Genomic DNA, 61,622 nt, shown 5'->3' on the forward strand with positions numbered 1-61,622 from the left:
AAGGTAAATATCTCAATATATCATTCTGTAATCAAGCTCCTAGATATTTGCCAAAATTGCTTTTAAAACATGCTTATAAACAAAAGCAAAGCCACACACGTGTCATAGTGTCTCTGGTCATAATCGGCCATAACTGGAAGCAACAAGACGGCCTTCAGCAGGGCGGTGGACTAACACTCGCTTTACATCCCTACAAGGGACAGCAGTTTGAAATGCAGAGAGATGATGTATTAAGCCATGCAAAGGCACAAGGGGGTTGTAAGTAAATCAGTCGAGGATAGAAGACTGCGTACACATGCTTCAAATTAGCTAGCATGCTCTAGGGAGAGGTCAAGAGAGAAAATAAACAGTGTCTCTGGGGCAAAGAGAGAGAGAAATCAGGCACAGAGATGAATCTGGAGGGAGGAAAAACTGCTCAATTCCTACTGGAAGGATGACTACATAAAATTCTGCATTTGTCAAAACAAAGTGTTACAGCAAAAAGTGAATCTTTAAAAATTCAACGGAGAAAATTCTTTGAAAGGTTGAAAAGACACCAGAAGGTAAGCTCTATGGCAAAATGATGTCAGTGTGTAACACAGTCATTGCCTAGGGGAGTGACTGAAAGTTCCTGAGGACAGTCATTTTGAAAAGTTGTGTTTGTATTATTAAAGGCAAAAAGAACTGCATAGAAGAAAAAGTGACTAGGGGTCGGCAAAGTAGCTCACTTGAGGGGGCCCGGCGGCGGCGCACCTGGTGAAGCACATACACTGCAGAGCGCAAGGACTCAGGTTCAAGCCCCTAGCCCCCACCTGCAGGGGAAAAGCTTCACGAGTGATGGTGCCGGGCTGAAGGTGTCTTTCTGCCTCCCCCTCTCCTCTCAATTTCTCCATCTCTACCCAATAATAGGAATAAAAACAATAGTTCACGTGTGCGGTGCGCTGCGTCTCCATGTGAGCCGTGCAGGCTCCAGCCCGGCCCCCGCCGCAGTGCAGGAAGCTGCCAGGCTGTGGTCTCACTCTGCCTGGCTGCCTCTCTTTATCTTTAAAAATATCTCTTTGGGGAAAAAAAGGATTCTATCCTTGTTAAAATATATGTTTTTTAATATATTTATTCACTGTTGGATAGAGACAGAGAAATTGGGGGAAGAGGAAGATGGAGAGGGGAGAGACAGAGAGACACCTGCAGCCCTGCTTCGCCACATGTGAAGCTTCACCCCACACCCCTACAGGCCTCCCCTGGCAGACGACCTCAACATGTGTCGCAAAACCTCCCCTCTGCAGAGCCCTATCCAACTAGGGAAAGACAGCAACAGGCTGGGGGTGTGGATCCACCTGCCAACACCCACGTCCAGCAGAGAAGCAGTTACAGAAGTCAGACCTTCCACCTTCTGCACCCCATAAATAACTTGGTCCATACTCCCAGAGGGATAAAGAATAGGGAAGTGGTCCGGGAGATGGCGCAGTGGATAAAGCATTGGACTCTCAAGCATGAGGTCCTGAATTCAGTCCCAGGAGGATATGGACCAGAGTGATGTCTGGTTCTTTCTCTCTTTCCTCCTATCTTTCTCATTAATAAATAAATAAAATCTTAAAAAAAGACTAGGGAAGCTTCCAATGGAGGGGATGGGACACAGAACTCTGGTGGTGGGAACTGTGAATTGTACCACTATATCTCACAATCTTGCTAATCATTATAGCATCACTAATAAAAATGAATACAAATCAATTTTTTAACAAAGGTCAGCTTCGGATCACTGCTTCTAGAGCTGTCTGGCTGAGGGCACATAAAACAGCCCCGGTGACAGGAGCAGATTCTGAGCAGCTCAGGCACTGGCCCTCCCTCACCTGAGGCCCCAGTCTGAAGTGTGTCTCAAACCTGCCCTCTGATAACAATCTTCTATCTCTCTCTCTCCCCTCCTTCTCTCTCAGAGTCTCAAGCTCTTTACATCAGGAATTTCATGCCCATGAAATCAAAAGTCAATGCTTTCATCTCCAGTATTAAAAGGCAAACAAACCTGGCAAGTATGTTTATACACTGCTAGAAACAGTGGAGCTAAGTGCTGATATTTGACCTGAAAACTTACCTACTTAGTAAGAAAGATCCAGGAGATGTTTTTGAAAAGCCCACTTCACTGGGGAAGGGTCGTGACTGCCAGTACAGCTGCTGACACCGAGATACAATCCTCGCCCTTCTCTCTCAGTCCTATCACATTTGATAAAGAAAGAAAGAGGGGAAATATGGCCACCAGGACTAGTGAGTCATCCTATAGGCACAGAGCCCAACTGATAACCCAGGTGGCAATGGGAAGTAAGAAAGACAGACAGACAGACAGACTGCAAAAGTTCTTTAAACACCAGTCACCATATGAGAACATCTATACAGGGGAAGCTTCACAAGAGGCAGAGCCATGCTGTCGTCTCTCTCTCTCTCTGTCTGTCTATCTGTCTCTCTCTCTCCCCAACATGCATTCATGTCTCCCTGTCCACATTTTTCCCTCGCTGCCTCTCACTTCTAAATTAAAAACAAAACAGCAGTCAGTCATGATCCCTGGAATCTACCAGATGCCTAACTAAAAAAAATGTTCATAGAATACAAATTAATATATTCTAAACACCAGATACTCAGTATGCCATAGGGGAAAAAAAAACAGAACAATGGTCTGAGAGTAATTTGTACAATTCACCTGTTAAAATCCACTGTGCAAAAAGTCACATTACACAGAATGCTTAGACACAGCCAGATGGGGGGCCGGGCAGTAGCGCAGTGCATTAAGCACACTTGGCACAAAGCGCAGCGACCAGCATAAGGATCCCGGCTCCCCACCTGCAGGGGAGAAACTTCCCAGGCGGTGAAGCAGGTCTGCAGGTGTCTGTCTTTCTCTCCCCCTCTGTCTTCACCTCCTCTCTCCATTTCTCTCTGTCGTAGCCAATAACAACGACAGCAATAAGAACAATAATAATACTAATAACAACAATGACGATGATTAACAACGAGGGCACCAAAAAGGAAATAAAATAGCTTCCAGGAGCAGTGGATTCGTAGTAAGCGCACAGAGGTGCAGTGACAACCCTGGAGGGAGAAAAGTGGTGTTTTGCTGCCACCGTGTGGGCATGCTGAAGAATGCATCTAACTAAGAAAAAGACTCTCCATATCTTCTTTAAATTATAATATATATGTTTACATGGAATGTCGCTTTAAAAAGTCTTTAAGAAACACACTGTGAAGAGTCAGGGAACAGCACACCTGGCTAAATGCACACACTACAGTGCACAACGACCCAGGTTCAAGCCCCTGGTCCCAACTTGCAGGGGGGAAGCTTCACAAGTGGTGAAGCAGGGCTGTGTCTCTCTATCTCCCCATGCCTCTCAATGTCTCTGATTCAATCTGATAATAAATAACTTTTTAAATGAAATGCACTGTGAACAAAACCTGAGCTCTCCTTCCCACAAAACGCTTAGAAACTCTGGATTGTGGTGTTTGCTGCCACCTTGTGGACACAGCATAGAATGCATCTGGATAGAGGACTTCATCAACGCCCAGCATAAGCTTTATCTATTCAGAGAGATCTGTGTCGTTGCGCTTAAAAATAATGGGGGCTGGGTGGCGGTGCACCTGGTTGAGCGCAGACATTACAGTGCGCACGGCCCTGGTTTGAGCCCCCCGGTCCCCACCTGCAGGGGGAGAAGCTTGTGAGTGGTAAAGGGGGGCTGCTGGTGTCTCTCTGTCTCTCTGTCACCCCCTTCCCGTTCATTTTCTGGCTGCCTCTATACAATAAATAAATAAATAAAACTAAAAAATTTAAAAAAGTTTAAAATAAGATAATGGAGAGCGAGGGAGACAGCATAATGGTGATGCAAAGAGACTCTCCTGCCTGAGGTTCTGAGGTCTCAGGTTCAATCCTTCAAACCAGAGCTGAGCATCAGCCAGAGCTGAGTATTGCTCTGGTAAAATAATAATGATCATGGTAATGATAGTAATAATATAGAGGCTGGGGAGATGGCTCAGTGGTGGGCAGCTGGTCTTGAATATGGGATCCCAGGTCCAATCCCTGCCCCTCCTGGGCCTGGTTGCTTCTCTAGAGCCCTTTCCCTCTTTACATGGATAGAAAGTGCTTTTCAATGAACGAATACAGACCACACGCTTCTCAGAAGAGGAGAAAGACACAGCCCCATGGTGTTCTTTCAACTTGAGCCCACAGATTGTTGATTCAGACCAAGAATGGAGCCTGCCAGAGGGCTGAATGCAGGACAGAGGTTCTCACATCTCAGAGCTCAGTTTGATTCCCTGTCCTTATCAGGAATAAGTTTACTGGCTTGGCGAAATACACAAACCGTCTTTCCCCCAGAGAAAAGTGTGTTTTCCTGGGCAGCATACACTGCAAAATCTCCAGCAGCTCATGAAACTTTCCCTGCAGGTGGGGACCCGGTACTTGAACTGGCCTTCTTGTGTACACATTTGTCTGTCTGTCTGTCTGTCTGTTTTAACAAACCAAAGGTCACCTACTCCCATCACAATAAACCAGAGCTAGCAATGCTCTGGTGAATAAATAAATAAATAATTAAAAACTAGATGTGTAGATAACCTGTTTATATGCTACTAGCTACAAAGTACTTATGAAAAAGATGTGTAAAGAAGCTCTTATGAGGAGGAGTAGATAGCATGATGGTTATGTAAAGAGACTGTCATGCCTGAGGCTCTCAAGTCCCAGGTTCGACCACCACCCAACACCAGGAGCCAGAATTTATCAGTGCTAGTGGAAAAAAATGACCACATTAAATGTATATTTAGAGGTTGTTTTCACCACGATTATACAAAAGAATCGATCCCCGGCAGCACATGTGCCAGAGTGACGTCTGGTTCTTTCTCTCTCCTCATATCTTTCTCATAAATAAATAAAATCTAAAAAAAAAAAGAGTCAATCACTGTGCACGAGATACTGTGGAGTCATAGTGTATGTACTGAGCCACATCAATAACTCTGGTGGCAAAAATAAGTAAATAATTAATCAAAGAACTCCACTGAGAAATTGAGAGAGGAGGATGAGAGAGTGAAGGAGAAAGGGAGACCCAGCACACACTGGCTTCCCCTCTCCTCTCCCTGCAGGTGTGAACAGCGCTGACAACCTGGTCATCTTGCAAGGGACGTCTGGGATCTCCACCTGGTTTGGCATCACCCAACACCCAGCACCAAGTGTAGGTCCTCAAATCTCCATTTTCCCGCACAGGGGTTTACAGTGCAGAAGATTCAAAGGGACTGACCAACGGCACAGCAAGACAGGGAGCAAAGCCTGAACTCCTGGACCCGTCTGTCTCTGCGGCCACCCACATGCCAGGCCACCTGGCACCTAGCCATGCAGCCTGGCACGCTGCCCAGTCTCCTGCTCCTCTTTCTTTAGCTCCTGGGAAGGTAGCCTCTAAGAACAGATCCTGGGAACAGACTGGAAACAACATGCCCCAAATGAACAACTAGGCAAGACCAAGGGCAGCCCCTCCAGTCCAGTGGCAGCCAGGCTCCCCAGCTGGGGCCCTGCTTGTTATGTCGCCGCCTTGTGGACACACAGTAGACTGCGCCTTCCTGGAGACCACAGCCACCCAATGGGCTCCCGTATTTCTCCAAAGAGTCTTCATTTGGTTTTCCTAATGTTCATCTAGTGAGGGAAAACACAGAGAAACACCACACCACTGCTCCACTCAAACTAACGCTGACTCTGGGAGGGAACTTGGGTTCTGGAACCCACAGGCACGAAAGTATTTGGCAGAACTCCTAAGGCAGCTCCTCTGCTCACGGTCTTCTAATTTCAAATACTTATATTTTATTGTGTTATTATATTTCGCTATTGAGAGAGAAAGAGAGAGAGAGTGATGCTAGCTATAAGTTATCTTCCAGAGCAAGGATTTCATTTATTATTTTTATTTCACTCTACTTTGTTAATATTTTTAGTCTTGAGAGATAGTTTTACAGAGAGAAAGATGATCACCGCCCAGCCCCCCAGCTCTACTTTTTATTTACTGTTTTATATTATTTTCTTCTACTGTTTACATGGAGTAGAATGCACCTGAAGTGGAGACTTTAGAGAACTCATAAAAATGACCTCCAAGGTCCGAGGTTCAATCCCCTGCACCACCATAAGTCAGAACTGATCGCTCTCTATTTAATAGAAATATGTCTGCATGTAAGACTAAAGTTAAAAAGAATACATGGGAGGCCCCGTGACGCACACGTCATGCACATATGTGACAGGACCCATGCTATGATCTTGTCCAAGCCCCTGTTCTCAGCTGAAACAGGGATATTTCACATTTGGTAAAAGCGGTTCTGCAATTGTCTTTCTTTCTTCTTCCCTCTCTGTCTTCCCCATCTGTGATCAATTTTTCTCTGTCTGAAGTGATAAATCAAGAGAAAAATGCCACCAGGAGCATGTATTTCTAGTGCAGGAATGAAGGCACAGTGATAACCCCGGGGGGGCAAAACAAACACCAGCACAGTGTTCAAAATGTAGTCCCTGACCTCTCTCCTTTTAGTCAAGAAGTTGGTGGAGACAGAGTTACAGGAGAGACAGAGGGACAGAAGCCAGAGCTACACTGAGCACCTGTGTGTGTACTGGAAGGGGGGTGAACCCTGATCTTCAAGGACACAGGTCCAGAGTCTGCAGGGGCTGCAGCTCTGCCACCTCCCTAGTTCTTGATACAAAGGAAGGTTTGAAAGTGAGTGAATGCTGATGACTGAGACACTCACGCCTAAGCCTCCAGGTCCCATGTTCAATACACTGCAGCACATTGATCCAAGCTGAGCAGTGCATGAAAAAACAAACAACAAAATAACAAAACAACAGCAACAGAAATGAGTCAATTGGCCTCATACATCCAGAAACTGAACAACAGAACTAAAATATGAGACATTGTTCCTCAGGAACAGACTGTGGTGTTGTGTCGCCGCCTTGTGGACATGCAGGAGAATGCACCTTGCGGAGGAAAATTGAGGAAACTAAAAGGCAGACTTCAGAGTAGACATAGTAATTCAAAGAAAATTAATGCATAGGTCAGACTAGGAATTGGCTCAGTGGTGGAGACCCAGACGTGCTGGAGTGAGGCAGCAGGCTCGATCTCCAACTCTCCTTGTCCTGACTGCTTTCCTGCTGCTCCTGTGAGGCTGAGAGGAATCTGGAGCCTTGTGCACACAAGCCCCGTGCTGTGCAGGTGCAGCAGTCCTGCCTGTGACTCTTTAGTTCTTGAGATGAAAGGTGATTTTAAAAAATGTCAAGCTCAGTTGGCCCCATACATCTAGAAAGTGAATACCTGAGGCAGCAAGCAGGGCGGGGCTTTGGGCAAGGCAAACATCAGGGATCTCAGTGTTGTGTCGCCGCCCTGTGGACGCAGAATAGAATGCACCTCACCACACAAGACTTCAGAACCCAACATTCATCATTAGAGTTAAATAGACATCATTTCTGGAAAGACAGAGCAGCCAGATCATTGTGGATAGCGGTCTGGGTTGTCTCAGCTCACAGCTTTAATCCCCAGCCCTCCTTCTGGGGTTGTCCTCATCCTCCTCTCTCTCTCCTTTGATAAATGTCGGTGTTTTGCTGCCACCTTGTGGACACACGGCAGAATACATCTGAATAGAGACAGCCAGGTCACTCTCAATCCACAGAATCCTCAGAAACAACATGGACTGGGAGTGGGGCGGCAGCACAGTGGGTTAAGCACACAGGACGTGGAGCATAAAGACCAGGGTAAGGATCCCGGTTCGAGCCCCCGGCTCCCCACCCATAGAGGAGTCGCTTCACAAGTGGTGAAGCAGATCTGCAGGTGTCTCTCTTTCTCCCCATCTCTGTCTTTCCCACCTCTCCATTTCATCTGTCCTATCCAACAACAACAATAATAATAACTACAACCACAATAAAAAAACAACAAGGGCAATAAAAGGGAAAATAATAAAAATTAAAAAAAATAAAACTACCGGGACTGCTGCATTCACACCAGCCCTCTAATAATGACATTCTCTCTCTCTCTCTCAAACAAAATAGTTAAAATGACCTCCAGGAGCAGTGGATTAGTAATACAGGCACCGGGCCCCAGCAGTAACCCTGGAGGAAAAAAAACAAACAACAAAAAATAATAATAAATTAAAAGCCACATTATACTGAATGCTTAGAAACAACCTGGACTGTGGTGTTGTGCTGCCACCTTGTGGACACGCTGAAGAATGCATCTGAATAGAAAAGTTCATAAGTCTCCACATCTTCAGATAATAAATGTTTTTACATGAAATGTCATTTTAAAAAGTCCTTAAAAATGCACCGTGTACAAAACCTGAGCACTCTTTTGCACAAAATAGTGAGCAACCCACAAAATGCTTAGAAACAACCTGGGTTGTGGTGTGTTGCTGCCGCCTTGTGGACACAGCACAGAATGCACCTGAACAGAGGAATTCAGAAACTCCCAGTGTAGCTGGATATACTCAGAGACATGGGTCCCTGCACTTAAATATTACAGAGGTCGAGGGAGACAGCATAATGGAGATGCCAAGAGACCCTCCTGCCTGAGGTTCTGAGGTCCCTGGCTCGAGCCCCTGCACCACCGTCAGCCAGAGCTGAGCACGGACTGGTAAACTAGTAGCAGTAGAGGCAGTGGCAGCAGCAGGACTGCAGTGGCAGCAGTAACACAGAAGCTGGGGAGGAGGCTCAGTGGTGGAGAGACGGTCTGGAATGTGTGATCCCAGGGTCAATCCCTGCCCCTCCTGGGAAGTGTTTTTAAAATGAAGGCATACAGACCCCAGGCTTCTCAGAAGTGGAGAAAGACTCTGAGCCCACAGGGAGGTCGACAGACACACCAGAGAGCAGCTGCCTCAGGAGAAAGGCGGCTTCCTGCTCCATGGGGACATGACTCCACAACCCGGATCTAAACAGGCACCTTGTGTGATCCAGTGCTCTGATAAAATGTAGCACGTAAATAAAGGCAAAATTTACTTGCTCTGATAAAATGTAGCAAGTAAATAACGGCAAAATTTACTATGTCAGTGATCTCAACCCACTGCAGGGCCGAGTGCTAGGTAGTAGGGCTAGCTTTTATTCCTTCCTGAGCTGCAGTGCTCAGAAGTGACTCTTCATCTAGAAAGAGAGACAAAGACCTGAGGCAGAGAGGGGAGAACACAGCCCAGAGCTCCAGGCAGGCAGAGTGGTGGGACAGGGTGGGACCTGGGTCATACACAGGACAGAACTGAGGCTCGAGCGGGTAAGCTCTCTTGCCAGCCCAGACCTTTAGTTTTCTATTAGACTTGTTGTGTTAAATGAGAAGGAGCCCTGGAATTCCCAATGAGCCAAAGAGAACCTAGCAGAGGGGCTGGGGAAAAAGCATTATGGTTCAGCCAAAGACTTTCAGGCCTGAGCCTCTTAGATTCCAGGTTTAATCGCCAGCACCAGTATCAGCTAGAGCTGTTCAGGACTCTGGTCTTTGGCCTCTCTTATTAAAATAAAATAAATTTTAAAAAATGCTAACAGAGGAAGACACCCCAAGGTGATTCAAGCAAGGAATAAAAACCTGTCTTTACAAAACACCAAGGGACAGAGAATTAGTGGGGTGTGCAAGCTACCCACACCACCAGCGATCAGCCCTCCCTTCATCTGCTTTTCTGGAGAAAGAGCAGAGTGGCTGGGAGGCGGCACAGTAGTTCTGCAAAAGACTCTCCTACCTGCGCCTTCGAGGCTCCAGGATCAATTCCCAGCACCACCATCAGCCACAGCTGAGCAAGGCTAGGTCTCTCTCATCCTTCCCATAGCTAGCTCATTAAAGTCAATAAACAAACAAAATATTCTTTAAAAAATGACAACTAAGACGAGCACATAGATTTCTGTATAAGCAACTTCTCACACCCAGGAGGTAGCGTATAAAATATAGCAATGGTCTCTCAAATGCCAGTTTTAAAAGTGAAAGAGAGTAGTAGTTCATGGTCTCCCGGAGAGGGACAGGACACCCCCAGGCTTGAAGCTAAGTGGAATTATTACTAAACTAATTACTAAGCTAAGCTATTATTACAAAGCTAATTACTAAGCTAAGCTATTATTACAAGGAAGCTAAGTGGAAACTCACCCAGCCAGACACGTGTCCATAAGAGACGCCCGGGCCCTTTTCACAGTGACCATCTTCCCAGTCACACACAGCCACCAGCTGCACAGGGGCTGTTTCCTTGTGTGTGCAGAGTAAACCTTGTCCGGGTGTCCAGCAGACCCTGTGGCAGAGCAGATTCTCAGGCCACCGGCCAAAGCCACTCCAGTGACAGCAGGAGGGAGCCCGGTGTGTGCTGGGGGGTGACCGGCCCCAACTCCATTGTTCTTTAAGAAGGGAAGCCCTTGGGGGCTGGGCGGTAGCACATGGCCTAAGGATCCCGGTTCGAGCCCCCGGCTCCCCACCTGCAGGGGAGTCGCTTCACAGGCGGTGAAGCAGGTCTGCAGGTGTCTATCTTTCTCTCCCCCTCTCTGTCTTCCCCTCCTCTCTCGACTGCTCTCTGTTTGTGCAAAAATAAGGGCAACAAAATGGAAAAAATGGCCTCCAGAAGCAGTGGATTCATAGTTGAGGCATCAAGCTCCAGCGATTACCCTGGAGGCAAAAAAAAAAAGTAGAAGAAGTGAACCCATGCTTGTCCCTGCAACAGCACTGCCACGGGCTTTGGGGTCCCCGGCCCTGCGCCCCCTGTACCGCACCCCTCCCCGCGGGAACTCAGTGCCAGCACCTGCTGATCCCGCCGAGTAGAGGGGCCTGGGGACCCCCCAGTCACTCCCTGGGAGTCTGGGGTGCCGGCCCCCTCTGGTCCACACGGGTCGTCCCCGTGGCAGCGGCAGCAGCGCAGCACCGGGCGGAGCGGGACGCGGAACTCACGGACTCACGGACCCACGGGACACGCCAGTGGCAGTGCAGGTGTCCGGGCCGCGGCGGATGGCAAAGACCGCATCGTGGAAAGCGTGTGCAGCCCAGGACAAGCACTTCCGGCCTGAGCTTGGCCGAACAAAGTGGCCAGCAATACTACAGGAAGTGGATGGGGGCCGGCCGCCTTTGTGGGGGCGTGGCCTGTGGGAGGCGGGGCCTGCAGGCGGGTGGGCGGGGCCTGCACCCGGGATAGGGCAAGAAGCCCCCTGGCCCCGCCCTCAGAAGTCACTTCCTCCTGAACTTGGTCTTACATACGTTCTTCTTCTAGCGTTTGCCCTTCTTCCGTAGCCAGTCAACAGCGTCAGGTTGAGCCTGATGTCAAGTTTCGAGACCTCCTTTGAATCTGGAGAGGTGGCAGTCGTTGACTATGTGGGTCATAGTCTGTCTGGAGCCGCAGGGGCAGTTCGGGTCGTCTCTGGCTCCCCAGCGATGGAACATAGCGGCGCACCGGCCATGGCCTGTTCAATAGCGATTGAGGAGGGCCCGATCATAACGTGCTAGGTCAAAGCCGGGTTGACGCTCGCAGGGGTCTGTGATGAGGGTTTGTTCTTGACCTCAGCTGACTGCCAACTCTGTTTCCAAGAGACTGGAACAGAGAAGTTCAGTGTAGGCGTAGGGGACCAGATTGGGTGACGAGACGTCAAGCGTTGGACAGGGTGGGCGAAGATATCCGCGTATATTGGCAGGTCCGGTCGAGCGTAGAGGTGGGAAATGAGCTTAGATGATGCCGCATCCCGACAAATATCTGGCGGGGCGATGTTGCTGAGAACTGGCAGCCATGGAACCGGGGTGGAACGGATGGTTCCAGAAATGATCCTCATGGAGGAATATAATTTGGAATCGACCAAGTGGACATGGGGGCTACGGAACCATCCTGGGGCACAGTATTCTGCAGTGGAATAGCATAATGCCAGAGATGATGATCGCAGTGTGGAAGCGCTCGCGTCCCATGAGGAGCTGGCCAGTCTTGCAATGATGTGATTCCTCGCGCCCACCTTTGCTTACATACGTTTCTTCCTATCAAAGGTGCCTCCCGGAGCAGGGTTGCTCCTTGTCGTCAATGTTGCCAGCAACCCAGGCGTCCAATGCCAGAAGAATGGCTAAGAGAGTTGTTGGATCAATACACAGTGAAATGCTACTCGATTGTTAAGAAGAATGAAGGTATCTCCATTGCTTCATCTTTGATGGAGCTTGAAAGAATCACATTACATGAGATCAGCCAACGATGATCTTGAAAATCCTGTATGATCTCACTGGCAAGTGGAACTTAAACAAGAACAGAAAGGGGAAACAAAGTAAAACGTGGACTGGATTTGGTGTATTGCACCAAAACAATGGGCCCTGGGGAAGGAGGGCAGGAGGGAGCTTGGGGTGGGTGGCCTTTGGGGATCCTGGTGGAGGATGGTGAAAAGGACCTAAGGTAGGGGTGGCAGTGTTTTGCAAACACTTATGTTAAGATGAGAAATTTGACCCATGTGTCAACAACTGTATAGTAAACCAGTAGCCCCCCCCCCCAATAAAATTATTTTGAAAAATAAAGGCGAAGTCGGGAGGTGGTGCACCTGGTTCAGCACACACACCATGTGCAAGGGCCCAAGTTCAAGCCCCCCTCCCCACCTACAGGGGGGAAGCTTCACTTGTGGGGAAGCAGGTACACAGGTGTCTCTCCATCTCTTTCTCTCTTTATCCCCCTCCTCTCTTAATTTCTCTCTGTCCTATCAAATAAAGAAAAAGGAAGCAATGACTACTAGAAGCACTGGATTCATAATGCAGGCACCAAGCCCAAGTGATAATCCTGGTGGAAAATAAAGAAATATTTCAAGGAGTTTGAGTTTAAAGTGAGTGGACCACTTCCACTGAAAGCAAAGATGCTGGACCTTTTTTAAATATTTATTTATTCATTCCCTTTTGTTGCCCTTGTTGTTTTATTGTTGTGGTTATTATTGCTGTTGTTACTGATGTTGTTGTTGCATAGGACAGAGAGAAATGGAGAGAGGAGGGGGAAACAAAGAAGGGGAAAGACACCTGTAGACCAGCTTCACTGTTTGTGAAGTGACCCCCATGCAGGTGGGGAGCCGGGGGCTCGAACTGGGCTGGACCTTTTTCAAATAAATATCTCCGGGGGCCGGGCTGTAGCTCAGTGGGTTAAGCACACATGGCGCCAAGAGCAAGGACCTGTGTAAGAATCCTGGCTTGAGCCTCTGCTCCCCATTTACAGGGGAGTCACTTTACAAGTGGTGAAGCAGGTCTGCAGATATCTGTCTCTCCCCCTCTCTATCTTCCCCTCCTCTCTCCATTTCTCTCTGTCCTATCCAACAACAACTGCAATGACAACAATATTAATAACAACAACAACAAGGGTAACAAGGGCAACAAAAATAAAATAAAAATTTCATACTGATTTCCATGATTGTAAGACAACAGGGTTCTAGCCCCATACCGTTCACACCAGTGAAGTCCTGTGCTCCGAACCCCCAAGGATAAACACTTCTCCCAGCACTGTAGAGGCCCAGTGGTGGTTTTTTTTTTTTTTTTTTTTTGCAAGCTCATGCATTTCAGTTGCCTCCCTTCCATATCGGAGTGGTGCCACCCAGTAGTGGTCTTTCTTTCCCTCACTCCATGAAGAGCCATCACCTCCAGTCCCACCCATTTGGTCCCAAAGGACATGTGTCATCTTTGTAAATAACTGAGACGCTCGCTCGTCCTTGAGTGGATGTCCTGTAAGTTTTTTGCCCAGTCATCTTTCCAAGGACATTTAGTTTGCTTCCACTCTTTGACTACTGTGAATAATGCAGTTCTTAATATGGGTGCATATGTCCCTTTCAACTGGTGTCTTTCTCTCTCTCATTTTTTTTTTTTTACCAGAGCACTACTCAGCTCTGGCTTGTGGTGGAGCGGGGGATTGAACCTGAGACTCTGGAGCCTCAGGCAAGAGAGTCTCTTTACATAACGATTATGCTATCTACCCCCACCCCTTTTGTTTTTATTGCTACCAGTGTTACTGGTGGGGCTTGGTGCCTGCAGGACAAATCCACTAGTCCAGGAAGTCTCCCCCCCCCTTTTTTTCATCTTTTATTTGACAGGACAGAGGAAAATTGAGAGGGAATGAGAAGAAAGTATAAACCACTGGGGCCAAGCTAAAAGCTTCTGCATAGCAAAAAGAACCATCACCGCACAGAATGGGAGAAGATCTTTACACACCACCAGACAAAAGGCTACTAACCGAAATAAGTAGAGTTCACTAAACTCAGTAACAAAATCTCTCCCATTAAATATAAATAAAAATATTTTTGTTGCCCTTGTTTTGATCATTTTGTGGTTATTCTTATTGTTGTTATTGATGTTGTTCTTGCCCGATAGGACAGAGAGAAATGGATTAAGGAGGGGAAGACAGAGAGGAGGAGAGAAAGACAGACACCTGCAGACCTGCTTCACTGCTTGTGAAGCGACTCCCCTGCAGTTGAGAGCTGGAGGCTCAAACCGTGATCCTTACACCGGTTCTCGAGTTTCATGCCCACAATGTGCACTTACACTGCTGTGCCACAGCCCGACCCCCAAATAAAATATTTTAAAACACAGAAAGTGAAGCAGATACATTGCTTTGAGAAAAAAAATTAAATTAAATTTGGATGTAATCTGATTATCTGGTGCTACAAAGTATTCATGGCCTAGAGACATGCAAAGAAGCTCCTCCTTACTTGAAATTTACATTTAAAGATTTTATTTATTTATTCCTGAGAAAGATAGGAGGAGAAAAGAAAAGAACCAGGCATCATTCTGGCCCATGTGCTGCCAGGGACTGAACTCGGGACCTTGTGCTTGAGAGTCCAGTGGTTTATCCATCATACCAACTCCTGGATCACTTAAGGTGTTTTTTCTTTTTCTTTTCTTTTTTTTATTTTTCATCTGGGTACCAGGAGAATATAAAACAACAGGTGTGCGAACCTGCTTGTGGTACAGTGACAGGAGTATTGGGCTGGAAGCCACGAAGTCCTGATGTCACCACGCACAGCGATCTAACGCGCAATCCCTGCTGTCTGCAGGTCCCTCTCCCCTCCAGCCTGCTCAGCTGCTCACGGTTCTAAGCTGATGGCACTCATGACCTGGGGCGTTATTTTATTGGTTTTGTTTTTTAAGCCTTCTTTTATTCTAGCTCATTGAAGAAAGTGTCAGGCTGCTCCTTGTTCAGGTGGAGACAGACACCATGAAAGACGGACAGAAGCCAGAGCAGCCCTGCGGCACCTGACATGAGTCAAGGTGGACCTGGTGGTGGCACATCTGGTTGGGAGCACGTTACAGTGCACTTCTTCTAGTGAACTAGGACCCAGGTTCAAGCCCTGGCCTGTACCTGGCGGGGGGGGGGGGTGTTTCACAAGCAGTATGGCAGTTCTATATGATACAAATATATATATATCTTTGTATCTTCCCCTCCGTCCTCTATTTTTATCAATGATAGTAATAATAAAAATTTTTAAAGATGCTGGCAGTCTAGAGTCTGAGGACCCACTGGCTCCCACACAGGACTGGCTTCCCTGGAGTTCACTGAAGAGAAGGTCAGCTTTTACTTCTGTGGAGGCTGCCCCTGGACTTGGCAGACTGGGTGTACCTTCTGTCTTCTCTGTGATGAAGCTACAGGTAAATGTACAAATCTCCAATATTAAGGGCAGGGAGAGAGTATAATGGTTATGTAAAGACTCTCCTGCCTGAGGTCCCAGAGTCCCTGGTTCAATCTCCTGCTCCAACATAAGCCAGAGCTGAGCTGTGCTCTGGGAAAAAAAAAATCAATGAATCAATAAAATAAATAAATAAATAAAAACACAAGCCAGTATCTTGATGCTGCTCAGATAGCATGCTTATTCCAAGCTCTTTTCTGAGTCTGTCCCAGTCAATTTCACACTGAAGTGTTTTTATCACAAAGGAGAGAGGTGTGGCAGATGCCAGCTGAAGCCCATGGCTTGACTAGGACAAAATCCTGGGCCTTCCAGATGTAGGTCTTGTGTTCTGAAATTCTTTCTCTTATTTGTTCTTTGTGTCCATATCTTGGCAATGTGATATCAAATTCCAGTCATTTTAGGAGAGAGGACAACATCTAGAAAATGGGTCACCTTGCCTTGCAGACAGAGTCCCTCTAAGATCTTCACACGTGCAGGCTGAGGGCCTTGCCTCTGCCCCCAGGGGACCACCGTCACCTCTGAAGGTCAGGCGCAGAGGCTGAGTGGGGACCAGGGAAGACCCTCAACTAGGACACGTTTCCAGCTCACACTCAGCGCCTCCCCTCTGCTTCCTGTACTGAGCCTCTGGTCTCTCACCTGACTGAAGAGGCTGCTCCTTACTGGGAGGGCACAGAGACATGAGAGACAGAGAGACAGAGAAACCAGAGCAGCCCTGCAGCACCTGGCTGGGGGGCAGGGCTGAACCTGGAGCCTCAGGACTGTGGGCCCTGGGCTCTGCAGGTGCCACAGTTCTCCTGACACTCACGCCACTGTTCTAGGATGAAGGCAGGCTAGAAAAATGGCCCAGGCCATTGGGGCCATCTGCCTAGAAAAGTGAGCTGAGCAGGAAGGGGGGGGGGGGGGAGGGACGCAGACAGCAGGGATTATGGGGTCATGTCGCCCCCTTGTGGACATGGAGCAGAATGCGCCTCAGCAGGAATGCATCCTGAAAACAATGTCAATGTCATCTTGAGAGAATATTATTATACACAGACACAGAATCTAGTGCAAAGAAATAGAGCAGTGAGGGAAGCAGATCACTGGTGGAGTCCAGATTTGCCTGTGTGAAGTGCCAGGTTTGACTCTCACCCCTCCTGGCCTGCCGCGTCTGTGTTCTGTCCTGTGCTGAGTACAGGAGACATACCCACAGTCACAATTTTGAGTCACAATTGTAACACTAAGTGTGCAGGTAAGCTGTTTGGATCTTGCTATAAGTTGTCTGCAGGACAAATATGCTAAGAGCTCTGGCTGCATGGAAAATATGTGTGAAAGGTGATCGTGGTGGCTGCCTTTCCAGAGCCCCATACAGCACCGGCGGATGGAGGTGCTAGGACTCGAACCTGGGGCCTCTGAGCCTCAAGCATGAGGCTCTTTTGCACAACTATTACATAGCCTCCCCCACTCTAAAGTATTTTCTTTCTTTTTTTCATCCTGGAAACTAAGAATATCAAGAGCAGCTGCGTGCTCCTGATGTGACTCCAGTGGCTAAGAGCACTGGGCTGAAAGGCAACAGGCTCAGGGCCAGGGGGTGGCGCACCTGGCTAAGCGCGCACATCACAGTGCACAAGGACCTAGGTTCAGGCCCCTGGTCCCCACATACAGAAGGAAAGCTTCAAAAAAAAAAAAAAAAGGAAAGCTTCAGGAGTGAAGAAGGGCTGCAGGGGTCTCTGTCTTTTTCCCTCTTTATCTCTCAATTTCTGTCTCTATCGAGTAAAACTTAATAAAAAGCAACAGGTTAGGGGTCAGGCAGTAGCATAGCAGGTTAAGCACATGTGGTGCAAAGTGCAAGGACCAGTGTAAGGATCTTGGTTCAAAGCCCCCGGCTCCCCACATGCAGGGGAGTCACTTCACAGGCGGTGAAGCAGGTCTGCAGATGTCTATCTCTCCCCCTCTCTGTCTTCCCCTCCTCTCTCCATTTCTTTATTTTTTTTATATTTATTGATTTTCCCTTTTGTTGCCCTTGTTTTTTTATTGTTGTTGTAATTGTTATTGTTATTGATGTAGTCATTGTTAGAATAGAGAGAAATGGAGATGTGGATTCTGTCTAGTTCTCTCGTGTCACAGAAATCTCTTGGAATTCTCTAGAAACTGGGGGAAGAGAGTAACCTCAGCAGTGCTAGAAGCTGCCTGCAGGTTGTTTGGCCTCCCAAAGGTGCCCGTCGGGAAGAGGCAGAACCAGCTGCCTGCTCGATGCTTCCGCGTGGCGACAGAGCCCCAGCTGGCCAGGCCTCGCCCCTAGGCGCACCACAGAAGCTCCAAGTCTCCAGTCACCTCAGTCCAAATGTCCGTATCAGACAAGGAGTCCAGAGCCCTGGGCCAACGGGCTTATCCTGCCTCAAGTTGAGTTTCTTGGGTGTTAGGAGAACCTTGTCCGGTGGGGAGGGGATGAGCCCTCACCCTCTGTAATCCCCCCCAACTCTGACATATCACTCACCAAACTTTGGTCTTTCCAGAGCCCAGAACGCATGTCATCCAGGGACAGAAGGGGTGTCTGGGGGGTGAGGGGGACAGAACCAGAGGTGCCTGGGACTGAGGCTGATGGAGAACAGTGCCCCCACCCCCCATCAGACCAGATTCAGAACGGAACTTCCTGTGGAGACCTTGGCCAGATGAGGGTGGTGAAATGTCAGCCACGAGATGTAGAAGTTACCTTGTTTTACTCCCGGTAGGGACCCCAGTCACCCCACGATCTCTCTGCCAGGGTGTTCCTGGTCCTGGTCACACAGTTCCCGACACAGCCCCCAAAGAAGACGGTCAACTGGTTGACCCTGGGCTGCTCACGTGAGCACACAATGCCCAGCTCCCGGGCCCACTGCCACTGGGCCGACCTCAGTGGCTGCTCCTGGCCTGGTACAGGGCTACCACCCCTGAAGACAAGGGGCCGGTCCCAAGCCAGCTCCCTCCTCAGTGCCACAGCACAACAGAGTCCCCAGCCCCTGGGAGCAGGCAGGCCACAGGACACTCTCCCTTCTGTTCCCCCCTGTCCCTCTTCCTGGTCTGGTCCTCAGGACCCAGAGGCCAAGTGGTAACCACGGGGCAGCTCACTCATCCTCTGAACCAGCTGGGCTGCAGTGAACGCCTGGAGGCTGGGTTACATTTAATGGTGGGGTGTCAGTGGGAGTGGGAGGCCAGGGGTACAGCACTTGGGCCCCTTCAGGGCTCACTTGGGACAGTGGCCAGGTACCGGTCTGCTTTCTCAGGTCACCCCAGGACTCGCAGGTCACAGCCCCCGTGCCCTGCCTGGACAGCTGGACAGCTGGACAGAGGCCCAGAGGGGAGGCAGTTGGGCTCAGGGTGAGCTTCTCATTTCCTGCCCTGGCTCAGGCTCTCATCTCAGGGGGGGTGTCGGGCTGCCGGCCGGGGTGCGATACTTGGAAGGCATCCAAGGCCAGCAGGGACCTGTTGATGCGACTGATGATGGGGTAAGGGGAGACGTCCACCTTGAACCTGCGGCAGAGAAAGGCCTGCCTAAGCCCGCAGCTGTGGGGGATGAGGGGGTTGGGAGGGAAGTGGACACAGGGCACAGGAAGCCAGCCTTGGGGGTAAGGGGGGTTCTGGGGCAGAGTCCTCTGCCTCTCGGCCACCTGCTACCCCTGCACTGAGCAGTGCTATGGAGACCCTCCTGTGGGACAGGCGGTCGGCCCACCTGTGCCCGTCTTGGGGCAGGGCATGTGGCTTCATGACAGGGCTGGTGGAAATGGGCAGAGGGTGCAGATGTTCATGCACATCTGGACTGCAGGCTCCTGGGGTGGCTTCTTCCAGGAGCGTCAGCCAGAAGAGGGACCTCCTTTCAGGAGCAGGGGCTTTGGGGGTGTTTTCCCAGGGGGTGATGGGAGGTGGAGTGGCCTGTTACAGGGACTCTGCTGTCCCGGGAGCCCCATGTGAGCTCCTGAAGGGGAGAGTGGGGGGGGGCAGGAGGAGGGGCTCGTTACCTGTCAGCATTTGCCACCTGAGGCACTAAGCACAAGTCAGCCATGGTCACCTGAAAGAGGGGAGGGCGGGCCTTTGTGAGGGGAGCACCGCAGCCTCTGGGCCTGGGTGCTGGTCTGGGAGGCCCCAACTATGCGTGTGCGTGTTCCCTGAGAGACAGAGAGTAAAAGAGGGGTCCAGGTGGTGGCGCACCTGGCAGAACACACATTACAGTGCATAAGGACCCAGGTTTGAGCCCTGGGTCCCCACCTGCAGAGGGAAAGCTTCACGGGTGGTGAAGCAAGGCTACAAGTGTCTGTCTATCCTTCCCTCTTGATTTCTGGCTGTGTATATCCAATAAATAAAGGTAATAATTTAAAAAAAAAAAAAAGAGTGAGAGACCATAGCACCAAGGCTTTCCCCCAGTGGGGTGGGGGCCAAGCTCAAACCTGGGTCCTGCACAGAGCAAAGCCCCACACTACCAGGTGAGCTGTCTTGTCACTCCTGCTTAGTTTATTTACTTTTTATTGTTATTATTATTAGAGAGAGAGAGGAAGAAAAAGGCCCTCAGAGCCTCAGGCAGGAGTTGTATTTTTTTTAACCAGAGCACTGTGGTGTAGGGGACTGAACCTGGGACTTTGGGGCCTCAGGCATGAGAGTCTCTTTGCATATCCATTACGCTATCTACAACCCCACCCAAACATCTTTTTTAAATCATTTTATTTATTATTGGATAGAGACAGAAACTGAGAGGAGAGGGAAAGTAGAGAGGGAGAGAGACAGAGAGACACTTGTAGTCCTCCTTCACCACTTGTAAAGCTTTCCCCCTGCAGGTGGGGGCCAGGGGCTTGAACCTAGGACCTTGCACACTGCAGCATGTGCACTAGCCAGGTGCACCATCGCCTGTTCCCCCCCCCTTTTTTTTTTTACCAGAGCAGTGCTCGGCTCTGGTTGGGGGTGGGGGTTTGAACCTGGACTTTGGAGCCTTAGGCATGAGAGTCTTTTTGCATAACCACTGCGCTATCTGCCCCCAAGCACGACAGTCTTTTGCATCACTGTCCCAGTCGGTCTGATTTGCCTCATTTGTTTGCTTGAAAGACGGACCGGGAGCACTGCTTGCTCAGCTTGGGCAAATTGCCAGGCACTGAGAGCGAAATGCCTTGGGCACGCATGTGTGCTGCGTGTTGACAGTGCAGCCCCCCACCCCCAGCGCCCCCACAGCTAGCCTAGTGTCCCTCCCCACCCTCCTCTGCCCACAGCGGCCCTCCCCCAGGCCACTCTCAGCTGCCTGACAACCAGCTCCCAGGATTGCCTCACCAAGCTGCTGGGCCTGTTTACTGACTCACGGCAGGGGCCTGAGAACCCCAGACCCCAAAGGGCTAGAGCCTTGGGGACAGGTGGCCCACCCCCAAGATCCACCTGCCCTGGGGGATGGAGCTGGACCTGCCCAAGTGGAGCAGCTGGCTGAGGGCAGCATGGAGGTGGAGGCCCGGGCAGGCCTGCAGGGGGGTTGGAGGGGCTCACCTCGTCTCCCACGCAGTACTTGCCAGCTGTGCCCCTCAGGATGGCCTCCAGAGCTGGGGGGGGGAGGGAGCGGTCACATGAGGTGCCCCAAGTCCAGCTGCCATTCCCACTCCCAGAGCCCCCAGAGTGGACATGACTTCCCGGGGGGCGGGAGATTCAGACTCACCGTTGAAGCCGGAGCTGATGGCCTTCTGGGCCCAGGCCAGCCGCTGCTGCTCCTCCACTTGCCTGAGGACTGAGAGGTTCTGTGCGAGGAGCCTGACATCAGCTGGGGGCCCTGTGTCCCCCTAGTGCCCGCCCCCCTCACTCCCCCAGTCATTTCACGACTGGGTGTCACTGTCTCACCTATGATATGATATGGGGAGGACTGTCTGCCTGGACCTTCAAAGACACAGAGCTATGGTGGCCCAGAAGGGGGGGCGCAGTGGAAAAAGCTCTGAACTCTGGAGCATGAAGCCCCGAGTTCAAACCCCAGCATGGCATGGGACAGAATGGTGCTCTGGTTCTCTCCCTCAATAAGTAAATATATAAATTAAACTTTAAAAAATGACAAGGTGACAGGCTGGAAACAGAGCTCACTGGGTGGGGCGTGTGTCCTCAGCTGCAGGTGCCCTGCAGTGTCTGTCTGTATCTCTGACTAGAGACACGGCTGGAAGCAGTGAAAGGACGTGTGTAAGGCTGCAACTCTGCAAAAAGGAAGTGAATAAATAAAAAGAAAAGTGATGGGGTAGGGGGGTGGGTGCGGGGGGCAGACATCTGGGGGCCTGACTACTTAGCAGAGAGACCTACCTTCCTGGGGCTGTTCCCTCACTCACAGGGCAGAAGTCAGCACGGGGGACTGTCTTGTGACTGTTTTACCATGAAGACTTAAATAGAAATCTCACGGGGACCTGGACCTTGGCCCCTCAGGTGGTGTGTGTGGGTCTGAAAGGCAGGGGTGAAGGTGGGTGCGTGTGAGTGAAGTGTGCCTGTGGCCATGGGTGTGAGTGCATAGGCCACACCTGCAGGGGCTGGATGCCTCCGGCGATGAGGTCTGAGATCATGCGCACGAGGGCCCTCTTCTTGGGGTCCTGGGGCAGCAGGCGGGGGGTGGGCCGGGTCTCCTCCAGGTACTCGATGATGGCTAGCTGTCGGGGGGACAGAGGAGTACCTGCTGGGCCTGCCCCGTCCTCTGCCCTGCACCCCTGCCCCGTCCCGCAGGCCTGGCTGGGTCTCACTTCGTCTCGGGCAGGTTCCAGCCACACTCACCGACTGGCCAATGGTCATGCCATCGATCTTTAGGGCTGGCACCTGCTTCATGGGGTTCAGCGCCTGGAACTCGTCGGAGAACTGTGGACACAAGGACTGGCTGGCTGTACCCCACGCCCCAGAGGCAGCTGCACCACGGTGGCCGGCTCTGGGCCCTTCCTTCCCTGTGCCCCACACCAAGGCCAACCCCCAAGCACCCAGCCTGGGGCTGTGTCTCACCCCCACCCCCCCGGCATGTCTCACCCCCACCCCCCGGCAGGGCTCAGAGCCCCCACCAGGACATGTCTCACCCCCACCCCCCAGCAGGGCTCAGAGCCCATGCAGGCTCCCCCTACCTGCTGCCCCCCATCCTTGATGAGGTTGACGGGTGCTGTGTCATAGTCGATGCCCTTCAAGGCCAGTGCTGGGAGAGACAGAACAGTGCTCAGGGGGCGTGAGGCCATGGAGGAGCCCTCTGTCACCACCTGCTCAGGTCTGGGGGGCTCTGTCTCTCGTCCAGGCACGGGTGTGTGCCTGGCACATGGGCTCTGGGAAGTATCTGATCCCTTTCTGTCCCCTCAGGGCCTTAGCAGGGGCAAGCTGGGCTTGATTACAAAAGACACAGAGTTATACCCTGAGGAGGTGACACCAGCTTAGAGAAGAGTCCCTTCTAGCCCTCTTCTCTGTCCTGGGGGCTAATGCAGGTTCCAGGTTGGGCATAGGGCTCCCTAACTCTCAGAGCATTTCCTGAGTCCCCTCTCCACCCCCCCCTTGGTAGTTTCCTCTGGCCCAGCCGGGTGGTAGGGGTGTGTGTGTGTGTGTGTGTGTGTGTGTGTGTATATACTCTGTGCTAAGTCACAGAGGTATCAGGTTCCACCAGGGCAAAGGACAAGGGGCGGGTGAGGCGTGCAGCCAGGCCAGGGGCTCAGCTCCAACTTCTGGGTACCAGGGCTTGGCCCAGGGAAGGACAACTGTGCCCTCGTCCTCCTGGTTTCCAGCAAATTCTAAGTGACTCTGGGTGGGGGTGGGTGCAGGATAGTGTTCAGGGTTCATGCTCCTCACACTGGCCTTGGATATACAAGCCTCTATGCCTCAGTTTCCTCCTCTGACAGGCAGCACAGTGCAGGAATAAAGAACATGGACAGGGAGTTGGGCGGTAGCGCAGCGGGTGAAGTGCATGTGGCGCCAAGTGCAAGGACCAGCATTAGGACCTTGGTTCAAGCCCCCGGCTCCCCACCTGCAGGGGAGTCGCTTCACAGGCAGTGAAACAGGTCTGCAGGTGTCTGTCCTTCTCTCCCCCTCTCTGTCTTATCCTCCTCTCTCCATTTCTCTCTGTCCTAACAACAATGACGACATCAACAACAATAATAACTACAACAACAATAAAAATAACAAGGGCAACAAAAGGGAAAATTAAAACAAAAACATGGACTGTGCAGCCCAGGAGGTGGTAGAGTGGGTTGAGTGCTGGAATCTCAAGCATGAGGTCCTGAGTTCGACCCCCAGCATTGCATGTGCCAGAGTAATGCTCTGGTTCTCTCTCTCTCTCCCCCTGGTCTCTCTCATTAATAATAAAAGCAAACTCTTGGGGCTAGTTAGTGGTGCAGCTGGTAAAGTGAACATAGTACAAGGACTCGTGGAAGGACCAACCTTCAGTGGGTCTGCTTTGGGAGAGCTGAAGCAGGTCTGCAGGTGGAGCCTTTCTTGCTCTCTATCTCCCCCTCCTCTCTCAATTTCTCTGTGTGTCCTAGCCAATAAAATGGAAAAACTTGCCACCAGGAGCAGAGGATTCGTAGTGCTGGCACTGAGCCCCAGCGATAACTCTGGGGTCAAAAATAAATAAATAAATAAAATCTCCATGAATTTGTACATTACCCTTGCACAGGGGCTATGCTAATCTTTTCTATATCATTCCAATAATATATATACTCTTTTTTAAATTTTTTGTTTTGACCATAGCACTGCTCAGCCCTGACCACAGCCCCGCTCATTTCTGGCTTATGGTGGGTGCAAGGGATTGAACCTGAGACCTTGGAGCCTTTAGGCAAGATAGTCTCTTTGCATAACCATTATGCTATTTCCCCTACCCTAAATATACTTTTTATAAATATAATTTTTTCAATTTATTTTTATTGTCTTTATTGGCTAGAGACCACCAGAAATCGAGAGGGAAGGGGGAGATAGAGACAGAGAGACACCTGCAGACCTGCTTTACCACTCATGAAGCTTTCCCCCTACAGGTGGGGACTGGGGGTTTGAACCTCGATCCTTGTGCATTGTAACCTGTACACTCAACTTAGGTGTGCCACCTACTCTTCAAGAAGAAGTGAGTATTCATTTATTTCTTTTTAAAGAGAAAGACAGAAGGGGACAGTGAAAGAGACCAGACTGAACCCGGGTCCCTCACACGGCAAAGCAGTGCACAATCCGAATGAGCTATCTTGCTGCCCGATAAACATATTTTTACAAAACAAAAAAGACCACAGGCCCTGGAGCCAAAGCAGCCTGCTCTGACTCCAGCTGCCTGAGTGCAGAGTCTTGGGCAAGTGAACGACCCAACAGGGACGGCACCAGGCACTCCCTCCTTTCCAAGCACTCAGCTCCAGACCCTCGGCGCCCCCACAGCCCAGCCCATGTGAGCTGCCATAGGCCGTGCTTCTCTGTCGCCAGATTAGATGAGGTGACCAGGCGAGGGAGGCCAAGGTGGCCAAGGGCTACGGGGCTGCAGGCTCCAGGAGGCGGAGGTGGGTACCCTCCAGCCCACCCACTCAGGCTCCTGTGATGTGTGGCTCTTACCAATTCGGACCCTCCAGGAGCAGGAGCTTCGGAAATAGGAGTAGAGAACAGGCTGTGGAGAGAAGGCTGAGTGTTACTTTGTTCCTGGCTTCCTGCCGGGGAGCCTACCTGGAGGAGGTGCACCGGCCTGCAGCCCAATCGCTTCCTGCCCTGTCTGCCAGGCCTCCTGCCTCAGGCCACACTTGGAGGTCTCAGTGTCCCTTGGGTCCCTGAGCTGCAGACTTGGCCCTGCACCACCCCTGGACCTGCCTGAACGCCCCCCGCTCTCCCCCCACACACACACACCTTGCCAGGCTTGGCCATGGTGGTGTGGTGGCCCTTGGCCTTGGCACTAGTCCCTTATAGAATCCAGTTGGGGGAGGGACCTGGGGGTGGCTACCAGCAGCCAATGGGGCTCAGGGGACTTTGACTGACCTGATGGGAAGCCAGCTTTGCAGAGGAGGCGAGCAGCATGGTCTGGGTGACTCAGGGCTGGGAGCTCTGCACAAACCCTGCTCCGTGCTCACGGCCCTCATCTGCCCCGGGAAGACAGCTCAGAAAGACCAGGAGCTCCACATCTCCCGGGATTCAATGCTTGTCTCTTCCCACCTACCAGCCCGCCAGGCTCAGTGGTCTTAGAAAAATAGATGGGACGGGGGCCAGGCGGTGCTGCTCCTGGTAAGCTGTACTCATTACCATGCTCCAGGACCCAGGTTCAAGTCCCCGGTCCCCATCTGCAGGGGGGAAGCTTTAGGAGTGGTGAAGCAAGGTTGCAGATGTCACTCTCCACCTCTCTGTCTCTTCCTTTATACAAAATCTCTCTCTTTATACAAAATAAATAAAACGCTAAAAACCATATTGAAGGGGCCAAGTGGTGGGAGTACTTGGTTGAAGCACACAGCTTACAGTGCACAAGGACCCGAGTTCAAGTTCCTGGTCCTCATCTGCAGAGGAAACTTCACAAGTGGTAAAACAGGACTGCAGATGTCTCTGTCTCTCTCCCTCTTAATTTCCCCATTCACCTCTCAATTTCTCTCTGATTCTATCCAAAATAAATAAGTAAATGAACAAAGAAAAACACACACACAAAAACAGACAGGACAGGGGTCTGGCAGTGATGCACCCTGTGGAGTGCACACGTTACCATGAATGAGGACCTGGGTTCAAACCCTGCTCCCCACGTGCATTGGGGGAAGCCTCACAAGTAGTGGAGCAGGGCCGCGAGTGTCTCTCCTCCCTCGTCTTATGACAAAAAGGAAAAGGAAGAGTCACACAGTGGCCACCGAGAATGGTGGAGTCATGTGGGAGCTGAGTCCCGGAGTCACTCCTGGGACCAAGAAGGAAAGCAAGTCTAGCAGCACTGCCCATTCTCTGCACAGCCAGGGCGGCAAGTTGTCTGTCAGGGTTGTGTTTAGTTTACACAATATTGAAAAAAGTTTTCATTGCAGTCAGGGAGGTGGCATAGTGGGTAAGAGATTGGACCCTTAAGCATGGTAGGCCCAAGTTCAGTTCCTGTGCAGCATGTGATGCTTTGGCTCTCTTAAAAATAAAGCTTTCTTTTTTAGAAAAAAGTTTCAATTAATTGTCAATATAAAAAAATAAAACCAGGGGGCTGGGCAGTAGCGCAGCGGGTTAAGCACACGTGGCGCAAAGCGCATGGGCCCAGGTAAGGATCCCAGTTCCAGCCCCTGGCTCCCCATCTGCAGGGGAGTCACGTCACAGGAAGTGAAGCAGGTCTGCAGGCGTCTGTCTTTCTCTCCTCCTCTCTGTCTTCCCCTCCTCTCTCCATTTCTCTGTCCTAACAACAACAGCTATAACAACAATGGCAACAAAAATAGGAAAAACGGCCTCCAGGAGCAGTGAATTTGTCGTGCAGGCACCAGGCCCCAGCAATAACCATGGAGGCAAAAAAAAATAAAATAAATAAAACCAAAGGCTGAGCGGTGACACACCTGGTTAAGCACACGTTACAGTGCACAAGGACCCAGGTTCAAGCCCCCAGTCCCCATCTGCAGAGCGAAAACTTTGCAAGTGGTGAAGCAGGGCTGCAGGTCTCTCTCGTTCTCTCCCTTTCTACCCCGCTTCCCTCTCGGCTTCTTACCATCTCTATCAATAAATAAATAAGGATAATTGTGGCCCAGGAGGTGGCACAGTGGATAAATCATTGGATTCTCAACCATGAGGTCCTGAATTAATCCCCGACAGCACATGCACCAGAGTGATTTCTGGTTCTTTCTCTCCTATTTTTCTCATGCGTGAGGAGGACCTGGGTTCAAGCCCCCTGCCCCCACTTGCAGGGAAGAAGCTTCGCAAATGGTGAAGCAGGTCTGCAGGTGTCTCTTTTTCTCTTATCGTCCACTCTTCTCTCAATTTCTCTCTATCCTATCCAAGTAAAATGATAGAAAACGGAAAACATGGCCACTGGGAGCGGTGGGTTTGTTGTGCTGGCACCAAGCCCAGGCAATAACCCTGGTGGCAAAGAAAAAAAAAAAAAGATTTATCTGTGTAAGAGCTCGGTGGCGACATACCCTTCAGAGACATATACCAGTGAACAAGGACCCTTGGTGACAGTTTCTTGACTTGTTTGTCCCGATGCATTTGCAGCTCTGCTGTAACTGTGCTGCCTGTGGACTTTGATCTGGACAAATCCCACAGGACTCTGGTCACAGGTGCAGCCTCTGCCCCAGCCGCCACCAGGAGACACCGCAGCGCGGCTTCTGCCCCCAGGACGGTCGCGAACTCGTGCGGCCCGGGTAGCAGCGCTGCGGGCAGGGCTGAGAGGTGTGGGTGGGCCTGGAAATGCAGGCTCCCGGGCCTCTTCCTCTACAGTTGGGGTGCACCCTGTGCTCGCCATGCAACCGGACTTGCAAGCGCAAGTGAGGACCACCCCCGACTCCAGTCCCCCCCACCCAGGCCGCCCCCATCCACCTCTGCCATCACGAGGGGTGCATGCGCAGAGCGCCGCCGCGGCGCAAGGCCCGCTGGGAGGCATGGTCACCACGGTGGGCGGGGCCAGCGGGTCACCTTTGACCCCCGCCCCCGAGGCGTAGCTAGGCAGCGCCCCCTCCCCGGGTGCGGAACACAGACCTTCCCTGCCTGCATCTCGCACTTCGGGGGCGGCCCCTCCAGCAGACCTGGAAGTCTCCGACTCGTGGGTGATTAAGGCCCCGTGAGACCCCCCAGCACGTCAGCACCTCGTCTCCGCTCCCGGGAAAGCGAGGGGCTGGGCTAGGACACCCTTGACGATCTCCCGCGCCCCGCGCTATGCCCCGCCCCTGCTGAGATTTGTAGTCCCTGAGCCCCGGGCGCTGCTGGGAGTTGTAGTCCCGGAGCCCCGGGCGCTGCCGGGAGTCGTAGTTTCCTGAGCCCGGCGCCGCTGGGAGCTGTAGTTCCCCGGGTCCCGTCTAGGCGCCGGCCGGGCTCTCCGCCCGTCATGCTGTGCGCTTCCGGCGGCCTCCTAGCGGCCACCGCGCTCCCGGGCCAGCCCCCAGGCCGGGCCGCCGCGCCCCGCTGTCGCCGCCGGGACCCGCCCTTCCCCGGGGATCCCGAGCTCTCCCCGGACGTCCTCTTGGCCGACAGGATCGCTAGACGCAGCCTGCCCGCGGGCCGCAGGGCCTTCCTGAGGCGGGGCCGCATGCCTCCGGCCGTGGGCGGAGGCCTGGCGGCGTCCGAGCTGCGGGCTCGGAAGGGCAAGGCCGGGCCGCAGGCAGGAATCGCGGACCGGGACGAGACCCCCACGAGGAACCCCAAACGGCTTGCGCAGGGCCCGGGATGCGGAGGCGCGGCCGGCCGCGGGGCGCTGCTGGCCCTGGTGACACTGCTGGCCTTCGCCACCCGCTTTCACCGCCTGGACCAGCCGCCGCACATCTGGTGAGGGCGGGGCGGGGTGGGGCGGCGGGCGGCGCCGGGATTGGCTGGATCGGGGGCGGGGCGGTCTGGAGCGGCGCCCGGATTGGCCGCGCCCGACGAAGGGCGGGGCTTCTTGCAGGTGCACCCGCCCAGGTCCTGCTCATGTGACACTAGGAAGGCGGGGCCTCGGGACTCCCCTGCCTCCAGCCTCCCAAGGTGCTGGGAGCTCCCCTAGCGTGCAATGGGGACTCAGTCTCCATCCAGGTTCCAGATGTGCAGAAGTTGCAGGCAATCTGGAGTGGCTCTGGGGGAGAAAGCCGTGTGTGTGTGTGTGTGTGTGTGTGTGTGTGTGTGTGTGTGTGTGTGTGTGTGTGTGTGTCTTTTCACCAGTGTACTGCTGTTGCTGAGGATGGAACCCAGGACCTCTGGTGTCTCAAGCATGAAAGGCCATTGTGTAGACTGCTCTGCTGTTTTCCTGTCCCTTTAAACCCATTTCCCTTTTTCTTTTTCTTATTCTTTTTAACCAGAGCACTGTTCAGCTCTAGCTTAAGTGGTGCAGGAGTTTGAACCTAGGATATTGGAGCCTGAGGCATGAGGATTTCTTTGCATAACTGTTATGCTATCTATCCCCACCCAGCTTGCTTGCTTGCTTTTTCTCCCTCTTTCTTCTTCTCCCTCTTTCTTTTTCTCCCTCTTTCTTCTTCTCCCTCTTTCTTTCTTTTTCTCCCTCTTTCTTCCTTTTAGTTATTTCACAGATGCAGAAATATATATGGAGGGAGACACACACTCTCACTCTCCAGAACCCTGCTCAGCTCTGGCTCTTGGTGGTGCTGGGGATTGAACCAGAGATCTCAGAGCCTCAAGTAGGAGAGTTTTTTGAAGAACTATGACACTGGCTTTCCAACATAGAACCGTTTTTGTAAAGGTTTTCTTTTGTAGGACTCAGTGACAGAATTGAGGCTTGTGTAGATTTCATTAGTAAAGCTCAAATAGCTCCCAGCTGGAAGAGGAACAGTCTCCCACAGTCTGAGAATTGCTGGTTTGTAGGATAACGAGTGAGGCCACATTTTCTGTGTTGTTAAGGAGAAATCAGAGTAGGGTATGTTGGCAACAGAAATCTTTGACCAACCAACCGAGGAAGTGTCTATCCATTCTTCTCACACATTGGTAAGTCAGCTCGTTGTTGTAGACCATTTTCCTGGTTCTGACACACAGAATTTGTTACTGTCTGTGTAGGAAGCAGGCTGGACATCCATGTGCTGGAGCCCAGGCCTCCCAGGATGACATCTGGGCTCATGTCACTGACTTGTTGTAACCCCAGTCACCACACCCAGGCACTGTGAGACCTTTCATAGGCAAGACTTTTGTCAGAGAGGCAGGTGAATTGTGTTACTGAGAGTGACAGAAAGCTGTTCCCTTCTAGGGCTGGTGAAATAGCTCACCTGGACAGTGTGCTGCTTTGCTATGTGCGGGGCCCAGGTTTCAACTCAGCCCTCATCTCACTGTCTGCCTGTCTCTCTGCCTCCTCTATCAAAAAAATAAAATGAGAATGGTGGAGTTGTCATGCAGGCACCTAGCCCCACTGATAATCCTAGTGGTAACTGATAGGAAGAAAGTAGGGGCCAGTGCAGCGGGTTAAGTGCACATGGTGCAAAGTGCACAGACCAGCATAAGGATCCCGGTTTGAGCCCCCGGCTCCCCACCTGCAGGTGGGTCTCTTCACAAGTGGTGAAGCAGGTCTGCTGGTGTCTGTCTTTCTCTCCCCTCTCTCTGTCTTCCCATCCTCTCTTGATTTCTCTCTGTCCTATCCAACAACAATGACACCAATAACAATAAAAATAGTAACAAAGATAAACAACAAGGACAACAAAAGAAAAAAAATAGCCTCCAGGAGCAGTGGATTTGTAGTGTAGACACCAAGCCCCAGCGATAACCCTGGAGGCAAAAAACTTACAAACTAACGACAACAACAACAAAAAAATAGGAAAGAGAGATAAACCTGTGGACTTTAAGTCCCACATGTGCAAGGCACTATGACCCCACTACTCCTGGTGGCCATTCATTTTTTTTATTTTTTCTTTTCTTTCTATTTTGTTTGATAGGACAGAGAGAAATTTAAAAGGGAAGTGTGAGTAGAGAGGGAGAGAGAGAAAGAGACACCTGCAGACCTGCTTCACCACTTGTGAGGACTGCAGTTTTTAACCATGACAGAGGCCATGTTCTGTCCAGGCTGCTGAATTTCCTGACGTAAGAATCCCCGATTCTCTCCTTGTTTCCTCAGCTGGGATGAGACACACTTTGGAAAGATGGGGAGCTACTACATCAACCGCACCTTCTTCTTCGACGTGCACCCGCCCCTGGGGAAGGTGAGCCCAGCGCCACGCCATCCTACCACAGTGTCTGATTCTCAGGCTTGACTACGTCTCAGTGTCAGGAACGGGGAGAGTCCACCCCTGATGGGCGAATAGACCCCACAGGGTGTAGCAGTGCAGTGCAGCATGACTCAGTCAGGAGACTGGAGTGCTGGCCCACGTGGCGGTTTGGGTGAACCTTGTGAGCATGGTACAGAGTGAAAGGAGGCAGCCACAGAAGGCCACATGTGCTGATTCCGTGTATACGAAACACCCGCAAAGCCACGGAGACAGAGTATAGAGGTTTCCAGGGTCTAGGGTCAGGGAGGATTGAGAACTGATCACAAATGGGTAAGGTGTCTCTCTTTGCTTTCTCCCTTCTTTCCTTCCTTCCTTCCTCTCTCTCTTTCTTTCTTTCTTTCTTCCTCCTTCCCTTCTTTCTTTTAGAAAGATTTTATTTATTAAGAGAGAGAAGAAGGAAGTGAGAGAGAACCAGTGTATCACTCTGGTATTTGTGATGCTGGGGATCAAACTTGGGGCCTCAAGATTGAGACTTTACTGCTTCATCCACTGTACCACCTCCCAGAGTTGCAAACTCCTCCTCCTTTTTTATTTCTTAAGATTGATTTACTTATTCATTTCTGAGAGTGATGGAGAGAGAGAGAAAGAAAGACACAGAGCATCACAGAGCATGTGGCAGCAGGCAGGGATTGCACTAAGGACTCCAGGGGGCCGGGTGGTGACGCACCTGGCTGAGTGCACACGTTACAGTGTGCAAGGACCCTGGTTCGAGCTCCCGGTCCCCACCTGCAGGGGGAAAGCTTTGTGAGTGGTGAAGCAGGGCTGTAGGTGTCTCTCTGCTTTTTCCCTATCTTCCCCCCCTCCATCCCTCTTGATCTCTAGCTGTCTCTATCCAATAAATAAAGATGATTTTAAAAATTAAAAAAAAAACACCTCAGGACCTCATGCTTTCAAGTCCAACACTGTACCCACTGTGCCATGTTCCTAGCCACAGACTTCCTTCTTTTTGATGTCAGTGTTCATCCAGTAACAGACGGACTTACACGAGGCACAAGTGCCGCTAGAGTACCTTAGTACTTTATTTGCTCACAGCTTTTGCCTCTCAGCTGCTCCCAGCTGCTTGAGTGGGAGAGTGAATCTGGTACTTTTTCAGAATATTGGAAATAAGAGGAATCACTCTCTGGCTTCCTTCCAGTGGCACTTGTCTCGTTCCTTTTGTGACTGGTTTGTCTTCTCCATTTCTTCTCTCTGTTTCTGCCATGTGGCTCCTTGGCCTCTTTGCTTTCTCCTCACTCTGACTTGAGCCCCCTCCTGGGAAGCAGCCCCTGCCCTGGCCTCCCCGCCAGTACATTTGCTTCATAACAAGAGGAAGCCAGTTGACTGAGCCGTACTGCTCCCGGCCTTGCATCCTGGGGGAGTTTTCACTCCTCCTCGTCCATGTGGCTCTGTCCCCAGAAACTTGGCCTTAACACAAGAGGGGGATTGTTTCAGGCAGGGAGTTCTGTGGATAAAAGACCCTCGGCTCCTGAGCAGCTGCTGAAGGAAATGTCCCTTTGGCAGCCTGATGCGGAGGGGCCATTGGGGGGCATCTGGCGGGAGGCTCAGGGCACAGGGAGTCTTCTCTCAGCTCTGTGTCTGCTTCCTTCTCTCCTCAGATGCTCATAGGCCTTGCTGGCTACCTGAGTGGATATGACGGCACCTTTTTGTTCCAGAAGCCGGGGGACAAGTATGAGCATCACAGCTACCTGGGAATGAGAGGAGTAAGGCTTCCCCACCAGCCCAGGATCCTCCCCAGCCAGAGTGTTACACCAGGAAGCCCGGAGTGGAGGCAGGAGTAGAAGGGACTTTGGGGTTGCTGGGGTTAGGGCAAGATAATTGGCCTCAGGCCCCATAGGGGAGAGTCAGACCTGGGTGGGGAAGAGGGGAAGGAGGCCACAGATGAGACAGGAGACCACAGATCAGACAGAGATCCCTTAGTAGGGACAGGCTCACAGTGTCACCTGTCAGCTGCCAGTGTGCATGGCATTAGCCTTGGTGGGGGGGAGGGACAAGCAGCCTGGGAACAGGGCCTCTTGCAGCCTGGCTAATCCTTGGCACAACAGCAAGCTGCCCTCACCCTCAGGGCACACCACTGTCACCAGGTCCCCGTCTCTTTCCCCTTGAAGGCTTCAGGCTCCCCATAGGGCTTTCTGCTCTTATGCAGAAGGCCGTGTGTCTGTCTCTTGCTGAGAAGGCCCTGCACACCCTGTGTGGAGGGGACCTGAGAAGCTGGCCTCAGGCGGGGGTTTCAGCTTGAGGAACTTGGAGCACTGAGTTTCCTTGGTTCATGTACATACCATCCCTCCAATAAGCATGCTGTCCCCTGACCCCTCAAGTTTGCATGTTCATTTTTTAAATATTTTCAAAGATTTTTTTTTACTTATGTATTTTATGAGAGAGAAGGAAGAGAGAGAAAGAACTAGAACATCAGTCTGGCGCGTGTGATGCTGGGGATTAAACATGGAACCTCACACTAGAGATCCAGTATTTTCTTTCTTTCTTTTTTTTTTTTTTTAATTTTTATTTATTTATTTATTAATGAGAAACATAGGAGAGAGAAAGAGCCAGACATCACTCTGGTACATGTGCTGCCGGGGATTGAACTCAGGACCTCATGCTTGAGAGTCCGATGCTTTATCCACTGCGCCACCTCCCGGACCACTTATTTCTTTTTCTTCTTATCTTTGTTATTGGATAGACAGAAATTGAGACAGAGAGGGAGAGAGACAGAGAGACATCTGTAGTCCTGCTTCACCACTCATGAAGCTTTCCCCCTGCAGGTAGGGACCAGGGGCTTGAACCTGGGTCCTTTCAAATTTTAATGTAAGCGCTTAACCAGGTGCACCAACTCCTGCCCCCCCCCCCTTTTTTTTTTTACTGGAGCACTACTCAGCTCTGGCTTACGGTTCCGTGGGGGATTGAACCTGGGACTTCGGAACCTCAGGCATGGGAGTCTCTAGCAGGGATTCTCTTCCCCTGCTAGAATCCAGTGTTTTATCCTCTACACCACCTCTCCTGGCCGCTGTAGTTTATATTAAGTGAGTCAGTGTCTCCCGAATAGCTTGCTGTGGAAACTGAGGAGGCCATATATTAGCTAACACCAGCCAACCTTGCCTGCGACACTCAGGCACGTTTCTCTCAGTGGACCCAGATGTGACAGCTCAACGAGAGACTTGTGGGCCCCCAGCCCCTACCCCTGGGCATGTTTGGTCTCCATTTGACAGTCAGCATAGGGTGATGGAGAGAAGGCTGGGGGTTCAAAAGCAAAAGGAGAATGGAGCTGCGTCCGGGGTCTGTGCTGACAGGCCCCTTCTCCCCGCCTAGTTCTGTGCGTGCCTCGGCTCCCTGCTGATCCCTCTGGCCTACCTCACCGTGGAGGAGCTGTCCCACTCGCTGCCCGCGGCCCTGCTCACTGCCGCCCTGCTCACCTTTGGTAGGTGTTTGCTGCCCTGCTTCCTGCCTGGGCAGCTGTCAGTCAGCACACCCAGAGCGTCCGTCTAGCAGCTCGGGTTTCTAGGGGTGTCTCTCACTTCCTTTATCCACTCATAACACCACATGCTGATTCCGGCACAGCAGGCCTTTCCTTTACTGGGGGAGCGCCTGGTGAGGGTCCCCTCAGGGGGTAGGTAGATGGCTGGATGCTGACTGTCTGCCAGGAACAGAAAACAGAAGGGCACTGTGGTGCTTTCTGTGGGTAACCCTCACTTGGATAGACGAGAAGGGCCCCACAGATATCTCTCCTGTCCTAGCCCTGCTCTTGGGACTGTGGGTTTATGATCTTACAGAGCTCAGATGGCTGTCCTAGGGAGTGTTCAGGCCCCGTTTTGATAGGTGTGTTGTAAGCTTATAGTGTCTCTCTTCAGGCGACGGGTAACTTTTCCCATCTCTTTAATTTCCCTCTTCTGCCGTTCATCTGTTTATTCATTTTCACTCTTTTTTTTAATCCCCTGCCTTGTGCTGGAAGAGACACTGACAAGTGGATCTTACCCACCAGTGGGGCAGGTGGTGCGTGTGTGTGCACGTGTGCATGCATGTATAACATCTGAGAGCAGAGGGTGGAGCCGATGGACCAGGCGAAGAGAGTGCTGGGACTGAGTCTACTTCGGGGAGGGGACTCAGTCACCAAGGCCATTTTTTTTTTTCTTTTTTCTTTTTTACCAGAGCACTGCTCAGCTCTGGTTTATGGTGATATTGGGAGAGATTGAACCTGGGACTTTGCAGACTCTGGCATGAAATTCTCTCTGCATAATCTACCCCACCCCCAAAGCCACCATTTTTGAAGCTAATAATTAGCTTCAAAGTCAGCAGAGACTTGAGTGCAAGGGAAGACACCCCCCACCCTGCAGAGCGGTGTGAGGGGACACCGTGGGCTGGGATCCTGGGGCAGAGCAGTGCTCAGTGGAGCCCAGCAACAGTGTGCAGGCCAGGGATGGCGGAGGCGAGGGGGTCAGGGAGACAGAGTCCCGAGGAAGAGGTTGGGCGGGTAGGGAGGCCACTGGGCTTTGGCTGCTGTCATGAGGCCATGAAATTTAGTTGGCTCTTTCTACAGATAACCCCCAACAGTTACCATGTAAAATGGTGATGTATTAAGGTGTAGGCAGTGCGTGTGTGTTTGCTAGTTTCCATAGCTTCTCTGGCTTTCGTGCCAGTGTGAGTTCACTGTTCCCGGGGGACTCTGAGACAGAGGGAAGGAGAGACACCAAAGACTTCTTCATCGTTTGTGAAGCTTCTCCTTTGCACAGTTCCCATCTGCTGCTGGGGCTCCAGTCCGGTCCTTGTACATGGCATGCTGTACACTCCCAGGAGTCCCTCCTTTTTCGTGGTGGAGATGAGGGAGAACTCTTCCTCAGGGCTGCTCTGAATGGCATGACACTTCCTCGGCCAAGCCAGGCAGGAGGCAGTGTGAGATGCCGTTTCTTTTCATGGAGCCCCGGTCTCCAGAGCCATGCTGGGGACCCAGCAATGTCTGGCAGCCTTGAGTGCCAGATACATCCACATCCAGTGGATGGACCCTCCTTCCTTCGGCTACTCAGTTTCCGGGGGCCGACCTCCAACTCTGCTTCGTAAGTGCTGCGCGTGTGTTTTTCAGATACAGGATGCCTGACTCTGTCCCAGTACATCCTCCTCGACCCCATCCTGATGTTCTTCATCATGGCCGCCATGCTAAGCATGGTCAGGTACAACTCCTGCACTGACAGGTCAGAAATACCGGCTTTGCGGGGAGGGACCGAAGGGAGGAAGGCAGACGCTGTGGCATTTCCAGACCTTCTGTGATGGGCCCACAGGTCTCAGCCCACAGCTGAGTTTAGGACAAGAATGTTTCGGAACAGCTTAAACTAGCCACTTGATAGGATAAAAATTGATGTAAAGGGGCTGGGTGTGGTGTGCCTGGTTAATTGCACACATTACCCTGTGCAAGGACCCGGGTTCAAGCCCCTGGTCCCCACCTGCAGGGGAAAAGCTTCACAAAGGTGGAGCAGGGCTGCAGGTGTCTGTCTGTCTGTTTCCCTCTCTATCTCCCCCTTCCTTTTCAATCTCTCTCTGTCTCTATCTAATAATAAGTAAATGAAAAATAATTTTAAAAGTCGATTAAAAATGTTTTCTATAAACATTTAAAATCTTGCTTTACTGGAGATTTAGAAAGTGTCAGCTGTCTTTCTCAAGAGTATTATCACTTATTCTGTACTTTGTTGATTTTTATGAGAGACAGAGAGAGTGAGAGACCAGAGCACAACTCCGTCATACTTGGTGAAAGGATTTGAACTTAGGGCCCCGAGAACATGCAAGGCATGCACTCTGTCTGCTGAGCTGCCTCTCCCAGCCCTTGAGTAGCGTCACTTTTACGAGAGTGGATCTGGGTGGGATCTTGTGGGTATTGTGGGAAGGCGCCTCCCCTCACCCACCATCTCCTAAGCCTCCTCCTCACTCCAGTGGGAGACCCAGGACACATTGTCCTTTAGGCTCTCTGTCCCAGAGAGGGGAGCAGTGCAGGTGCTGGTGCTTCCTGGGACTCTCTCTCTCTGCTCTGGTGGCTGCAGTCAGCCCTGATGCTGGGATGGATGTGTGTGAGGCTGCCTGGTGGGCTGAAGTGCCTGGTCCACCCCAGAATAGTCTCTTCAGCTCCTCCTCCTGTTGCCAAGAGGCCTATTCTAGATCTTTCTATTCCAACCAAAAGCGCTGACCTCTCCGAGGCTTCCCCAGAAGTCAACCTGGTTGTACTCCTGGTCCAGCTCCGAGAACTACACTGAGCTGGTGTTTTAGCCCAGGGCTCTGCCCCGTGCTCGCCAGCCTCTCTGGCATCAGCTCAGCCTCTGCTTCCCCCATGTCCAAAGTTTCTTGAATCCACACAACGTGCTAGGTGCTTTTCTGCCTCAGGGCAGAAGGAGGGTAGCAGTGGGCATTAGCTAAGTGGAGGGTGAAGGGTTGGCATGTGCTGAGTGTCCATAGATGCTGGTGGTAACAAGGGAGAGGACAGCCCCTCGGCAGGCAGCTGCAGAGATTCCAGTCACTCGTGTGTCTTGTTGCTTTCCAGGCCCTTCTCTGCTCCCTGGTGGTTCTGGCTCAGCCTGACTGGCGTCAACCTGGCTGGTGCTCTTGGGGTCAAGTTTGTCGGGCTCTTCATCATCCTGCAGGTGGGGTGGAACACCGTTTCTGACCTCTGGGGCCTGCTTGGAGACCTCAGCATCTCACTGGTGAGAAGTCAAGCACTTCTAGAGTGGCCTTTGCTCCCCTGACCGTCAGCTTCTTTCAGCTTCTGCTAGAGCAGCTGAGTTCTGAGTCGGGGGCCCAGGCGGGCGGTGACAAACATGACTGAGCCAAGGTCATTCGTTGGTTCCAGAAACACAGACAGTGGTAAAGAATAAAGCAAGACAGCTGCCCTCCAGAGACATGGGTGGTGCAGTGTTAGCCAGCACTTGTGGCCCCCCAGCAGTACTGCGAGAGCAAAGGCACCAACCCCACTGAGCCGGGGAGGCTTCTGGGAGGAAGCCGAGGGCCGTGGCTGAGATGAGGAGCTGCTGCCAGGTGATGGGTGGGGCCGGCACTACCAGGAAGCCCACATAATGTGAGGAGAGGGACAGGGCTCCGGTGATGATTCTGAAGCTGTAGCCAGTGCTTGTCTGCAGGGCAGGACGGGGCCCCCAGGGGCAGCCCTGTAGCGTCTGGGCTGTGAGCCTTGTACCTAGTGTCCTTGCATACACGCATGTGGCAGCTGTGGAAGTGACAGGCCCGTGTGCCCAGCACCTCAAGCTGGCTCTGTTTGCAGGTGACCGTGGGGAAACACGTGGCCGCTCGTGTGGTGTGTCTCATCCTGCTGCCCCTGGCTCTCTACACTGCCATGTACGCCGTCCACTTCACGGTGCTGAGTAAGAGGTACAGCCCACTCCCCCCGCCCCCCCGCCCCCCCTCCCGTCCTCACCTCCAGGCCAATGGAGATTTCTGGTTTCCTGAGTGAGGGGGCTGGATTGATCTCACCTTTTCATTCCTCCTGGGTACTTGGTTTTGGGATTTAGAGGATTCACAGAGGCTAGCACCCAGGCCTGAGGGGAGAGTTTCCCAGTAGCCAACCCTAAACAGTCCCTGGTTCTTCCCCGCGATGGGCCACCACAAGGGCAGTGACAGCAATCGGGGTACTAGTGACAACACAGTGAGTACTAGTGACATGACAGGAGGTACTAGTGACAACACAGTGAGTACTAGTGACATGACAGGAGGTACTAGTGACAGCACACTGAGTACTAGTGACCTGAGGGCAGTGACATCACAGGAGGTACTAGTGACAGCACACTGAGTACTAGTGACCTGAGGGCAGTGACATCACAGGAGGTACTAGTGATAGCACACTGAGTACTAGTGACCTCAGGGCAGTGACATCACAGGAGGTACTAGTGACAGCACACTGAGTACTAGTGACCTCAGGGCAGTGACATCACACTGGCAGGAGCTCTGGGCAGTGGCAGTTTATACTGTCACTGACTCTCTCTCTCTGTCTCTCTCTCCTTCCTCCTTTCCCCACAGTGGTCCCGGTGATGGCTTCTTCAGCTCTGCCTTCCAGGCCCGGCTGTCAGGAAACAACCTTCATAACGCCTCCATCCCAGAACGTGAGTGTCCTTTGGCCTTTGCAGAGGCGGGAAAGTCCTAGGCCCCAGGGCATCTGTCAGATTCCTTGAGTCCTGGTCCCAGTGTCTGTCAGGTCAGTGAGTCCTGGTCCCAGTGTCTGTCAGGTCAGTGAGTCCTGGTCCCAGTGTCTGTCAGGTCACTGAGTCCTGGTCCCAGTGTCTGTCAGGGTCAGTGAGTCCTGGTCTCCCAGTGTCTGTCAGGGTCAGTGAGTCCTGGTCCCAGTGTCTGTCAGGGTCAGTGAGTCCTGGTCTCCCAGTGTCTGTCAGGGTCAGTGAGTCCTGGCTGCCCTGGCCTGTGCAGCTCACACCCTTGCCGCCTGCCTCTGCAGACCTGGCATACGGCTCAGTGATCACCGTGAAGAACCTGCGCATGGCCATGGGCTACCTGCACTCCCACCAGCACCTGTACCCTGAGGGCGTCGGTGCCCGCCAGCAGCAGGTCAGTCCCCTGGGTGTGATCTTCGCAGGGCACAGCCCACTGCTTTGTCTCCGGCCTCCTGCCCTTTGCCCAAAAATTCCCCTCTGTGGGAGCTTTCTTCCTTCTGTTGGCTTCTCCTTCCTTGACCAGCACCAGTCTCTTCTAGCCTCAGTGCTCCCCCTCAGCTCTCCTCTGCTTCTGCCGGGTGCTGTAGTACGTCTGTCTCCCGTGAGAGGCTCTCACCACCAGCTCAAGCGCTGAGTGCTTCCTTCCTCTTGCTCTTTGCTCCCCCACGTCCTGAGGACTCTGGGTAGTGGGGTGTCTGGCAGAGTGAGGCTTTCTGGGCAGGGTCTGTAGCACGGGCCTGGAGACGGGGGCTGCTCTGCTTTGCACACAGGCTATGCTGGCGAATGGCTGTGGGTTCTCTGAAGTGTTTCCAAAACCTTGTCTTGACACCGGGAAAAGAAATGGTGCCCCGTCTGCATGGCATTGTGAGAATTAGACATGCGGGCTCAGCATGCCCTCAGAAAGCTGCCCGTGAGCGCTCCCCCAGTGAAGGAGCGTCACCGTGTCCCTGTGAAGGAGGGGATTCAGGGGGTGGGCAGTGGGCAGGGCTGAGTCCCAGGAGACCTTCTTTTACTTTGTTCTGTAGATGCTGGAGAGGCATCAAACATTCTCCCTTCCTCCCTTTCTTTCTTGATATTTATTTTTTAATTAAAAAATTATTTTCTTTACTTATTGGATAGAGAGCCAGAAATCGAAAGGAATGGGAAAGTAGAGAGATAGAGAAACAGAGACCCCTGCAGCACTGCCTCACCAGTCGTGAAGCTTTCCCCCTGCAGGTGGGGACCAGGGGCTTGACCCTGGGTTCTTGCACATTGCAATATGTGCGCTCAACCAGGTGCATCACCACCCAGCCCCTAGATATTTGTTTATGGGAGCAAGCAAGAGAACTCCAGAACCTCACTCTGGCAGCTTGATGCCTGGCCTCGAACTCTCCCATTGTAGGCATCTAGATCATAGAAATAACAATATTTTTCAAAATTTTGTTTTATTTATTCTATTTTAATTTGATACAGAGAGAAAGCTAGATAGATACCCCAGAACCAGGGACCTCAGAGCCTAAGGTAAGAGAGTGTTTTGCAGAACCACTGTGCTGTCTCCCAGCCCAGCATCAAGAATTATCACAGCACAACGAGATCTGGTTGGAGTGGTTTGGGGAGATAAGCTTCTCAGGAGAGTGCTGGGCTGAAAGAAGGCACCTGGGCAGGGGCCCAGTCAGGGGACAGTGGTTGTGATGAAGGAAGGTGAGAGAGGACAAAGACGGGGAGCGGGGGCGGGGGGTGGTCACAGCATGATGACCCTGTTCTCATGGAGCCAAGGAACTGAAGCGTCTGACTCTGTCGTTGTCTGCGTGACTGGGCCTTTCTCATCTGTGAACAGGGATGGGTAGGGGCTGGGGGAGGCAAATAAGCTCTAGGGACCCTCCCAGCTCTGCTGTCTTGTCAATATATATAATTTATTTTTAAATAGAGACAGAGAAATTGAGAGGGAGAGAGAATTTTGGTCCATACTCCCAGAGGAGAAGAAATATTAGGGGAAGATGACAAGAGGGCTCTGAACTCCAGTTGCATTAGGACCCAGAGAGAGAAGAAGAAAGGAAGGACATTTGGAAATAGTTATAGGTGTATGTGTGGCTTAGAAAAGAAGAGAAGATGGGACCTTGGGGGGGGGAGGGCAAATCTATACAAAGATAGACAGACAGTTGTAGAAATAATAGTGAACCCATTATCCTTATCTGTGACCTTGGGACAACTGCCGGAGCGCCCAGTGGGGGACTGTGGGTGCAGAACTCGGGTGGTGGGAACACGGTTACCTTATAATTTTAAAATCAACATTAAATCACTAATAAAATTAAAATAAATAAAATTTAATTGAAAAGAGATAGAGAGAGACAGAGAGATGCCTGCAGACCTACGTCACCACTCACGAAGCTCCCCCACTTGAGGGAGGGAACCAGGGCCTTGAAGCGCGGCCCTTACACACTGCAATGTGTGCGATTAATGAAGCTCGCCACCAGCAGTGAGCTTTGCCAACATGGCTAAGTTTTGATGTTTCATGTATTTAAAGTTTACCATTTATTTTTAAAAAAAAATTAGAAAATGCTTACAAAGAAGCAAAAGAAAGCAAGAGCTGCCCATACCTCAGAAGATGAGCCTCGTGCTCCAGCGTGCGCTGTGCTGCCGTGGGCAGGGTCCCTGTGATCTGCGGGGCGCTGTGCTGCCGTGGGCAGGGCCCTGTGATCTGCGGGGCGCTCACGCGACACAGGAAACTCTGCTTTAGAAACAGACCTTTCGCAGGTCAGAGGTATCACACCGGGTTAAGTGCACATGGTGCGAAGTTCAAGGACCCGGCTAAGGATCCCAGCTTGAGCCCCCGGCTCTCCACCTGCAGGGGAGTCGCTTCACAGGTGGGGAAGCAGGTCTGCAGGTGTCTGTCTTTCTCTCCCCCTCTCTGTCTTCCCCTCCTGTCTCCGTTTCTCTCTGCACAAGCGGCTCCACAGAGCGTCGGCGCCCAGAGCGGAGTCGGGCTGGCTGGGCCACGGGCAGCTGCTGCTGAGGATGCTTGTAGTGTCACCACGGCTGCCTGAGTCACAAAGCACATGACACTCAGCAGCTATAATTTTATGTACAAAGTCCTGTTATCTGGTGTATTGCACCAAAGTAAAGGACTCTGGGGGCAGCTTTTCAGTTCCAGTCCTAGGAGGAGTACCTAGGCTGGGGGTGTTTTGCAGAAAACTGAGAAACAGAAGCCCACCTTCTGCACTCCATAATGATCCTGGGTCCGTGCTTCCAGAGGGATAAATAGGAAAGCTTCCAATGGAGGGGTTGGGATATGGAACTCTGGTGGTGGGAATTGTGTGGAATTGTTTGTACCCCTTTCATCCCATGGTCTTGTTGATCATTATTAAATATATATATATTCCCACCCTAAAAAGAAAAGAAAATCCATTTTTTCCCATGCTAATTCAGACCTCTTTCCAAGTTAATCAGCCACATTTATCCAATTGTAAGAAACTTAGAGTGTAAGAGAAACGCCTATTTCCTGTTGCGCTTGAGTGTTTATGTACTTGATTTTACTTTGTTTTCCACCAGTGTTAGTGAGAAGGGAGGCAGAAATAGAGAGAGAGAGAAAGTGAGACACCTACAGACCTGTTTCACTGCCTTTGAAGCGTCTTCCCCCGCAGGTGGGGTGTGGGGGCTTGAGCCCTCCCTGGTCCTCATGCACGGGAATGTGTGCACTCAACCAGGTGCACCACTGCCCAGCCCCTGTCCTTGTTTACATAATGGCTAATGTGTGGTGTAGCCCCACTCCAGGGCCCACTGGAGTCTGCCCTGCTTTGACTCTTGTCTCTAAGGTGTAGGCTGTGTGTCACGTCATCTCCATTTCCTTGCAAGTAGTACTTAGATGAGCATGGAGCCCTCGGTTCAGAGCTGGAATGATCAAGTGTGAGGAAAACAGCATTTAAGATGGCGTTTCCTAAGCTGATGAAAAGCGTATTGGAGTAATTATTTATTAATTTATTTTGTCCCTTGGACATCATGTTAACTACTTAAAGAAATTGTTTTTCCTCCTCCTCACTGGGGGGAAAGAGAAGGAGAAGAAGGGGAGGGGGAGTTGGAGAGGAAGGAGAAAAAGAAGGAGGAGGAGGAGGGTAAGGAAGAGAAGAATAGGAGGAGGAGAAAGGAGTTAAAATTTTTGTTTTTTTCAACAGAGCACTGTTCAGATCTGGCTGGTGGTGGTACAGGGAATTAAACCTGGGACTTTGGACCCTCAGCCGAGAGAGTCTTTTTGCATAACCATAATGCTATCCACCCCTGTCCTCGTGTTAACTGTTTATTAGCTGACTCCGTTTCCAGCCTTTTTTTTTTTTCCTTCAGTATCTGGGGCTCATGTCAGCACTATGAATCCACTGCTCCTGGAGGCTACTTTTTCTTTCTTTTTAATTTTTTCTTTTACTATCTTTATTTATTAGATAGAGACAGTCAGAAATTAAGAGGGGAGGTGGAGATAGAGAGGGAGAGAGACAGAGAGACACACCTGCAGCCCTGCTTCACCACTCACAAAGCTTTCTCCCTGCAGGTGGGGACCAGGGGCTTGAACCTGGGTCCTTGTGCGCTGTCACATGAGCACCAATGCACCACTCAACCCCCTTCCTTCCTTCCTCCCTCCTTTCTCTACTTCCTCCTTTCTTTCCTTCCTCTTTTCTCCTTTTCTTCCTTCTTTCTTTCTCTTTTCTTTTTTATTTGATAGGATGAAGAGATGTTAAAAGGGGATAGGAGATAGAGAGGAAGAGAGAAAGAGAGACACTTGTAGACCTGCCTCACTACTCGTGAGGCATTCCATCTGCACGGAGCAGGAGCTCAAACCCAGGTCCTTGTGTGGGTTCTTGCGTAAGTGCCAGGTGGGCTTAATATTAAGCGTGTGCGCCACGACCCAGCTCCCTTTTCCAGATTTTTTCAGTAGATCAATTGCAGTACTACACAGAGGTAATTAAAAAGATACGTTTATATAAAATGACTGCAGGCTAAGACTTGAGCCTTTTAGGATGAGAAATTTGCTTTTTGATTTTATCTGGCTTGTTCTAGAAGATGCAGCATATGCGTTTTTTTATTTAGAGAGTTTGTGTCATGATCTTAATTACTTGGTTTTTGTTTTTTGATGGAGCCTAACCCTTGCATATATATGTGGTTTCACTATTTGAGGCTGTATCTTCATTCAGATAGAGAGACAGAAGGGGGAGAGAGACCACAGCACCAAGGCTGCTTCCCAGTGCAGTGGACACACTCTACCCAGTGAGCTACCTCTCCTACTTCTTAATTACTTTATTTTAAAAGATTTTATTTATTCATAAGAAAGATAGGAGGAGAGAGAGAAAGAACCAGATATCACTTTGGTACATATGCTGCTGGGGATAGAACTCAGGGCCTCATGCTTGAGAGTCCAATTCTTTATCCACTGCACCACCTCCCGGACCACCTTAATTACTTTTTATTGTTACTTACTTATTTATTTATTTATTTATGAGAGAAAGGAGAAAGGGAGAGGGCATGTGCACGTTCACCAGAGCATCACTGGCCTCGCTTTGCCAGGGATTGAACTTGGAGAGTTCAATGTGTGACCCACTTACTCACTTAAAAAGAAATTATTAGCTAAAGATGGAGGGAAATCAAGAAGGAATGGGGAGAGAGAGAGAGAAGAGAGACCTGCAGCTCTGCCCAACTGCCTGTGAAGCTTCCCACATGCAGGTGGGGACCCGGTGGTTGAACCCAGATCCTTGTGCTTTGTAACACATTCGCTGAACTAAGTGCGTCACCGCCCCACCCCTTACTCCTTGCCTTACTTCCTTTTTATTTTTTTAAATTCTTTTTTTAACTGTTCTTTTAAATCTTTATTTGTTGGATAGAAATTGAGAGGGAAGGGGGTAATAGAGAGGGAGAGAGACAGAGAGACACCTGCAGCACTGCTTCACCACTTGTGAAGCTTTCCCCCTGCAGGTGGGGACCAGGGGCTCGAACCTGGGTCCTTGCGCACTGTAACATGTGCACTCAACCAGGTGCACCACCACTTGGCCCCCTTACTTCCTTTTTAAAATGCACCAAATCCTCTTTGAGTGCTGGAAGCTGTGTTGCACAAGGTGCAGAGATTGTCTTGAAGGTTGGAACGTTAAAGACGATGCAGAAAGAGACAGAAACAAAATCTATTTAAAAAGAAGGGAGGAGAGAGCCTCAGTTACCTCACTGCCCTCTCCCTCACTGGGAGGTGTGGCTGGGGGCTCACAGGGGCTTGGCTGCGCCCATGGTGATGGACTCTCCCTCCCACCCTGCCCCTCCCCCCACCCCACCCCCAGGTCACCACGTATTTGCACAAGGACTTCAACAACCTGTGGATTATCAAGAAGCACAATACCGTCTCAGGTAACGTGGGGACACACTGGTGCTTCTAGTGCTGCTGCTTCTGAGCCCCCGTTAACACTCCTCTGCTGCCTCCGATGGGTGCTGGGCTGGGCTGTCCTGCACATCCTCTGTCTCTGCTGACCTCACGTCTCTTCTCAGCAGCTCCTTACTGGGTGCCTGCTGTGCCCCAGGCCTTGTGCTCAGCTTAGGGAGTTAGCAGTGAGCGGGGCAGACACTAGCTTCGTCCTCAGGACCGTTAGCTTTTGGCCGGTGCCAGGACCTCACTCTATCCCTCTGAGGTGCAGCCACCGGGCTGCCAATTCTCTGTGACAGGGGCTGTGTTTGCTCAGGGAACTTGCTTCCCACAGGCTGAGCTGAGAGAGAAAGGGGGTGTCTTGCTCACCGTTCACCTGTGCCACAGGAGCTCTGTCTCCTCAGCACCCACCACCAGGCCTGGCCTGTCTCCAGCCAGCTGTTCCCTCCTCTGATGGCCGTGGGTTCAGGCAAGAAACGTGGTGTAATGACTGCCGTCTCTGCATCCTCCTGGCTGCAGTATCGCGTGACACATTGGCCACGTCTCCACACCTGTGTGTGGAGGTCAGACATAGTGGTCTCTCAGAAAGAGGGTCTGTGGGGGATGGGTGGGGAGAGAGAGAGAGCTCTCTGTCTAGAGTCCCTGCCTTGTCAGGTACACAGGCCAAGCTTGAGCCCCAGCCTCACATAAGAATGCCATGGAACTGGGGGGAACGTCAGTGCTGTGATCTCTCTCTGAATGAAAATGTTGGTCTAGGAGCAGTAATACCGCACATGTGTGAGGTCAGGTTCTGGAAAAAAAAAAAGTATGTCTATGTAAAAAGGAAAGGGAAGGAAAGAAAGATAGAGTGAGGAGAGTGTGAGGGAAGATGGGCTTTACTATTAAAGTCACGTGGGCGTGAAGTAAAGACAGATAATTCAAAGCACTTCATGATTGGGAACTATGTAGACAAAGCTCTTTGTGTTCTTCATGGTTATAAACTCCTCCCCCACCTCTAGCTCTTGTGTAACGAGCCTTTCCTCTTCCCTGACTGGATTCACCATCTTGTTGGTCAGTCACTGGACGAGGGCTTGAGTGGCAGCATAGCACTGGAGCCTCTCACCCTCTTGAGAGATAGTAGTTGGCGTTCAAGGATTTGCCTCTCCTGCCCTTTGGGACAGAGATTTGCAGGGATATTTGTGTGTTGCGATGAAGACCAGCAACTTCTTTTCTGTCCTGTCTTCCTTGGCCTTGGCCCTACTACAGATTAGCCCCTTTCTTCCTCCTTTCTTCACTTCTGTTTTTTTTTTTTTTCCGGGCATCATATTTAGCAGGTCTATTGCCAGAGACACTGTAAAGCTTGTAAGGGGTGATTTTTGAGGTGATTTGGACAAAATGGTCATCTATGTGTGAAACTGAAAGTATCTTGGGAGTCAGGCGGTAGTAGCGCAGTGGGTTAAGCGCAGGTGGCACAAAACGCAAGGACCAGCGTAAGGATCCCGGTTCGAGCCCCTGGCTCCCCACCTCCAGGGGAGTCGCTTCACAGGCAGTGAAGCAGATCTGCAGGTGTCTGTCTTTTCCCCTTTCTGTCTTCCCCTCCTCTCTCCATTTCTCTCCTATCCAGCAACAACAACAATAATAATAACCACAGCAATGATAAAAACTTGTGAAGCTTTCTCACCCACCCCCCCATTGAGGACCAGGGCCTCAAACCCAGGTTCTTGCACATTGTAATGTGAGCACTCAACCAGGTGTACCACCACCTGGTCCCTTCGAGATTTCTTTTTCTTTTTTTGCCTTCAGCATTATCACTGTGGCTTGGTGCCTGCACTATGAATCCACTGTTCCTGGCAGCCTTTTTTCCTATTTTTTATTGGATAGGGCAGAGAGAAATTGAGAGAAGAGGGGAAGACAGAGAGAAAGGTAGACACCTGCAGACCTGCTTCACCCTTGTGAAGCAACACCCCTGCAGGTGGGGAGCCAGTTACCTGAAACAGGACCCCTGCTTGGGTCCTTGCACTTCATACTGTGTGTGCTTAACCAGGTGCACCACTGCCTGACCCCCAAAAGTTTTTTTTTAGCATTATCTCTGGGACACTTCTCTCTCTCTCTGAGAGTTCTCTCTGAGCCAGGGGCCCTTTCTCGTGGTGCTCAGGTATTCTGTGGGCACCTCTAGCACACACTACCTTGTATGATAGTGTTTTTATTTATTCATAATTTATTTATTTACCAGAGCACTGCTTGGTTCTGGCTTATGGTGGTGTGGGGGGATTGAACCTGGGACTTTGGAGCCTCAGGGATGAGAGTCTCTTTGCATAACCATTATGCTATCTACCCCTGCCTATATTTTTATTCTTCTTAACCTGTAGGCCTTCATTTAATTCTAGCTCAGTGAGGGGATGGCCTCAGACATCAGTGCTTTCTTTCCTTGGCAGACCCGCTGGACCCTGCCTATCCAGTGGAGTTTGTAAGACACGGAGACATCATCCGGCTAGAACACAGAGAGTAAGTCATGTGCCTTTGGGGGACAAATGAGTTGGCACCCAAGGGAGGCATTTGATTCATTTCAGCTGGACTAAACAGGGAGGTTTGACAAGGCTGTGATGCATGAGACAGGCTGCGCATTGAAATGGAAGGACCGTTCAGTGAAGGGAGATGGACCAGCATGTGAACCTTGGCCTGCTGCTTTAGTCTGGGGGAGCTTTGAGCACTGGGGGTACTTTTCACTTCTCCTTTTCCTGGAAGGGAAAAAAAATCGAATTGTCTAAAGCTGCTGTTTTTGTTTGTTTATTTGTTGTTTGTTTGTTTTAACCAGAGCACAGATCTACTCTGGTTTATGGTGGTGCAGGGGAATTGAACTTGGGACTTTGGAGCCTCAGCATGAAAGTCTCTTTGTAGAGCCATTATGCTATCTAAGATGCTTCTTCTTTTTTTTTTTTTTTTGCCTCCAGGGATTTTTTTTTTTTGCCTCCAGGGATTATCGCTGGGGCTTGGTGCCTGCACAATGAATCCATGGCTCCTGGAGGCCATTTTTTCCCCCATTGTTGTTGTTGGATAGGACAGAGAGAAATTGAGAGAAGAGGGGAAGAAAAAGATAGACACCTGCAGACCTGCTTCACTGCTTGTGAAGCAACCCCCCTGCAGGTGGGGAGCTGGGGGCTCAAACTAGGATCCTTGTGCTTCACACTATGTGTGCTTAACCTGCTGCGCTGCCTCCCAGCCCCCTCTAAGCTGCTTCTTAAGTGACTGCTTTGAGAGAGGTGTAGGAGTCAGTTTCTGAGAGTATGGCAAGTTCATTTAGCCAATGTCCTCCCTGAGAATGGCTACAAATGCTGGAGCAGCAGACACACCTCCTGAAGGCATCACAGAGCCACAAAGACAGTGGGGCGTCGGAGAGAATCAGAGTAAAGGAGGCGACCCAGCAGTACAGGGCACCCACTCACTTCTGCCTTGACCCCACACTCTTGAGTTCTGATTGGTTTTGACTGCCACGAGAGGAAAAGAATGTGAAAGCTAAAACTCGGGGTTCACCCAAAGGGGTAGTTGATTAAATAATCCTCACCCCAACTTTGGAACACCAAAGTTCTTAGGGTGCATCTGGCTTGCCCACCTGCGCCCAGAAGGGGCTCTGGGATGAGGAGAGAAATGACACGTGGGGTGGGGAGAAGCCTGGATGGGGCCTTGTGTCTGACTCATACTTGAGTGACTGGCTTCCTTCCTTCCCTTCCCTTCCCTTCTTTTTCTTTATTTCCTTCTTTCCTATTTTATTTATTTGATAGAGACAGAGAGATATTGAGAGGGGTGATATTGAGAGGTAGAGGAGGAAAGAGACAGACAGAAACCTGCAGCCCTGCTCCACCACTCATGAAGCTTCACCCCTGCAGGTGGGGGACCAGGGACTTGAACCCGGGTCCTTGCACTTGGTAATGTGTGCTTAACCAGCTGTGCCACTACCTGGCCCCTATGAATTTATAACCCAAATTCGTTTTCCATGGGCTGACTTCACACTGTTGTGCTGGGTAAACAGTGTCTCCTGGAGCCTGGTAGACTGCAAGTACGTTTTCTTTTGGGAAAGACGTTGTCACTCACCCCCATTCAGTTTTTCAGTGACAGTAAATGAAAAATAGCTTAAGCACGGACAGAAATTGGCCACTGTGTCTAAGCACAAACAGCAGTATTAGATAACAGAATTAGTCTTGACAAAAGTTCATACAGTATACTGATCAGATACATACCAGGTTCACCACCACCTGGTCCCAATACAGATTTTCTTTTAACACCAGGGACCTCTCTCTCTCTCTCTCTCTCTCTCCAGTTGTTGTCTCATCAGGATTTTGGATGTTGTTATAAACTTTATTGAAATTTTTTTCTATTTGTTACTTATAAGTAAAAATGTAGGTGCTAGGGCTGGGAAAGGACCCAACCAGTAGAGTGCACACTTTTCCACTTGTCAGGACCCGGGTTCAAACTCCTGGCCAGCACGTGGGAGCACCATGCCACGGGACGGTGGTCTCTCTCCCTCTCTGCCTCTCCCCTGTCTTAGCATGTAATCTGTCTACCATCTACCCGTCCTGGTTTGGCCAGTTCTCTAGAGAGTGTTTTTGGAGTAAATAAGCAAATCATCTCTCATATCTTAGACTACATCATTCATTTTCTCGTGTTTTATGTCCATGGGGAACAAAGAGCCACCACACCTCCCTTTCTTTGGGGTAATGGTATTTCTTTCTTCTCTCAGGACTTCTCGGAACCTGCATAGTCACTATCACGAGGCCCCCCTGACCCGGAAGCACTACCAGGTCACTGGCTATGGCATAGTAAGTAAGCAGCTGGGACGTGAGTAGACTGTGAGTGGCGGCAGGCAAGTGGCTGGGGACTGTGGATGCACAGGAAGTCACTTACACTTGGGAACGTTTTGGCAGGCCTTGCTCAGTGAAAAGTAGTGTGCGTACTTGCTCTGCCCCATCTGTCTTTCCTTGCCATTGTATTCTCCTGACACTTAATAAATGCTAAACCATAGTATAATCTGACAAACAATGAATATAACATAATGACCACAGGCATCATTTGGGTCTCTTAAAATCACACTGGACACAGAAGCCCCAGGCTATCCACACTGGCTTGGATTTTTCCTTGACAGGAATGGCATAATTATCCCAGGAAGTTCCATGAGAGCTTTTTTTTTTTTTTAATATTTATTTTGTTTATTTATTCCCTTTTGTTGCCCTTGTTGTTTTATTGTTGTAGTTATTATTGTTGTTGTCGTTGTTGGATAGGACAGAGAGAAATGGAGAGAGGAGGGGAAGACAGAGAGGAGGAGAGAAAGATAGACACCTGCAGACCTGCTTCACCGCCTGTGAAGTGACTCCCCTGCAGGTGGGGAGCCGGGGGCTCGAACCGGGATCTTTATGCCGGTCCTTGTGCTTTGCGCCACCTGCGCTTAACCCGCTGCGCTACAGCCCGACACCCCATGAGAGCTTTTGACTTGGGGAACAAGTCTTTCTCTTCCCCCTCTCTGTCTTCCCCTCCCTCTCTCCATTTCTCTCTGTCCTATCCAACAACAATAACAACAATAATAACTACAACAATAAAACAACAAGGGCAACAAAAGGGAATAAATAAAATAAATATAAAAAAAAAACAAAACAAAAAGTCTTCTACTTGTCTTATGTTGGAGGCCTCTCTGGAGGACAGCTAACTACTGCCGTCTCAGTTTCTGTCTCATTCTTTCTTACTTCATTTTATATACTGCCATCTCAGTTTCTGTCTCATTCTTTCTTATTTCATTTTATTTTTTTTTCCCCTTCAGGGTTATCCCTGGGGCCCGCTAGCACTACGAATTCACTACTCCTGGTGGCCTTTTCCATTTTTTTTTGGATAGGACAGAGAGAAATTGAGATAGAAGGGGAGATAGAGAAAGACAGGGGGCTGGCTGGTGGCACACTGGGTTGAGTGCACATAGTATGAAACACAAGGATCCTGGTTCGAGCCCCCGGCTCACCACCTGTGGTGGGGTCACTTCACAAGCCGTGAAGCAGGTCTGCAGGTGTCTGTCTTTCTCTTTCCCTCTCTATCTCCATCTCCTCTCTCAATTTCTCTCTGTCCTGTCCAACAACAACAACAACAAGGAAGAAATGGCCTCTGGAAGCAGTGGATTCGTGGTGCAGGCACCGAGCCCCAGCAATGACCCTGGGGGCTGGGGGGAGGGGGCGAGGAGAGAGACACCTGTAGACCTGCTTCATCGCTGGTGAAGCTTCCCCTCTGCAGATGGGGACTGGAGGCTTGAACCTGGATCCTTACACACTGTAATGTCTGCTTAACCAAGTGTGCCACTGCCTGGCCCCCTTTTTCTTGGCTGTGACGGTGCTGGAGCAGCCTGCACCATTTATGCTATTTGATGACCCTCTTGTATTTTCATTTCTACTGGTATCATTGAGGCCCATTTGGTCACTGACCTTTGGGACATGGTGACATCTAGAAGGGTAATCCACATCTCTTTTTGACATGTCTTCTGTCTCTCTCTCTCTCTCTTTCTGTGTATGTGTGTGTGTCAGAATGGGACAGGGGACTCCAATGATTTCTGGCGGATTGAGGTCGTAAACCGAAAATTTGGCAACCGGATCAAAGTGCTGAGAAGCCGAATCCGCTTCATCCACCTGGTCACGGGCTGCGTCCTGGGCTGCTCGGGAAAGGCCCTGCCTAAGTGGTGAGTCTGTTTTTGCTGTCCTGCCCAGATTTTGCTTTTCTTTCCAACTGCAAGATGGAGCCTAGGAACTTCCATCGTCTTGCTTGTTCTTTGTGGCAGATGGCTGGCCATCAGGACACACAGCACAGTGGTTCTGCACAAAGACTCTCATGCCCTTGCCAGCTAAAGTCTCAGGTTCAATCCCCAGAGCTGAGCAGTGCTCTGATAAAATCAATAAACAAAATAAAAAGGCACACATTACAGGCAGATGGGAGGCAGGGGTGTCAGCGTGTTGGGGAGCACACGGCTGGAATTTGGAGAGTGCCTCTTCTGAGACTCTCAGGCTAGCTCTCTGGATCGACATGTCTTTCCAGAATGGACTTCCATGTGCTAGACCGCCCCTGGGAGAGCCATGGAGCGTGCAACAGGCAGCGGGAGAACGTGGCCAAGGGGCTGAGCAGGAAGGGGACACCTGGCCCTCAGAGGAGAGGACAGTCCTAAGTGACGTCTGTGACTGCTTCCACAGGGGCTGGGAACAGCTGGAGGTTACCTGCACCCCATACCTGAAGGATACGCTCAACTCCATCTGGAACGTGGAGGATCACATCAACCCCAAGTGTGAGTGCCATCCCCTGGGCTGCTCTGAGGGGAAGTAGGTACTTGCTTTGCATATGGAGCACTTGGGGAAGGCACACAGCACAGTGGTTCTGCAAAAAGACTCTCATGCCCTTGGCAGCTAAAGTCTCAGGTCAATCCCCAGAGCTGAGCAGTGCTCTGATATAGAGTGAGAGAGAGAGAAAGAAAAAGAGAGAGAGGAGAGAGAGAGAGAGAGAGAGAGAGAGAGAGAGAGAAGCCCTAGAAACTGAGTGGTGCACCTGGTTGGGCGCACATGTTACAATGCGCAAGGACCCAGGTTCGAGCCCCTGGTCCCCACCTGCAGGGGGAAAGCTTTGCGAGTGGTGAAGCAGGGCTGCAGGTGTCTCTCTGTCTCTCTTCCTCTCTGTCTCCCCCTTCCCTCTGGAATTCCTGATTTCTGGCTGTCTCTACCCATAAAATAAACAAAGACAATGAAAAAAAGAGAAAAATATTTTTAAAGAAAAAAGGAAAGAAGCCCTTCAGAGATTTTCTGCTACTGCTTTATATTATCTTGGCAAACGCTAGAAGAAGGAGAATTATCATGGCCCTTGTGTCCCTCTCCTCATCCTCCTCTCAGGGAGCCAGAGCTTGCTCTCCCTTCCAATCCCTCTGGCCTCTTGCCAGATCTGCCTCCTTGAAACCCGCCATCAGCCTTTTCCTTCTGTTCCCTGCCCCCCACCCCCGGCACTTCCTCACCCTCTGGCTCAGACTGGGGGCTCGCCTTCCCTTCACGCCCCTGTGCAGCCCCCTCCCATCCACACAGCCAGCAGGTGGGGGGCTGTGGGGCTCAAACCAGGATCCTTGCATGTGTCCTTGCACTTTGAACTACGTGTGCTTACCCCGGTGTGCCACCGCCCAACCCCCTCCATTTTTTTTTCTTACCATCGCCCTGCTTAGTTCCATCTTACGGAGGTGCAGAGGATTGAACCTGGGACTTTGGAGCCTCAGGCAGGAGAGTCTCTTTGCATAACCATTATGCTATCTACTCCTTGCCCCTTCTCTTTCCATTCTTTTCACACCAAGTTTCACCAGCCAGCCAGCAAATTAATGAATCTTCATCAGGTGTGCTGGAGCAGGGTGAGAGGCTTGGCCTTGCGCTCACAGACCTCTCCAGCAGGGGAGCAGAGTGGAGCCGAGGATAAGGGGTGACGGTGCCCACCGCTGTGGGGCCCTGGGGGTGGGGTGGGGCGGGGGGTTAGGTTCTATTGTCTGCTGCTCTCCTGCACCTCAGAGACCTCCACTGATCGAATGGTCCCGAGTCTGTGTCCACCTCCTCACTGCTGCCACAGACCTGTGGGTTTGTGAACAAGGCCACCCTGCATGCCAGTGGCAGTGTGCCGTGAGGGGACATGTGACAGATGCCTCCTCTGTCCTTTCTTTCTCCAGTGCCAAACATCAGCCTGGACGTGCTACAGCCTGGCTTCCCTGAGATCTTCCTGGAGTCCCACATGGTGATGATCCGGGTACTGCACCCCTCCCTCCCCGCGTCTCGGCCTCCCCGTGTCTGCGTTGTGTTGCTAGCTGGTAGCCCTGGGAGGCTGGGCTGACCCCTCGTGGAGGACTCGAAAAGGATCCTCACTTGTGCGCTTGTTTGCTGTTGGTGGTGTTTCTGTCGTAAGCACGAGGTCACTGAGGCTTAGCACAGCACTGTGGTGCTTGTTGAGAAAAGTGCTTCCCTTCTAGAGATGAGGGAATTAAGACCCAGAGAGCCTAAGGAGTTTGTTCAGAGTCACACCGCTGCATCTCAGAAGTGGCCTGGGGCTCCAGCGCCTGGCTTTTCAGAGTCAGGCTCCCTCCCCTGCCGCTAAGTGATTCTCAGGTCAGTGCAGGGGGCACATCAGCAGGTGACGAGGTGGCATTCATCTGTCTCAGGGTCACTTCTCTGATTCTCAGCTTGTAGCTGTCATCTGGAGACCCCAACCGGGATGCAGACAGCAGGAGACCCCGTGGCACCAGAGGTCCCCCTGCCCCATGGCACCCCCACGTGGTACTGAGTCACACCCATCCACAGGCTCACACCGCCCACATGCTGGGCTCTATCTCTCTCTCCCAGTTGGATGCTTCACTCTGCTCTAACCTCCCCCATCCTGATGAACTTCTCTTTCTATTATTTATTTTTTTAATTTTTAAAATTTTATTTATTGGATAGAGACAGCCAGAAATTGAGAGGGGAATGAGAGATAGAGAGGGAGAAAGAGACACCTGCAGCCATGCTCCACCACTCAAAAAACTTTCCCCCTGCAAGTGGGGAACTGGGGGCTCGAACCTGGGCCCTTGCACACTGTAACGTGCACACAACCAGGTGTGCCACCACCCAGCCCCTTCTGACAAGCTTCTCTTGGTCTCTTTCCCTGCAGGGCAACAACGGCCTTAAGCCCAAGGACAATGAGTTCACCTCCAAGCCCTGGCACTGGCCCATCAACTACCAGGTAGGCCTGAGGTTGAGCTGCCCAGGAGGGGACCCACGGAGTGGGGTGCCGGGCCCTGGTCAGACTCAATGTGGAGGCCGGGACCAGAGTCTGTGTGTGCCGAGCCCCCTGGCTGGGCTCAGCAGGGCTTCCGCTCCACAGGGCCTGCGCTTCTCTGGCATCAATGACACCGACTTCCGGGTGTACCTGCTTGGCAACCCGGTGAGTGTTCTGTGCCCCCACACCCCCCGGGGTCCTGGGCCTCTGGGGAAGGGGCTCCTCTCACTCCCACTGTCCCGCCTGCCCGCAGGTGGTGTGGTGGCTGAACCTGGCGAGCGTGGCCCTCTACCTCCTCTTGGGGGGCGTCCTGGCTGTGGCTATGCGGAGGGGCGTGTGTCTGCCCAAGGAGCTGCAAGGTCAGCACCCCTGGGCTCCCCCTTGACCTCTGACCTTGGGGTGGCAAGGCACCTGCTTGAGCTACCATCACCCTCTAGGCTCCCCGCTCAAGACACCATCACCAAGCGCCCAGTACCCTGCTAGACCCTTTACAGACTAGGTGGGTGTGACAGCCCTCATCCCTGGGGATGGAGCTCACACCTTGCCACACACGAGGCCCTGGGTTTGAGCCCAGGCACCGCATGGGAGCACCATGGACAGCAGCAGGGAGAGCTCCATGGATGGGTGCTTTATTGTCTCCCTCTCACAACTGAAGAGAGGAAGAAGCTTCTTAGCAGTGGGAGGTCCTGGAGCCACATAGAAAATGAACTGCCAGAGGTGGGGGAGAGAGCACAGTGGTTCTACAGAAAGACTCTTATGCCTGAGACTCCAAGGTCCCAAGTTCAGTCCCTGACTTCACCTCAAGCCAGAGCTGAGCAGGGTTCTGGGGAGAAACATTGTCCCAGGGCAAAGTAGAGGTGGGCTTCCAGTGTAGGAGCCACTGTCTAACCTTTCTGCTCTGGGGGAGCAGTCCCAGTCCCCAGGTCACCCCCGCCGGGACTGAGGGGGTCCTGCAGGCCGGGCAGAGAGCCATGCACTGCTCCTCCCCGCAGCCGTGGGGGTGCTGGGGTGCGTCATGGTGAGGGAGGGAGGGCAGGTGGAGACACAGCAGGACACGGGGCACTGTCCCTGACATGCCCGCCTGTGTGGTACAGGACTGTCCCGGGTGCTGCTGCAGGGCGGCGGCCAGCTCCTGCTTGGCTGGGGGCTGCACTACTTCCCCTTCTTCCTCATGGGCCGCGTCCTCTACTTCCACCACTACTTCCCGGCCATGCTCTTCTCCAGCATGCTCACAGGTCAGCGGCCGGCAGGGCGGGTGGGATGGGAGGCATGACGTCGCCCTCTTCCCTGGCCCGGGAGCCGTGCTGTCCTGCCAGGCCAGAGCCGCCAGCCCGCCCTCCCTCCCTCCCTCTCCAGGCCTCCTGTGGGACAGCCTCTTGCGGCTCTGCGCCTGGCGTCTGGGCAGGGGCGTCCACGCAGTGGGGATCCTCGGCCTGCTGCTGGGTACGGCCTACAGGTGAGTGGGCCGCACACACACACACACACACACACACACACACACACACACACACACACGTGCGTTCGCACAGTGAGCCAGCTCGACACTGACACACACCTGACCCAGGCTGGGGACAGCTCATGGGGAGGGAGCCCACCTCTCTGCACGTGGCCGAGTTGGAGCCCCAGCACCCACAGGACATGCTGTGATGTCTCTCCTTCTCCCCGCCTCTCCCTCTGAATGGAAAAGCCTCTTGGGGAGCAGTGGTGAGACTGTGCATTTGCCAGACTCCAGCCTGCACCCCCACCCAAAAAAATAAAAAATAAGCTGGGGGACTAGACAGTGGCGCAGTGGGTCAAGCTCACATTGTGCGAAGCGCAAGGACCGGCATTAAGGATCCCGGTTCAAGCCCCCGGCTCCCCACTTGCAGGGGAGTCGCTTAACAAGCAGTGAAGCAGGTCTGCAGGTGTCTGTCTTTCTCTCCCCCTCTGTCTTCTCCTCCTCTCTCCATTTCTCTCTGTCCTATCCAACAACAACGATAACAACAAGGGCAACAAAAGGGGGGAAAAGCCTCCAGGAACAGCGGATTTGTAGTGCAGGCACTGAGTCCCAGTGATAACCCTGGAGGCAATAAAATAAAATAATATAAAATAAAATGCCAAAGACTGGCACGTAATGGGACCCACCCCCATCACTTCTGGCCCATCAGTCACAGCTGTTGCTGTTTTGTCCTTATTGTTTCTGGCTTGCTTTTCTGTTTTAAGATATGGCTGGGTGAAGGGGCTGGAAAATACCATAGCACTGAGGCTCCCTCCCATGCGGTGGGGTCTGGGCTCAAACCCAGGTTGCACGCATGGCAAAGCAGTGCTCACACTTCTCTATGCCCCAGGAGGCCTGGGTGTGCAGCCAGATGGGGCCCTGCAGGCTCTGCCCACATGCTCATGCACGCCTCCTCGGTCAGTGGCTCCCGTGACAGCTGCCAGGAGGGTAGGGAGAAGGCAGTGGAGAGACATGGGCGTGGGTGACCCTGTAGAGTGACAGGAGCAGAGGGCTGCTCTGGGGAAGCCCAGCCTCTATGCCCTTACACTGACAGGTGGGGCAGTGTGACAACCCTCTGGGCCACACACTCTGTGACCAGACATCTGGGCTGGCGGCTGCCCCAGAAAATTTTCCCCTGGGGAAGTCCTGGTGGCTCAGAGGTGTCCGAGGAAGGGCAGGCTGTGAGGGGGTCCCGTGGCCCTCAGACACCCGTCTGTTCTCCACAGCTTCTACCTCTTCCACCCTCTGGCTTATGGGATGGTCGGCCCCCTGGCCCAGGATCCCCAAAGTCCCATGGCAGGACTGCGCTGGCTGGAATCATGGGACTTCTGAGGCCACTGTGAGGACTCTGGCCTGGGACCAGGACTTTCCAGGGACGGCCAACCCTGGAACCTATGCCTAGACTCGCCTGGCTGTGGGAGAAGCCACCCCAGAGCCCAGGGCTCTGCTGCCCGGTGGCCCCATGACTGAGCCCCCCCCCTCCCCTCGAACATGGCTCAGCTCGGGGACAGAGCGTGACATGTGGGAGAGGGTGTGTGAGTGCGTGCGTGCAAGTGTGTGTCTGATCCACGGCTGCAGGCTGAGTGTCATAAACACTGAGAAACAGGCCCGGGCTGCCGTCTCCTTCTCTGACGTCTCTTCTTCTGGATTCACTTGGTAAGCAAGGCCCACAGGAACCCGAGACTCCCTAGGGTGGAGGCAGGAACCCACCTTGCATGGCACCCAGATGGGGCTATGGGTGTTGGCATAGCCTCGGTGCCCTCCTGCCTCTGAGAGCCACTGTGAGGGCAGGGGAGGGCACCCTGGGAGCCAGGGCCTGCAGCCAGAGGTGGTGGCAGGGAGATGCCTTCCCCAGGTACAGCCCTTCTCCAGCAGAGCCGGGGCCCCGTGGGCCGGGGGTGGGGGACTCCAGCCACCTGCTTGGCACACCCACTGTCCTTCTCACCTGCACCCTGCTCCTTGCTCACCAGTCTCTTCTCCCCACTTTCCCAGAGACCAGAGCTCTGAAAAACACACCCTAGCTTCTCCCTGCTGCTCAGAGCTGCTCCTACTCCTACCCTTCCCTCTCCCCTTCCCCAAACACCAGAGAGTGAAGCAGCAGGGTCAGACCCAGACCGCCTCCCTGGTACATGGCAGGTTTTCTCAGGAGTCTCTGTCTGGTGCCATCTCCCTCCAACGTCACCCCCACCAACTGGGGCCACAGCTAGGAGACTGGACCTCTCTGGGTGGGGTGGGGGTATAGCCCACTAGGAGTTTGAGGGTGACTTGGAGCTGGGGCTGTGACCTCCCTCTCCCAGCCTTCCCCAGAGGAAGTGCAGCCTGTGTGCATGGGGTCTGGAGGCAGCACTGGGGGGCGGGGGCTGTCCCTCCTGGTGGGTGGGGCTGGCTTCTGAGCTGGTGGGGGCATCCTTAAGAGACCTGTCACTACCAGGGGGCAGAACCAGCTCCCAGCACTCCCTGTACCATCCCCACCGTTCCCTCTCACCTGCGTCCCAGATACCAGAGCCCCTGCCTGCTGCTCCCTGCTGGCAGGTGTGCTGAGGGCTGGTGCTGGTGCTGGTGCTGGTGCTGGGTGGGAGCTGGGCCCGCCCTGGGGGACGGGCACCACAGCATAAACAGAGCTCCCAGAGACGACTGGAGCATCTTCTTGTAATAAACAGCTCTCATCTTACAAACTGTGGTCCTTGTGCCTCAGTGCGTCTCACCCTGGCGTGCTCCCCAGGTCCCAGGGAGGACAGTCTGCCAGAGCCAAGGGCCACCCGACCCCCGTACCTCCACAGCACTTCCAAATGATGCATTTGGAAGCAGTGACTTCCAGTGTCGCCGGAATCGGCAGCTCAGTGACTGTCTCATGTGGTGGCCAGGCTACAGTGTGGTGGTGGGGGTGAGGGGACCTGAGAACACAGCCAGGCCACCAGAGCTGATGAGCCCAGAGTAAGGATGGAGAGGGTACTCAGCATGAGTCCACAGCTGTGGCTTGTGGTGATCACTGCCATGACCTTAGTGCTGGGTAGTCAGCACTTTGGAGAAGGGGCGGGGCTTCTCCTGTTACTCTCCGTAGCTCTCACACCTCATTTTTGATTGCAGAATAGTATTCCATGGAGTGTATATCCTATATTGTTTTTATTTAAGTATCTGTTGATACACACTAAATAGATCTCTTTAAGTAAAACTGGTAACAAAGAGCCAGGTAGTGGCGTACTTAGTTAAGCACACACATTACAGTGCACAGAGACCCAGGTTCAAGTCACAAAGTTCAAGCTTTGTGAACGGTGAAACAGTTCTCTCTCCCTATTCCTATTTATTAATTTAATTTTTGCCACCAAGGTTATCGCTGGGGCTTCATGACAAAGCCACTGCCCCTGACGGCCATTTTTTCTCATTTAGTAGGACAGAGAAATTGAGAGGAGGGGGAGAGAGACACCGACAGATCTGTTTCACTGCTTGTAAAGCTTTCCTCCTGCAGGTGGGGAGCAGCTTGAACCTGGGTTCTCGCACATGGCAATATGTGTGCAGAACCAGGTGTACCACAGGGCCCCCTCTCTTTTTCAATTTGTCTGTCCTATCAAATAACTAAAGTTTCTAAAAAATAAATAATAAAAAAAGTGATAATAACCTAGAAGGCAGACTCACTGCAGATGCAGCCTGCTCAAATGCTGGGCTGCAAGCTTCTAAGAGAAGAGTTCATCTTGTCACTCAGCAAAGTGAGTTGAGACTGGAGCTGGGACCTGCCCTGTTTCACTGAGGAGACAGCTGAGGCCCAGAGGGACACTGTCCCCGGCTCACCTGGTTCACACAGAGGGAGGGCACTCCACTTCCCGCTTCTCCAATGGTGGGCAAGCACCCAGAGGGGCCGCTCTGGGGGTGGGGAGAGTCCCAGATAGGCTCCTGTGGGTGCAGGCAGGGAGCCCAGGCCACTGCAGATGCAGAGGCTGGGCCATGGGGCCGGGAGCACTGGTTTATTCAAGGCACGGTCACAGCATTGGTAACAAGGCTTGGCGTTCCGGCACATTCCTTTAGCGGCCAGGTAGTTGCCCCCAACCGGGTCCCCAGAGGAGGTGATGCTGAGGAGAGGCACTTTGCTTCCAGAAGGTTCTCTAGAAGAGGTGGCAGGTGGGCAGCTGCTATGGACCCGGTGGGGCACTTCTCAGGAGACCTTAGCAATAAGGGGTCCCCCGGAGGTGGGTGGAGCAGAGAAGTGAGAGGAAGCCCGGCTAAGCCCCCCGTGCCCTCTGCTGGGACCCTGCCCATAGGAGCCCACATGGATGGGGGGCTCAGGCTGAGGACAGGGCATGCCCCCAACCCCCTGTGCTTCCTTGTGGCCCACAACTCCCCCAGAACCCCTCTCCCTGGGGCTGTGTAATGCAGGGGAGGGGGGTCTGAAGGGGGCTGGTGGATGGACTTCTGAGCTGCTCCTGGTCTCTGCTGGGCACTGCTGGGGAGCAGCTTCTGCCCAGCTGACCCTCTTGCCAAGTCTGGGCTAGGGGGTGGTTTGCAGTGTTTGTGTCCCTTGAGCCCTCAGGCTGCTGGGAAGCTGGGGAGAGGG

At 52.0% G+C, this 61,622-nt stretch overlaps 2 protein-coding genes, 1 long non-coding RNA gene and 1 pseudogene across 17 annotated transcripts in view; 1 reads left to right on the top strand and 3 right to left on the bottom strand.

The window, feature by feature from the left end:
* LOC132535453 (uncharacterized) overlaps window positions 1-7,534 on the bottom strand; it is a 26,187-nt gene extending 18,653 nt beyond the window's left edge. Inside the window, exon 1 of the long non-coding RNA XR_009547263.1 lies at window positions 7,278-7,534. This is a non-coding gene — a long non-coding RNA (uncharacterized LOC132535453). The remainder of the gene's footprint in view (window positions 1-7,277) is intronic.
* An 11,159-nt stretch (window positions 7,535-18,693) lies between these two features.
* On the bottom strand, window positions 18,694-28,293 carry GSTZ1 (glutathione S-transferase zeta 1). Of its 15 annotated transcripts, none has more exons than XR_009547268.1 (12): window positions 28,139-28,293; window positions 25,487-25,587; window positions 25,073-25,124; window positions 23,546-23,613; window positions 22,633-22,720; window positions 22,298-22,378; window positions 22,051-22,176; window positions 21,629-21,735; window positions 21,216-21,294; window positions 21,050-21,102; window positions 19,549-19,598; window positions 18,974-19,063 (listed from the first exon to the last, which is right to left on the bottom strand). XR_009547268.1 is itself a non-coding variant. In XM_060181315.1 (11 exons), exons 1-11 carry the CDS (start codon window positions 28,151-28,153, stop codon window positions 18,937-18,939), a joined length of 840 nt encoding a protein of 279 aa, XP_060037298.1. In that variant the 5' UTR covers window positions 28,154-28,293; the 3' UTR covers window positions 18,694-18,936. The 15 variants fall into 15 exon arrangements, 13 of the variants coding, with proteins under 13 accessions (XP_060037298.1, XP_060037301.1, XP_007530199.1 ...); XR_009547269.1 differs by lacking the exon at window positions 18,974-19,063 and adding an exon at window positions 19,270-19,304; XM_060181315.1 differs by lacking the exon at window positions 21,629-21,735 and having other exon boundaries at window positions 18,694-19,063.
* Window positions 24,116-24,205, bottom strand: LOC132535479 (U6 spliceosomal RNA; annotated as a pseudogene).
* Window positions 28,294-28,410: 117 nt separating the features above from the next.
* Window positions 28,411-58,683, top strand: POMT2 (protein O-mannosyltransferase 2). Its single transcript, XM_007530136.3, has 21 exons — window positions 28,411-28,921; window positions 31,182-31,266; window positions 32,928-33,032; window positions 34,636-34,744; window positions 36,401-36,509; window positions 37,844-38,003; window positions 38,576-38,682; window positions 39,328-39,410; window positions 39,758-39,867; window positions 45,758-45,824; window positions 48,252-48,321; window positions 50,552-50,630; window positions 52,368-52,519; window positions 53,025-53,116; window positions 54,521-54,597; window positions 55,492-55,563; window positions 55,705-55,764; window positions 55,853-55,958; window positions 56,694-56,834; window positions 56,956-57,055; window positions 58,303-58,683. The coding sequence occupies exons 1-21, from the start codon at window positions 28,485-28,487 to the stop codon at window positions 58,406-58,408; spliced, it is 2,427 nt and encodes an 808-aa protein (XP_007530198.2). The 5' UTR covers window positions 28,411-28,484; the 3' UTR covers window positions 58,409-58,683.
* The last annotated feature ends 2,939 nt before the right edge of the window (window positions 58,684-61,622 follow it).

Source organism: Erinaceus europaeus, chromosome 22, assembly GCF_950295315.1.
Source record: "Erinaceus europaeus chromosome 22, mEriEur2.1, whole genome shotgun sequence".
In the NCBI taxonomy this organism is placed as follows: Eukaryota; Metazoa; Chordata; class Mammalia; order Eulipotyphla; family Erinaceidae; genus Erinaceus; species Erinaceus europaeus.

Bases quoted from the DNA above. Each gene is read 5' to 3' on its own strand.
- GSTZ1 (XM_060181312.1), bottom strand. The intron at 22,379-22,632 runs GTAGGGGGAGCC...TTGTGTCCACAG, and splicing joins TCAAGGATGGGGGGCAGCAG to TTCTCCGACGAGTTCCAGGC. The intron at 21,103-21,215 runs GTGAGTCTGAAT...TCCCCCCCCCAG, and splicing joins CATCAGCTCCGGCTTCAACG to CTCTGGAGGCCATCCTGAGG.
- POMT2 (XM_007530136.3), top strand. From the start codon at position 28,485: ATGCTGTGCGCTTCCGGCGGCCTCCTAGCGGCCACCGCGCTCCCGGGC. The intron at 33,033-34,635 runs GTAAGGCTTCCC...CTCCCCGCCTAG, and splicing joins GCTACCTGGGAATGAGAGGA to TTCTGTGCGTGCCTCGGCTC. The intron at 45,825-48,251 runs GTAACGTGGGGA...TTTCCTTGGCAG, and splicing joins GAAGCACAATACCGTCTCAG to ACCCGCTGGACCCTGCCTAT.